At 46.6% G+C, this 70,892-nt stretch overlaps 2 protein-coding genes and 1 long non-coding RNA gene across 3 annotated transcripts; 1 reads left to right on the forward strand and 2 right to left on the reverse strand.

Moving 5' to 3' along the window:
• Positions 1 to 26,657: 26,657 nt before the first annotated feature.
• Positions 26,658 to 30,207, reverse strand: ZIC1 (Zic family member 1). Its single transcript, XM_049785340.1, has 3 exons — positions 29,147 to 30,207; positions 27,407 to 27,570; positions 26,658 to 26,894 (listed from the first exon to the last, which is right to left on the reverse strand). The coding sequence occupies exons 1-3, from the start codon at positions 30,126 to 30,128 to the stop codon at positions 26,697 to 26,699; spliced, it is 1,344 nt and encodes a 447-aa protein (XP_049641297.1). The 5' UTR covers positions 30,129 to 30,207; the 3' UTR covers positions 26,658 to 26,696.
• Positions 30,208 to 32,980: 2,773 nt separating this feature from the next.
• Positions 32,981 to 35,067, reverse strand: LOC126025582 (uncharacterized). The gene is made up of 3 exons (XR_007501482.1): positions 34,927 to 35,067; positions 33,409 to 33,453; positions 32,981 to 33,028 (listed from the first exon to the last, which is right to left on the reverse strand). It is a non-coding gene; the product is annotated as an uncharacterized LOC126025582 (long non-coding RNA).
• A 1,446-nt stretch (positions 35,068 to 36,513) lies between these two features.
• On the forward strand, positions 36,514 to 53,601 carry ZIC4 (Zic family member 4). The gene is given in 7 exon segments (XM_049785346.1): positions 36,514 to 36,570; positions 36,572 to 36,625; positions 36,627 to 36,650; positions 37,707 to 37,791; positions 43,532 to 44,149; positions 48,754 to 49,072; positions 51,857 to 53,601. Coding segments are annotated over 7 exon segments (1,158 nt in total). The 3' UTR covers positions 51,858 to 53,601.
• The last annotated feature ends 17,291 nt before the right edge of the window (positions 53,602 to 70,892 follow it).

Below are 70,892 nucleotides of genomic sequence, written 5' to 3' on the forward strand. Positions count from 1 at the left end.
AGGAGTAATCAATCCCTGAGTTCAGAGCCAGGACCACTGAGTATGACCCTTAAACAAAACAAAACAAAACAAAACAAAAATGAGTACATGGGGAGGTCAGACAAAGTAAGGTGTTTACCTTGTATGTGAATAACTAGGGTTTGATCATGAGCACCCCCACATGGTCCCTGAGCATCACCAGAGGAGATTCCTGATTGCAGAGCCAGGAGCAAGCTCTGTGTATCTTTGGTTATAAATGGTGCGGTTATAAATGGTATATTGCATTCTGCCTGTTTCCTGGTAATAGAAGTGTGTGTTCATCTTGTGTGGGCTTCTCTTAAGCACAAAATACATTCTTCATTTCTGTTTATGATGTTCAGGAAGCAAGTGGTAAAATACCCTCAAATAAACTGTGAGTTTATAAACAGAGTATGTGTTCAGTAGCACATTGCCTTCATCAGGTACTTTTAAACTTTCTAAATAATTCTTGAGCACAGAAGAGACAGTAGAGCAGGTAATGCTCTTGCCTCTCAAACAGCCAATTCTGTGTTTGATCACCAGCAACTCATACAAGACCCCCAAGCCTACCAGGAGTAATTTGTGAGCACAGAGCTAGGAATAAACTCTGAGCACAGCTAAGGTGACCCAAAAAATGAAACAAACAGCAACTGTTGGGGCCAAAGTGACAGTACATTGGGTAGAACACTTGCCTGGTACATGCCCAACCTAGGTGTGATTCCCAATATCCCGTATGTCCTCCAGCCCACCTGGAGTGATTCCTGAGTACAGATCCCAGAATAACCCCTGAGTACCACCCGGTGTGGTCCAAAAACAAAACAAAAATTAGAAGTAGTATTATCATGCTCCTAGCTGAGCTGTAATGTTAGATAAAGATGAAGAATTGTAGCAAAGGGAACAGTAGCAACTTTCCACCCAATGTGTCCAATACCCTCACCGTCTTTTGCTAAGACACTGTGTTATTGTTCCTTGTTTTGTTTTTCTAAATTTCTACAGAAGTTTTGACCTGGAAAGTTGGGGTATCAGGCAGGTTAAAATGACAAGAGGAACCCAGGAAGAGCTTCCAGAAGACATGCCTTGATCTCCTGAATTAGGGAGAACTCAAATTCATCCCTGATGCCACCCTACACAGTTTTTTCCTTAGAGCAGTGTTTGTTGATATGGTTCCCCAGAGTCAGTCACATATTAGATGCCCAGTGCATGTATTGCAATCAAATCTGTATGGCCTTACATAGCGGTAGCAGCAACAACAACAAAAAAAGATGAAGAGACCAAATATATAAATAACAATATTATTTATTTTTTCTCTGTTTCATTTTTGCATCACATCCTGCAATGCTCAGGGATTTTTCTTAATTTTCCATCCAGGGATTACTCCTGATGGGCTTAGGGGAGCATATGATTATTCAGAAAACTATTGCTATGACTCTCAAATAACAATTTTTGAAATGGAATTGCTACCATAGAAGTAGAAGTACAAAGCAAAATAGGGTCTCCAAAAAATTCATATCCAAACAATCAGTCTTGTGAGTCTTGGATAACAAATTTGTGGTTTCTCCACACTGTAGAATAATATGCAGCAGTAAGTAAAGATATCTGTTCATACAGTACTTTTTCTTTTCTTACAGTATCATACAGTATCTTTCTGAGACCAGAAAGATATTACAGAGGGTAGAGTGCTTGCCTTGTATTTGCTGACTCAGATTAAATCTTTGGCACCCCATATGTCCCCTGAGTCCCATCAGGAGTGATCCCTGAGTGCAGAGCCAGGAATAAGTCCTGAACACTTCTGGGTACAGTTCCCCCCCAAAAAAAATAGAAAGAAAAGATGTACCCATGAAATTGAGACAGTACTGGAAATATCAAAGGATGGCAAGGCAACAAGACTGGCACACATCACAAAGAAAAAGAACAATCAGTGCTGGTGGGGATGTGGAGAGAAAGGAACTCTCGGGCCCGGAGAGATAGCACAGCTGCGTTTGCCTTGCAAGCAGCCGATCCAGGACCAAAGGTGGTTGGTTCGAATCCCGGTGTCCCGTATGGTCCCCCGTGCCTGCCAGGAGCTATTTCTGAGCAGACAGCCAGGAGTCACCCCTGAGCTCCGCCGGGTGTGGCCCAAAAACCAAAAACCAAAACAAAAAAAAAAAAAAAAAGAAAGGAACTCTCATTCACTGCTGGTGGGAATGCCATCTAGTCCAGCCCTTATGAAAAACAATATGGAGATTCCTCAAAAAACTGGAAATTGAGCTCCCATATTATCAAGCTATACCACTTCTAGGGATATACCCTAGAAACACACACACACACACACACACACACACACACACACACACAAAAGCAATACAAAAATCCCTTCCTCACACCTATATTCATCAAAGCACTATTTACTATAGCCAGATTCTGGAAAAAAAAACAAGATGCCCTCCAACAGATGAATGGCTAAAGAAACTGTGGTACATATACACAATGGAATATTATGCAGTTGTCAGGAGACATGAAGTCATGACATTTTCCTATACATGGGAGGACATGTAAACTATTATGCTGAGTAAATAAGTCAGAGGGAGAGAGAGATATGGTATAATATCACTTATCTATGGGCTTTAAAAAAATAAAATAAACCAAAATAAATAAATAGGGGCCGGTGAGGTGGCGCTAGTGGTAAAGTGTCTGCCTTGCAAGTACTAGCCAAGGAAGGACCATGGTTCGATCCCCCAGTGTCCCATATGGTCCCCCCAAGCCAGGGGCAATTTCTGAGCACTTAGCCAGGAGTAAGCCCTGAGCTTCAAATGGTGTGGCCTGAAAAACCAAAAAAATAAATAAATAAATAAATAAAATAAAATAAAAAAGAAAAGAAAAGAAAAAGAATAAATATAATATAAATATAAATAAATATATAAAAATAAATAAAATAAATAAATATTATTGTAATAAAACCCAGAGATGAGGGCTGGAAGGACCAGCTCATGATATGAAGCTCACCACAAAGAGTGGTGAGTGCACTTAGAGAAATAACTACACAAACAACCACCATGACAATGTTAATGAGTGAGAGAAGCAAAATGCCTAACTCAAATACAGGCAGGGTATGGAGGAGGAGAGAGATAGAGGGCATTGGTGGTGTGAATGTTGCAATGGTAAGGGTGTGTGTTTTTTTTTTACGATTGAAACCCAATTACAATCATGTTTGTAATCACGGTGTTTAATAAAAATATATATATAAAAAAGGATGCCAAGCCCTTGGGCTAGATTACAGAACTAACAGTGATAAGGAAGGAGTAGAGTGAGGCAGAGGGTGGAGGAAGGAATGAGGCTTCAGACAGAAAGCAATATAAGTGTACTGGTCAAGGGTCTTGAAAAAGTTGATGGTTTAGAGATGATGTAATTATATACACTAAAATAATAAGCCTCAACACTGGTATAAGCATGAGACCAAACTATAAGTTAAAAATATGGTTTAGTATTGTTTTGGTTTGCAGCCACATCCAGCTGTGCTCACTGCTTATTCCTGGCTCTGCACTCAGTTATCATTCCTGGCAATGCTTAAGGGATAAGATGGGAGAACATATATGTATATATATGATATGTGAGATGTATATCATATGTGATATGTGCTATCAGGCTTGGGCTGGCCACATGTAAGCAAATGCCCTATCCAATGTACTATATAACTCTGGCTATATACTTAATGAGTTTTCTCAGTCAAAGAAGTAGTCCAGGGATTCAGCAATTGCCTTGCATTCAATTCACTGGATTCTCTGGCACTGTAATTGGTCCCCAAATTACCCTCAGGAATGATTCCTGAGCATAGAGTTTGGAGCACCACTGAAAATGACTGCCCCTCTCAAAAAAAAAAAGAATATATATATATATATATGTTGTGGGGCCGGTGAGGTGGTGCTAGACTAGAGGTAAGGTGTCTGCCTTGCAAGCGCTAGTCAAGGAAGGACCGTGGTTCGATCCCCCGGCATCCCATATGGTCCTCCCCAAGCCAGGGGCAATTTCTGAGCCCTTAGCCAGGAGTAACCCCTGAGCATCAAATGGGTGTGCCCCCCCCCAAAAAAAATATATATATATGTTTGGAAAGAATATCAGGTAAGGAGTCAGAGAACCTCGAATTAAGGGTGATGCTGGTGGCAGGTTTGGACTTGGAACATTGAATGTAACAACTTGGAAAATCAGTGTCAAAATATTTTTAAAATACCCAGGGGACAGTTACCAACTGTAGAACCAACACAGTTCCCCAAAACAGCACCAGGAATAAAACACCCTCCGGGGAGAGCCAGTACTTCTCTGGCACCAACTTGCTCCACCGTGATATGACATCCTAACGACACCAACAACTTGATCTAGGAGCAGGTTGCCTTTCCTTATCATCTAATAGTAAGATGAAATCAGAAGGGCTGGAGAGATAGCATGGAGGTAGAGTGTTTGCCTTGCATGTAGAAGGATGGTGGTTTGAATTCCAGCATTCCATATGGTTCCCCGTGCCTGCCAGGGGTGATTTCTGAGCATAGAGCCAGGAGTAACCCTGCCAGGTATGACCCAAAAACCAAAAAAAAAAAAGTTGAAATCAGAAGATACTCTGTCCTTGGATCTGTGCAAAACCAAGATCACTAACTGTTGGTGTACCTATCTGAGACCCTGGATTTAGGTGTAGTTACCTAAAACCCACCCATTTCTGGGAGGGGTCTTGGGAACCAGATATTAGGTGTATCCTTACCTGCAAAACCCTGCCCATTCCTGGGAGGGGTCTTGGAATAGGTAGATAAACCTTGAAGCCAGGGAATTAAGGGGCTCTGTCCTGCTGTGCTTGCGGGCTTTAGGTTCTTTGCTTCTTTTGGTCTTTGACCAGGATGGAGGCCAAAGGAAGATGGCTGAATTATAAGATGCAGGCTAAGAATGGCCGAATGCTTGAAAGGTTATGAGATAGGCCACACACCTGTGGTGATTAGGGCATGAATAAAGATGATGCTTCCTAATGCCTGCCTGTGAGTCAGTCTTGATTACGCCGATCACCTGGGCCTGGCACCCGCCAGCTGGATGGGGTTGCGGAGCCATGTGGCCTGGGATGGCAGAGAGAAATCCATCGCCATCCACCGCCATCCAGACCAATCGTTAATTATTTGATTCTACAACTAACTACAGGAGACTGAATTTGACTACCACGACTGAGCAGAACTTTTTCTAGGACCAAAAAGAAAGACCCTAGCCTAGGCTTTAGCTTAGGTCTTGTGCAAAAACCAAGATCTCTAATTCCAGAGGTCTGACTTTGACAACTGCAACTGAGCAGAACTTCTGGAACCATAAGGAGAGACTCTAATTTAGGCTCCATCCTAGGATCTGTGCAAAACCTAAGATCACTGATTAATGAAGAATGATTACAATAACCATGACAGAGCAGAACTTCTTGATTCATAAAGGAAGACTCTATCCTAGATTTCCTCCTATGACCTGTGCAAATACCAGAATCTCTAATTACAGAAGATGGATTTTGACAGCCATACTGATCAGAACGTTTTCTGGCACCATAGAAAGACCTTGGAGTTTAACAATGAGCATGTCCGGAACCTGTAGTTGTTCCCATACTTCAAGGGTGGAGAAACCCTGTATCTTCTAGGCCAAGGAAATTCCCTTTTTAATTTTCCCAACACTTACTCCCTTCCTTTTATTTTCTCTTAGTGTTGTTGTTTTATTGCTTTTATTGCTTTTTGTTGTTGTTGCTATTGTGTTTTATGTCATTGCTTGTTTTGGTTTGTTATTTTTTTCTTTTTCTTTCTTCTTTTAAATCTATTTTATAACTTTTAGACAGGCTCTTTCCAGCTTTCATTTTCCCCAAAGAACTACAGAACTTGAATCATCTTGTTCAGCCTCAAATATTGAGGGGAAAAATGTAGATGGTACCAGGAACAAACAATCATCTGAACATTGATTGAAAATAAGAAATGATTAGACCTAAACACCAAATTCAAAGTCAACAACAGAATCAAGATAACCTAATCTATAACAAGCTATACAAAAAGAGAACCTATTACACTAGCAGTTTAGGGGGCAAAAAGGGTGGTATGTGATGCATGCTGGGAACAGGGGTGGAGAGAGGACAATATGAGTGGTGGAAATGGCCCTAATTCACTTTTACTATGTACCTTAAATATAACTGTGAAAGACTTATAATTCACATTGGTCATAATAAAAATTATTTTAAAAAATACCCTGGGGTATTTACGGTGGTACAGGATACTACCTTTCACACAGCTGAATCAGATTTAATACCTGGCACATCACTTAGCTCCTGGAGATATGCCAGAAGTGATCCCGAAGAACAAATCCAGGAGTAACCCTTCAGAACACAACTGGGTGTGATCCAAGAATAAACTAAGGCAAAGTCTGGGAGACAGGTTAAAAAGCTTTTCTTGCAAGCATCCATCCCCACTTTGATCCCCTTCTCCAACCCAGCAACAAATAATTACTGAATGTGCCCCCAATTAATTATATTAATTAAGATTATTTTTATAGGGGCTGGAGCTACAGTACAGCAGATAGGGCATTTGCCTTGCGTGTGACTGACCAAGATTTGAACCTAAGCATCCCAAATGATCCCTTGAATCTGGCCAGGAGTTATTTCTGAGAACAGAGCTCAGAAAGAAAGAAACAAACAAACAATTACATTAATACAGAAATGGTGGGATTATGTTTTAATTAAAAAATAACAAACTTTAGGGCGAGAGTAATAGAATAGTGGGTAAGGCATTTGCTTTGCATACAGCAGACCTAAGATGGACCCATTTTTAATCTCCAGCATCCCATATGGTCCCCTGTTTCTACCAGGAGTGATTTCTGAGTGCAGAGCCAGGAGTAACCCCTGAGCGTCCTGGGTATGGCTCAAAAATAAAAACAAATAAAACTTTTTTTTTGTTAAAATGTAGATTCTGCACACACCACAATTAACAAGAACAAAAAACAACAAGAAAAAAATAACAAACTTTAGGGCGAGAGTAATAGCATAGTGGGTAAGGCATTTGCTTTGCATACAGCAGACCTAAGGTGGACCCATTTTTAATCTCCAGCATCCCATATGGTCCCCTGTTTCTACCAGGAGTGATTTCTGAGTGCAGAGCCAGGAGTAACCCCTGAGCGTCCTGGGTATGGCTCAAAAATAAAAACAAATAAAACTTTTTATTTTTTGTTAAAATGTAGATTCTGCACACACCACAAATAACAAGAACAGTAAGTACTGGCAAGGATGTGCAAAGAAAGGCACTTCCATTCACTGCTGGTGGGAATGCCATCTTGTCAAACATTTATGGAAAACAATATGGAGATTCCTAAAAACTAGAAAATCAGCTCCCGTGTTATTGAGCTATACCACTCCTAGGAATACAAGAATGCGAAACAAAAATTCCTTCTCCACATCTATATTCATCACAGCACTATTTACAATAGCCAGACTCTGGAAACAAACTAGACACTCTTCAACAGATGAATGGCTAAAGAAATAGTGGTACATATACACAATGGAATATTATGCAGCCATCAGGAGAGATGAAGTCATGAAATTTTCCTATACATGAATGGACATGGAAACTATTATGCTGAGTAAAATAAGTTAGAAGGAGAGAGATAGACAAAGATTAGTCTCACTCATATATGGGTTTTAAGAAAATTTAAGGACGTTATTGTAATATGCCCAGAATGAGGGCTGGACAGACTGGCTCACAATATGAAGCTCACCTCAGGAGGAGTGAGTACAGTTAGAACACCAATAACAACCATGACAGTGTTAATGAGTTAGAGAAATAGAATACAGGCAGAGGGTAAGAGAGGAGGGAGATGGGGTACATTGGTGGTGGGAATGTTGCACTGGTAAAGAACAGTGTTCTTTTTGTGACTGAAATCCAACTACAGTCATGTTTCTCGATGTGGTGTTTAAATAAAGATATTTAAAAAAATAAAATGTAGATTCTTTATTAACATCTTACCCCCAAGCATTGTTTCAAAAGACCTGAAGGCATACACATTTTGATACAAATCTCCCATTTTATTTTACCGAAGCAGCAAACAGAATTTCCCTGATTGACTACAAAGTTAGCCTATGCAAGGTGAGTGGAAGACTGAGTTTAGGAAAGATTGATATCAGCAACAGCAGACAAAATGCGGTGAAAAGAAAAGCAAAGCACTGATCTCTGAGCTTTCAGAATAAACCAAAATCCAACAACAGCAGGAAAGATAACTAGAACACCCTTCAAATCCTATTCCCATGATATGGACTCTGGCTGACTGGTAACTGAAAGACCATTTGAGATCATGGAATAAAACCTGGAGTGATCAGCATGTAAAAGAAAAATAAAAGAGAATTTGAATCTGGTTATGACAAGTTGGAAGAGAACTTGCTACCATGAAGGGTGCATTTATATACCCATCCCAAGATACTTTTCCAGCTCTAATTAGAAAATAGAACAAACGATAGAAACCAGCTCAGAAAATTCACATCTGAAAAGTGTGATTCAGTCTCATATTTCATAATGAGTCACAGGTAAGGAAGTGAATATCTTTTTTACTTTGAGCATAAAATAGCCCAGAACAGCTATCGCAATAAGGTGCTTCCTTTCTATTTCATCAATTCTGTTCTTCTCTTTCGGAAGCATGGCCCCTCTAATCAAGCTCAGGGCATAGAGAGACAGCAGTAATTCCCAAGCACCTCTTAGTGTACCCAAAACAAAACAAAACAAAAGAGAAGAAGCAAAGCAAGAAAAAAAGGGGAGAAAGGCAAAGAAGGAAGCAAAAAAGGCTAGAAGAACGGAAGAGAAGGAGCAAGGGAGGAAGGAGGAAGAAGGGAAGAAAGATAAAAAAAATAACCCTGCAAAAATTTAAAAAACTAGATATTTTCTGGAGAGAGAAACAAAGCTTTTTGATTTTTTTTTGTTTTTGGGTCACACCTGGCAGCGCTCAGGGGTTACTCCTGGCTCTATGCTTAGAAATCACTCCTGGCAGGCTCAGGAGACCTTATGGGATGCCGGGATTCGAACCAATGACCTTCTGCATGAAAGGCAAACACCTTACCTCTATGCTATCTCTCTGGCCCCAGAAACAAAGCTTTAAATCCAAATTTTAGGAGTCCAACAGGACACTTGACAGGACTGTGGTATGGCAATTATCTAACTTTTTAATCTATGTAGATAAGAATTTTTCTCATATGCTGAAAGAGTTCTATCATGACCAGTACACAAAACTAACAAGTAGATTGTAGCAACCAGATCTTTCTTGGAACATCTGAACTACTAGGTGGCAAACATTTAAGTAACTGCAAGTTTATCTCATTAAGCAACAAGTATGTTTGTGGTGTATTATGAATTGATTTTGAACTTTTAGCATTAGCAGGGGAAATATTCACATTTCTTTCAACCAAGGACAATATGCATGCTAAAATTACAATTAAAAGATGTTTGTATGTGCTCTGCCATGTTTTTTAACTCAAGACCATGGCTTTTTTTGTGATGCCTATCATTATCACTGGAGTGCTCACTGGATATTTGACACTTCTTTTTGTACTATTGGGGTGTTTCACCTTCTTTTTCTCCTTCGTCTCTCAAACCGACGATGAGAGCCTCTAGAAGGATTCCGCCCATTTTCAGCGTATTAGACTTTTATCCCAGTTTATTACTTTTCTTTTCTTCAAATAAAACCACACAACTTGAACTATCTAGTCCTGCCTCCCAGTTAGAGGGGAAAATAAGGGAGGCACCAAGACCAAGACTACTAAGTAGTAAGCTAGGTACAGAGGGGACCACATATTCTCACAGCCCCGTGGTGAGGGAGGAGAATATGGGAGGTAGGACGAACACGGAGGTGTAGGAAGGACAAATCGGTGATGGGAACCCCCCCTGATATTATGTGAATATGTACCTATAATATTATTGTCAACAATATGTAAGCCACTACGATCAAAATAAAAATTATATTAATAAAAAGATGTTTGTTGGGGACTAGAGTTATAGTACACAGCAGATAGGGCATTTGCTTTGTACATGGATGACCAGGGTTTGATCCCCAGTATCTCTTAGGGTCCCCCAAATCTGCCAGGATTAATTTCTGAATGCAGAACCAGGGGTAACCCCTCAGCACAGTCAAATGTGGCCCCCAAACAAAAGCAAACAAAATAAAAATCTTCCAAGATTAAAAAAGATGTTTGATAACTGGTGTAAGAAGATAGATAGATAGATAGATAGATAGATAGATAGATAGATAGATAGATAGATAGATAGATAGATAGATAATAGATAGATAGATAGATAGATAGATAGATATGTTGATCGTCCAAGATGAAAAAATTTAACACCTGCCTTCCCACCACCAGCAGCCACAATTTCTGACTTTTAAAATTTAAATATTTTGGGTTTTTTTTGCTCTTATATGTTTAAATAATAACCAAGCACCATTTTCCAGCAATAAAAATCTTTTTTTTGGGGGGGGGGTCACACCCGGCCGCACTCAGGGGCTACTCCTGGCTCTATGCTCAGAAATCACTCCTGGCAGGCTCAAGAGCAATATGGAATGCCGGGATTCAAACCACTGACCTTCTGTATACAAGGCAAACGCCTTTCCTCCATGCTATCTCTCCTGCCCCAATAAAAATCTTAGTTCTTCTTAGATACCCTCTCCAAAAGTATTTGAAGCAAATTTCAGACATCATATGATTTCTTCCATAAGTTTTTTGGTACAGACCTCTAAAAGATAAAAATATTTTTTAAATAATCAGATATATGTCCTTATGTAATTTAACGTGACAATAAACCATTACATTTGAATCGTAGTGTATAGATTCACATTTTATATGATTAACATTTTATTAATACTTGGGGATTGCTTTGTGTGGCAAGAAGCTGAAAATGTGGTTTTGTGAAAATTTTCATGAGCAATGATTTTTCTTTTTTTTTTTTTTTTTTTTTTGTGGTTTTTGGGTCACACCCGGCAGTGCTCAGGGGTTACTCCTGGCTCCATGCTCAGAAATTGCTCCTGGCAGGCACGGGGGACCATATGGGACGCTGGGATTCGAACCGATGACCTCTTGCATGAAAGGCAAACGCCTTACCTCCATGCTATCTCTCCAGCCCCGATTTTTCTATACTAAGTAAAAGTTTCTCTGATACTCTTAATAAAGAAATCACATTGTCACATTTTCCCAAACTCTGAAGCATTTTGAGTGAATTATTCTGATTCCATTATGACTACTGGACCCTGCGTATTGTAAGATTTTTCCACTTGAAGCCTCATCCTTCATTGATTATGATAATAATTAACTGAATTATTCTTTTCCACTTGAGAACCACAAAGATCTTTGATTCCAGTCATTAATAAAGGCTCTGGTATTAGAAGCAAAACTATTAAAAGGATCCAGAACAACAGTTAGAAAGCTCAAGCCAGCTGTGTCTGGGAAAATGCATAAGTTGCCTGGGAAAAGGCCACTCTGTTTTGTAGCAAGCATTAGCTGCACATTAATTAATAACAAGTATTTATATATTAAATTAGTATGATGTCTAAAGTATGTTTCAAAATAATCCTGGATGGAAACAGTAGATGTTAAAGATAAAGCTGAATCAATCGATACTAAAATGGGAGGAAAATGTTTGTTATATTGCTCTATTTTTGTGTATTTTGAAATAGAAGCTAATAAAAAAAACCTTTTCAAAAGGACACGAGTCATCTGCAAATGTCAAAAGCCTCCAAACACACTGTAATCTCTCCTGCCTGAATCCACGGCACTGAAAATGCTAGTAAGTCTTAATCAGACTTGTTTGGATTGTACCACTTTTCAAGGGACAGTAATTCTAAGGAACAGCAACAATGGAAAAAATAAGAATCTGTTTATGAACAATCCAGTCATTTCTTTTTCTTTGATTAGTCACAGGTTAGGCCAATTTAGAGCTTCTCAAGAATTTGAATCCAATCATTTTGGGGAACACAAATTATTTCCTGGTCTCATTGAGTAACTAACAACTCCTATAAGAAGGACATAAAGTTTCCTTAGATAAAAAGAGCCAGAAAATTAAAACAGCATTGAGGGCAGAAGAGAAAAAAAAATAGGACTTAATATTTTAGCACAGGTCAAAAAGTCATTAAAAATAGCCAGTATGCATCAGTTCTAAGGCAAACATTTTTTTAACTAAACAAATGCATCATTTAAAAAATAAATAAATAAAAAGAGGAAGACTTTTAGTGACCAGGAAATCTGTATTTAGATTTTTTTAAGGGAAGAAGAAAGTCTGTATGATTCAGCACCATGTGAGTGTCCTGTTAAATCAGCAAAGCTTTTTTTTTTTATTTTCAAAAATTAAAATTTTTTCAGAATTCTTTGTAATGCTACCTAATGGAGAGACGAAACCAGAAACACTACACACCACCCGGACTTCGACTTAGGACCTTTACAGAAACCAGGATCTATAACTACAGAAACCTGACAGCAACAACTGTGATGATGAAGAGCTGTTTCTGGGACCACAGAGAATGACTAAGGGGTTGTACAACATAGTATGCATGGAGCTGGTCTTATGCCAAAATACTTAGGGGTAAGGTCTCCTTGTTTTTAGGCTTTTCCTTCCAATTTCTTTTCTTCCAATTTCCAATGTAAGCTTTTCCTTCCAATTTCTTCCATATTTTGCTGTGCCTATGCAAACAGCAACAACTGCCAGAAACACACATCATTTTTAATGTATCTCTTATCTTTAAAAAATAGGGTTCTAAAACTTCTGCTATTGTATTAATGACTTTATTGGTGATATAACAATTTTCACAAATATAACTGCTGCTAATGAGCTCCCTTTTTCCAATTCCTTTTTTTTAGACTCTCTAATTTCTTTTAATTTTTAATAACTTTGCTTTCTGTCATCCTGAAACAAATGTCTTATGATCAGTTATGTCAACTATGTGATACATTTTCTTTAAATAAATAAATGAATAAATGTATTAAAATAATTAAAATGTTCTGAACTTGATCAAGGTTTACTCTTCCCACTGCAGTCATAATAATGTGCCTCTTGGTTGCTCAGAGCTTCTGAACAAGACCCAAGGCCCTGTACTCACTGAGCTTAAACCTAGCCAAAGATGCTTAGGAAGGGTGATGATGGATGGGCAACCTGGCAAAACTGCCCCCCAAAGACAAAAGTCTGCTGGGGATTTTGAAAGCCAATTCACCACACCATCACTGCCACCACACCCAGAAATGTCTTTTGAAATTCTCCTAAAGCCTTAGCATCCAAAGTCAGAGATGGGAAAGGAGAGGGAGGAGGTGAGGGCAAGGGAGAGGAGGCAAGGAGAACCTGGAAGAGAGTGAAAAGTTAGTGACCTTCTGTTATTCAAATGTTCTTTGCTGATCTTCTAAATCATTCTGTGACAGTTGAGAGATACTAAATCAAAAGGTTAATCATTTCCCACTTGAATTCAGTGACTGATTCTCTTATGACCAAGTTTATCAGATTTTATCCTTGCATAGGCTTGAATGGTATTTTGTCTCTCCTATTGCACTTTTTTTTTTTTTGAATTGCCATGTATTGTCATATAGGCTCTGTAATGGTGACCCAAAGGGCATGCTTCACTTAATGTTTGGGCTAATTAATTAGTTAATAGGTACAATCAGCATATAGGTAAGAAGCAACAGCTGCAGAACCCAGGAGTGAAATAATACACTCAATATTATTATTATCAGCTTTTTACACTGATCCAAGCAAGAACAGAGGGAGAAGTGGCTTTTTCTCATACTGTGTTGCTCTACACAGAGTAATTTGTACAGCCATCCTCCATTTGTACACAAAGCAAATATTCTACCTCTGTTTCCTTATACACAGAGCAAACATTCTATCTTTGCTCACATCTGATGAGAACTTAGAGTTTTACCTCCTAGATGCATTCCCTACATAACTGAATGAGGCACATTCTAAGCACCCTCAATTCCTGGTTGATGAAAAACAGTCTTTAAAACCCACACAAACAAAACCCTGGAAATACATTCTATTTCTTTCTCAAACTCAGAAATAGAGAATGATAGGTTCCCTCTCCTCGCTTGTTTATTACAATATCTGTTTTCCAAATCAAGATTCTGAGGGGGAAAAAAAATCATGTGATTTGACCATGGAAAATGCCAGCAGACAGGGGCACTTACGTCTGTCGGTTCAGCACACTTCTCAGATGGAGTTTTTATTTTTCTTCCACAAATAAAACTATATTTAAAAGCCTTTTTTAATTCATAGGCAAATTTGCTGTTTTGCTAATTACATTAAAAAATAGTTAGTGAGCATCTCATTCAACAACTGAATTTCCTAAGTGAAATGCTGAGAGCTAGGGAGATCAACTTACTTCACAGGCAGGCCAGCAAGTGAAAACAGGATAGAGGCAGCATCCAAAAATCACATCACCTCCTGGAATATTGTCTACACTGTGCAAACCACTCAATTGAAGACCCACAATCACATAATGATTGACCTTATAATTCTCCACTTCAACTCAATTAAATCTTAAATCTGCATTTTTTTAGGAACTATAGTAATATTAGCTGACTTTTAAAATCTAATGACTGTCCTGGGGTAGTTACATACATAAGTTGATATATTCTCATATCCATAAATTTTAGGCCTCTCTCTCAAAAACAAGCAGAGTCTTCTGCAAAGATATATGGAAGTAAAAAAGAAGTAGTGAGTGAGGTAGAAACAGCATAGAAGCTGTTTGCTCCCTACTGACTACCATCTTCAACTCCAATTTTTTTAAATTAGAGTTAACATGCATTTTTTAAAATTCAAATAAAATATAGTTGTGATTTATCATAATTTAGGTAATAATTATTCAAAGAAAAAAGAAATACTTTGGACCTTGGTGTAGATTTATTTTTATTCACACTATATTATGTTGCTTTCCATTTCTCATGTTGTGTTCAGATACTCTTGTAATACATCTAATCCACTTTCTGGAAATTTTTACTATTGCCTATTTGTGGCATTTGATATACTTATTAAAAATTATACTTTACAAGGATTTTCATTTATATTTTGAAATCAAGCTCGTTATGAAGCACTGCTTGCACACTTCTGGGGAATATAGTTGTCAAATATTGTCTGTGTGATTGTAAGCCAGTAATTTCAAAATAAAACATCAAAATTCAAAATCAGCAGCTGTCTACAGGGCCCAATAAGTTGCCACAAAACCCAAATTTCAATGTGTTATTTTTCTGTTATTGAAACACTAGGCAAATTACTTACCTTTTAAAGTACTTTTCAGAATATTTCTGCCTCCTCTAGATATAGCTAGAGAGGCTTTTTATTCTGGTCCTGTAAAAACTGTAAAGTCTATTTTACATTCAAATGTATGAAAATCATTTTACACCTTTGAAAGCTTCAACAAACTGGCTATAGGGACTAATATATGTGTGTTACTTTTATACGCAGGGTCTTCGAAATGGACAAACCAATGAGTGGATTTCAAGAAAATCAGATAGTATTTGAGCTGCTTGAATATATCTTATTGTTCCTACATACTAAAGTCGCCATAATTGAAGTGGATATTTAGCTTGATGATAATTTTATTTTGTTTTTCTGCCAGAAAATCACTTCTCGTCACCTGTGGAGTTCCATCAAATGCTTAGTTGTTTGTTTGTTCTTCTCTTTGCTGGAAGAGAACTTCTTTCTAATATTCCGTTGCTGATTAGATAGTGACCCTCAGGGAGAATTTTGAAAATGTGGTGGAGCCCAAACCAAGAACTGGTGCGAATTTGTGGACAGCATCTCTGCTGAAATTTGTCTTGGAAGCCAGATGGTATAAACATAATTCCTTTCTAAACAAAAGGAGGGAAAGGAAAGCTGCTTTTTGCTGTCACAAAGGGAAGATTTGGCTCCTGAGCGCGAGTGGCCCTGTTCATTTATCTTGGTACAACCGGTAAGTGGAGCCCCACTTCATCTACCCACTTTACTCTCAGCAACGATAATCATATCGGATCTCGGGCCAAGCATCCCCCCGCCCATGTCAAGGTAAAGAAACAAATGCTAGATCCAGCTTTGCGAAGCGATGCCCACCGCCCCAAGGCACCCTATCAACCCCCAAGCTGGAGGAAATGATGAAGATGAAGTTCAAATCGCAGCGATGCGCTTCCCCCAGGAACAACACACTGGCGCCTCCGCCAAGAACCCCACCAAGCAGCTACAAAGTGAGGCGCAGACGAACGGGGCATAGCCTGGGGAGGAACTGAGAAGTTCAGGGCTGTGCTTTGCAGAAACCCAAACACTGTTCTCCTTGCATTGTATTTTTCTTCTCTTTTCCCTAACTCCAGGCAGAGACGCGCCTGCATCTCGCCTGCATCTCTTTTCTTCGCCACATTTCATGCCTAGTAATTAATGGTGCCCGCGCCAGGGGCCTTGTGGCCGGTGCTAGGGTTTGGTCACCAGGAGCCCGTGACGTCAGCTAGCGCAGGTCAGATTTGGGTGTCCCCACCCCAAGTGGCCTGCAAGTGGGCTGCGGGGAGGGGAAAGATGGGACCCCACCAGAAGCCCGGTCACAAAGTCCTGGAGAGCTTCAGGACGAAGCTTGGCAGCTGCAGGGGACAATCTGGCCACCCCCCACGCTCATATTTGCAAGCGCGTCTTGGGGCCGCACCTGGAGCTAAGAGAGGGTGGAGATACTGTAGAAAGAGGGGGGTGGGCTCGAGGTGGGTCTGCGCGCGACCCCATGCTCCTTGCTTTCCTTCTCCAGGGTCAAGCCCTAGATTGTGGCAAAAAGAAAAAATGTGGGTCCTGAAAAGAGGGACACCGAGGCCACACCGACTTGTTACAAACTTGAGAGTTCGGGGCTTCCAGGTTCCAGGGCCTTCTGTGCCATGCTTGCAACCTAAGTTGAGGGGATGCTGAGGGCTGGGATCCTCGGGGAGGAGGAGCTGGACCAGACTTGGCGGTGGCCTCTGTCCCTTCCCAGCCTCTGTCCCTGCCCCCCCCCCTCAGGCCCCTCAAGCCCTGGGCAGGCGTTGAGGTTCCAAATTCCAGACAGGTGTGTTCTTTCCGAGAGGGGCCACAGTCTTTGCCACTCTACACCCCCAGCCACACACATTTGTCCTTGTCCCAGGATAGGGTGTGAGGTGGGGAGGGGGGCGACAGCTCTGCAGAACTCAGGCTGGGACGAATCTCTGACTCTGGCAGCTCAGCTGGGTTTCTTCCAGGCCCGCTCTGGGGGCTAGGCTCTCCCTGGAAACATAATTTCCAAGCGATCCAACTCCTCTTTATTTTTTATTTTTTTGTTTCTCCCAATGCTAGAGGGTGTTTTTCCTCCTTTGTCTCCACGCTCAGCGGATGCTCTTGCACCGTGGATGTGAGATTGTACACTACTTCATGAAGGTTCTGTCTAGAAGACACAGTGATGCTCAGGAAGAGAGACTGAAACCCAGCAAAAAAAAAAACAAAAAAAACAAAACAAAAAACAGCACACCGGGTGTTCGAACACAGTGTCACTTGCGATCTTGTCCCCAGGAATATGACCATGGTGTGTCTTCAAGCAGCCCTCTCCCTGTCTTCCAACACCTTCATCCGAGAACCCCTCCCCTCCTTGTCCATGGAGGACTCTGGGATGGGGGTGAGAGACGGGAGTGGAGTGGGTGGTTGTTTCACCGAGTTGGAGCATCTACCTAAATCAAATAGCACCCTCTCCCAGATCTAGGCTCTGTGTCCCCCCCCCCACCTCCCACATATACCCCGCAACAGCCACCAAGGTGTACTCCAGTTCTCAGGAGCGAAGCAGCAGAGCTGGGGGTGGAGGGCCTCTGGTGCACACAGGCCAGACCGCCCTGCACCTCTGGGCTCTAAGCTAACAAATCAAATTCAATCAAGACACAACTTTTAAATGGCTTTAAAGACCGGTTGTAAGTCTCCGGACAGCCTGTGCCCCACTGGCTGGCGCATTTACGGCCTCACTCAGCTACCTCCAGGGAACAAAACAGAAATCACCCCCATCTCCTCTTTCCTACTCCACCCCTGTCCTCCAAAATGCTCTAACTGTGGACCTTCCTTCCTTCACAGTTTTGTCTGCTGCCAGGATTTAGCACAACCGAATTCATTTTTTTTTTTTAAGAGTTGCATCAACCGGGAGAGGTTTCAGTAATTCGTCAAAGCCGGTTTGAGGTGTTTTTACGGGGTTGTCTGTTAGTTTGTGCAGAAGCAAAGAAAGTGCCTTTCCCCCCAGGCTCCCCTGGGAGCGGAGGGTCGGCCCTCCGGGCACCTGAATTTAAAAGCCTCGGGACTCTCAAAAGACCATTTCCTCGCACACTCGATTTGTGCGAAATCTGGCTTGGGAGTGTGGGTTTACACGCCCAGCTCGGATGTCTAATGTCTAATGTATCAAATGCTCGTTAACCAACGGCCGGCTGCGTGGCCGTGTCAGCCAAAGGTCAGCCCCAGCGACAGGGCAGCGAGGTTCAAAGCGCCCCATCCTGCGCCCGGCTGCCCCCTCCCCCAAGTCCATCACCCACTTCCAGCAAGGCCTCGCCCTGCTTGTCCTCACTTGAGAGACACCCAAACGAGGGGTCCTCTCTGGCCACCTCCCTAATAGTAAGTTCATCCTTCACCTCCAATGGGGAGGAGGAGCAGAGTTTAGAGGTGCAAAGGCAATCGCTAAAATGTCCTTTAGAAGCATGCATCTTGGAGCCGCAGGGACGCTCCCAGTTTCACTTAAAATAGTCATCATGGTGCTGGTGATTATAATAATAACGACAATAATAACTTCGCGGCATTTAAACGGAAACCCGAGAGAAGTTTGGAGGAAACCATCGGGGTTTGTAACAGCCCAGGAAAAGGACCCATTAACCCTCAGCCCCTCAATATTCACGCACATGCATTTTTGGAGAATCGCAGCAGCGTGTTTGCAAAAGATAGCTTTGGGGCCCATAGGGACAAAGAGCCCAGGAGCTCTAGGTAGGCTGGACTCTCTCTCTCTCTCTCTCCACCTCCTTGGGGGGGAAGCTTCGCAGCACTCCCAGCACGTCGGGGTCCCAAGACACCCAGCCGGATTCTGCCCAAATGGCCGGCACGCGCGCAACCATTGCCGGGGTCCACCGGGAAGGTGGCCAGGAGGGCTGGGAAGGACTTACCGGGTGTGGGGTCTATAGTTCGGGCAAGGTTGGCAGCAGAGTCCTCCAGGAGGCGAGGAGTTTGGATAGGGACTTCGGGGTAGCGGGGAGGGAGAGGAAAACGCCTGTCGGGTGTAAATGGGGGGGGTCCTTGTGCCCGCGCCCCGGCCCGTGCCCTTATCGCCGCCTCCGCAGACGACTCGGCCTAGTCGGCCAAGGCCACCCGGAGCCTGGGCCCACCGCGACTCTTTCTAGCAAGCGCCTCCAAGCTCCGGGGCTCTGGCGCCGACCCCGGAGGCTCCGGGGGGCGGGGAAGGGGCGTCCCCCACTGCCTGACCCGGGACGGGAAGCAGCAACCGCGCCTGGCCCTCGGGCTGGTGGACCCCGGCCGCGCATCCCCCCCGCCCCTCCCTTTCCCCCAGCCCCTCGCCAAATGAAAAGGGTTCTGAAGGGCCTGGCCTGGCCCTTTGGTGGGGGGGCCCTAAGGCGTCCACGCTGGCTGGACATTGCCCGGTCCTCAAGAACCGCTTCATCTCCAGCAGGAGCCACTGAGCGTCGGGGGTCGCTCTCCACCCTGGGAGGCCTGCCCTAGAGGACCCAACTCGTTAATAGCGGGGCGGAGGGGGGGAAGCTTTGGGGTAGCCCTGGTGGAGGAGATTGGGGGAGGGAGCTAGAGATTTTGCACCAAACCCAGACACCCTCGAATCCGGCCTGCTGGGCCCGGCAAGGCCACACTCTTGGGTCTCTGAGCCCCAAGTCTCCGAGGCTGGTATAGGGCGAGGCCCTGAGTTAGCTGCACGACCAAGGTGACTGCGATCCATTCCTGATGTCCCAGCTGGAGGGGAGACACCCGCCCTGAGATGGACTGTAGGTGACAGCTAGAAAGGCGCCTAACCCTGGCTCTACCTGTTCCGCTGAAGGCAAACGCCTGGCAAGGCTTGCAAACTATCCGCAGCCATTATCTAATACTACGGGGAACATCGCATTGTCAAATGCACCCGAAGTCTAACTCCCTGGACCAGGGCCCGAATATTCCCCACCCATTCATTCCCTGTCCTCATTTTATACCAGAGCCGGCCACTCCACCAGCTTCCACGCACTCTGGAAAGACCTATGCTTTGGCCACCAAGTGCAGATCCTTGAGAAGGTCGCCAAAAGCCAGAGCTGAGAGTCTCCCCAAACCTTACACTTCTGCCCTCCGCCATCCCGGGGTGTCTAGAAGCGTTGGCATCTGCACTGGACAGTTCCCATCTGTCTGGGAGACCTGCGAGGTCGGATCCTTGTAGAAGGGACAGAACAGGGAGGCAGGGGCCAAAGCTAAGAGGGGTTGGAGAGAGGAAGTAGACAGGCACGTCCAAACTTGGACAAAGAAAGGACACGGGTTTTCAATGGCCCCCACACCCCCAGAGCCCCTTCACACCCACACCTCCAGATCTGGCTGGGTCCCTTCTAGGGATGAGGTGTCTGAGCGTTGCAAACGCCTCCGAAGAGCGCATTGATGGCTCTGAGTCCAGGGCGCTAAGCTTGGGAAGGAACGATGAATTCTCCTTCCCCTTGGGCACGGCTCTTGGGGTTTCCTGAAACCCGAGTCCTTGCAAAGCGGACTGTAGGAAAAGAGGGGCCAGGGGGTGCTCGGAGCTCGGTGGCCGCAGGTGGCCCGGGTCCTGCTTTGTAAAGTCCCTTAAACCAGCGGCGTTTGGAAACACACACGTGCAGCTTCTTCGCGCCGCCGCCTGCAGCCGGGCCCGGGGCGCGCACAGGCCCGAGGCCTCCGCTCGGTGGCCTCGGCCTCCCGCGGGGGCGGGGGCCGCCTCATGAATATTCATCATCACGTGGAGCCGGCCCCGGGCCGCGCCTGCGCACTCACCGCGCTGCCCGGGTCCCCGCTGCTGGCGGCCACTTGCAAAGCGCGCGACCCGGGCTACAGAGTGATGCGGGCAATGGGGGTGGGCCGGGCCGCCGACCTAGGGACCTTTGGTGGAGGTGTCTTGGGGGCGGGAAATTTGCTCTTCCCTAACCCACTCCCCCCCTAGACTTTCGATTCTCAATTTGCAGAAAATCCTCTGCAAAAGGACCAAAAATATCTCTTCTACGCACCACCCCACCTGCTCCTCCACTCTCTAGCTTGCTGTGAACCTTCCCTTCATAACTTTCAGTTTTCTTTGCCAGTGACTGGGAGTTTCCTAACTAGATTGATTTTTTTTTTTTTTTTTAGTAAAATAAGAATGAGGATGTGACTTGATAAAATCCCATTTCACTTGCTGATGTTTTCAGTGGTTCGTGGGAATAGTTACACTAACGACAGATGCAAAAAAAATATCAAATGGTTTTGAAGTTTGCTAAGATAGCTTGCCTTAAAACGTCGTGGGGAAGATTTTTAGATTTTTTTACTTCCAGAAATGTATATCCATGCTTAACGGTAGCTTGTTGTATATGTTAGAGATGAGAAATCACTGTGTGGATTCTCCCGCCTGTAACTTACGGAGATGCCCCGCAGCCATCAGGGCAGCCAAAAATATTGTGCGCAGTTGACAGACAGTTGTAAGTCCCTGGCATCTTCACTGCCAACACAATATCATTTCCATTACCAGATAGGTAAATCCGCGTTCTTATTCTTGGAAGAAGAAAAAAAAAATCACCTGCAGTAGAGCATTAATTTGGAAAACTTCACGTCGTTCTAAGCTGCTCGCTCTAGGGTGGAAACAAACGTTAGGAACCAACGACAGAATTCAGCTTGAAGTAAAAATAGCCCGTGGTTTGGTCTGATCGTGTTTCCTCTTGCCTGGGGAGAGACTGACGTGAACCAGCTTTGCAAAGCTTAATGGAGAGCATTGCCCCTGTTTTGGGCATAGTGTGCCATTAAATTTGCTATGAACTTTGAGGAAAAGGCTCAGATGTATCATGTGGTAAGAAGTTATTAACATTTATTCTTATTTCTTTGCCCCCATCTAGTGATTTTTTTAAAAAAAAATGATTGCTGTAAAGTTTCTCCATCAAGTAAGTCTTTCTATACTGTGACTGAGTACATATCACTGAAGGTGGTACACTTCTAAAAAGGAGAGAGACCATGGGTAATTTGAATTTTTACTGGCTTAAGTGGCATGCACGGGATGAATTCATTGTTCCCCTATTTTCACGAATTCTGACATCAGAGGGTGATACCAAGGGTGACCATTACTATAAAAATAACCCCTTTTGCCTTAATCTGGATAGCCATCATTCTAAAATTTCTAAGATTCCTAGATGCTAGGAGGAGAATCTTTACCATGTGCCTAGATAGGAGGTAAGTTTGTAATTAATATTTTGATTTGCTTGGTTCACCAATAATCAAAAGTACACACATTCAATGCCTTCATTTTGAATTGGTCAGATCACATGCATCGAGTCCCCAGGACAACTTAAACTGAAGGTGTTCTATAAGGAGCAGTACCTTCACCAAATGCTTCCTGGAAAGCCATATGATCAGGTACCAGTTCCTGAGAACACCAATTCAGAATGTCCAAGGCAACGTCAAACTGCCTGGTGGTCTTAAAAAAGGAAACATCCAGAAGATTTGGGGGCTGGGCAAGGCATTGTTGAGGTAGGGAGTACTTCTGTAGACAGCCTTTCCAAAGTTCTGAGAAAACTTCACAATCAACAAATAAAAACATTTAAATGCCAGGTCCATCAGTAAAGAAGGTTAGTGCTATTTTTATTGTCAGCTAAAAACCCCCAAAATGATAAGCATATGAGGCAACTGAAAGGTTACATCTTTCTTTTGGAGGTGGTTTGCTTTTTTAAAGGTTAACTTGAATGCTTGACTTTAAAAAATCAAAATCATCAGCTGCAAATGCTTAAAGCAGCTGGGGGTAGCTTTTGAAGAAGAAAACAAAAGAGCTGAAATGTTTGAAAATTACTTTGCCCCCACATAAAGAGTGCTTGTATATTTATATGCTTATTCTATGAATGTACACACCCGCATACCACAACTCATTTTTCAAATATGATTGTTTGTACTCTGACATATTTTGTTGACACAATACAACTTTTTTTTAATAACTTGTTAGCTGTGCTAGTTAGTCATTTAGTGTCTCAAGAATACAATGCAATGAAAATATGAACCAGGACAGCTCTCTGCCTAAATCAAAATCCAAAGCTACACACAGAACCAGCCATTTGCAGCATCTTCAGCTCTGCTAAATAGGGTCTAACAATATATTTCGCTGTTCACATTCATGTATTTCAAAACTTAATAACCCATGAAGAAAAGTATGAAGAATACATCTCAAGAAGCAGACATTAAAGGTACCAGCAAAATAATAGACTACATTTAAGTTTGAAGCATTTTTTAGGCGACCTACATCATTAATGACATTTTCTTTGTGGTGGGTGTTGGAGAAGAGAATGCATGAGGAGACTTGATGTTACTGTTGTATAATATAAAAAAAAAATTCCCTTTCCTGTGAGTGTCATAAACACTCCTAATATTCTTTGAATGTGTGTTTTAATAGTTGGCCTCCAACATATAAGGATATATTTAAAATCTGGAGTAAACGTGCTCCTTAAACTACTCCAATTAAGTCATATATCATAATGTGACATTTATTATCAGATTATTATAAGTTTATTTTAAGGCACCAGATACAAATATATAATGAGACATTCCTATTTCCAAATTTGAAGTACTTTCCTTTCTTAAGGAATGGTCGAAAGGAAAAATACACTGAGACATTTACAGAGATAGTGTTCCTATGGACATTATTATCATCCCCAGACATGCTCCCTGACATTCTGATCTCTAAAGGCAAAGAGGAGGGTTATTAATTGAAGAGTTTCTCTTTCCTAGAGAGATGAGTTCTAGGAGAGATTCCTCTTCTGTTTTGCTACGTTGGGATTCTGATGCCCAAGTCACTTCAAATGATTTATCAAACATCCAAAGCCAATTTGGGCCCAATTTTGAGTCTCATCAATCTTTGGATCATTCCCTATTTAGTTGTTCCCCTTCCTCAAATCTCATTAAGCCTTGCAAGGTGGCGCTCTTTTAAGAAAAGGTTGATATTTGCTTCTATTATAACAGTAAGTTGTTTTATTTTTTTTTCAAAGTTAAACACTACCCTCTCTAGTTTGTCCTAAAGAAAATACAGCCCATCCTCTCCTCTGTCAAGAAAACTTTGTGTACTGAAAGTGACAAATACAAATCAGAAGAGACAAAGGACAGGTCAACAAAGAAAATTTTAAAAAAGAAATTTTATGTTTTCATTTTTGCATGGACCAAGTGTATATTCTGAAGCATTGCTGTCACTTTAAGATCTGTACAAGTACCTTAAGGTTTTGTTTTTTATTTTTAAGTTTTTCTATTTTTGAAGGCTTTTCCTCTTGCTTCTCTCTCCTTCGAGTCAGGAAAACCCTGAGTGTAATAAAACAGCAGCTCTTAGGTTCTCGTGGCTCCCAGTAAGGTCAGTTTCTGTTTCCAGCACATCCTCTTCCCCACCCTTGCAGCCACAGCCAAGACCTGATTGTGATCTCTTCCTACACTGTCTGCTTAATGGGGCGATCATGCAGGCTACAACCAGAGACAAAGAAGCTTCTAGTTCCTACCAGCACAGCGAACTTCCGAGGGAGCAGCATAGCTTGCAAATCTATCAAACTAAACTGCAAGAAAGACAATCTGATTTAGAGAAAAGGCGTTCTGCCACAGTCATTAAGCACAAGTAATTTAGATTTTTTTTGTATTGTCTCCTCATTTACAAATTTACTGTATCAACGCCAGCCAATGGAACGAATTTCTTAAGTAAATGAGAAATAAATAAAAGAGATAGAAAGATAATCAAATTACATAAAATAATCCTCTTCCCTAGATGTATTTTTGAGAACGCTAATAAGTGGCAAAATTATGAAAATAATAACATATCATAGGAAGTAATTAATTTAAATTAGCATCACTTTTGATGAGACATAAGTAAAAATACTTTATGGACATTTACTTTTGTACAAAGAAGGAAGGCCTGGAAAAGCATGCTTCAACGTTCTGAAAATTAGTTATGGCCCTAAATGGTTTCATTGCAGGCAGCTATTTAAAATATGATATTGTAAATCTGCAAGTCAATTTCAACAAGGGGGGATTTAATTTGGGGGCAACGGAACCTTCCACTGCAAGTTCATTTGCGACACTACAGAAAGCCAGCCCCTGAGCTTCAGACAATTCGACCACATTAATATTGATGTCGCCTATGAAATCTATTTCTGTTATTTTTATGGTTGTTATTCTACGTCTGCAAAGGTCATTTAAATTATACTGCGGCCGAAAATTTGTTTCATAAATTTTTATATAAATACTAATTACACCCTCTCGGAAAGCCAGCAGGATAGCATTCATTTATCACGTTTATATGACCTGGAATGACAGAAAGAGAAGGCAAGGGAGGCTGGAGAGCTTTGCCTGAGACCTACTAAAGCTGGCAGAAGAGACAACAACACGTTGTTGGGGGGTGGGGTGGGAGGGGTAGTGACGAAGAAATTCCTACTACAATCGCTGAGATTTAAGAATCTTTAATAAGGTACGAAAGGTTACCAAACAGTTCTGGAAACTAATGTGTACAGACGAGTTCTAGCCATAAATATTGAATAGCTGTAACATGGATAAACCGGCTCTTTACATGCGGATAAATATGGAAGCTAGGAACTATATACAGTATGTGGTTGTATCTTTTGCCAAAAGCAATGGACAGATATAGTTTATATCTTTTTTTTAATATCACTTTACATAAACAAATGAAACAGTTTGACACGCAAATCCAGGCTCGTAACTATACGAAATTCTTGACAGGACGTGAAACAACATTTTACTGCACTAAAGTACTTAGACTTTGGGACGAGATGTTTTGCACTTTATACAAAAAAAAGCACATTAATACCAATCAAAGTCTGTTAGGTCGACGTGGAGACTGTGATCGTACAAAGTAATTCACATTTTGGTACACATTTACTAGAACATTCTTGCCATTCAGTACAAACAGTTGGCTTTCGGCAGCCCGTCCCCTCCCCCTCCCCCCCTGACCCGGCCCCTCCCCCCCCCCCAAATGCAAAGACCAGGACGCCACAACCCGCCCGCTCCAACCAAGATATAACTATTTACAGAATCCAACAGTACAGCTGTAAGCTAATAATTCTGTATTTACAAGAATGCAAAGCCCACCGGAAAAAAAATCAGAAGGGTTCAGTGGAGCCAAGGAAAGCCCCCAAGAGCCAGTTTTGCAGCCGCTAGAAAACTGGCTCTTGGGGGGTGGGCGTTCTGGGGTCCTAGGACAGCCAATTCTTCGTCCCCGCCCAACCCTATCTCTTAGCTAACCAAGTCTTTGCAAGAGAAAAAAAATTAAAAAAGAAAGAAAGCAAAGTAAAGGAGCAAAAATATGGAAGGGTTTGATGTTGCATCTCACTCGATCCCAGGTCTCTTAGACAGGTTTTAAATGAAAAAATAAAAATAAAAATAAAAACAACAAAACAACAGAAGAGGCTGGAGGTTGTAGGGGTCAGGGGGGTGCTGCTTGGATTCCCAGGGTGTTTTTCAATACGATTCTGCATACGTGTGTACGTTCAGTCTCTTAAATAGGGTCGGTTCGGAGTTGGGGTTCTGAGTTTACACGTACCATTCGTTAAAATTGGAAGAGAGCGCGCCGTGGCTGGCCGAATGATGCACCGCGGAGGAGGAGGGCGACAGGGAGCTGGTGGTCGGGTTGTCTGTGGAAGGAGACACGATGGTGGGCGGCGTGGACGACTCGTAACCAGAGCTGGCGGCCGGAGAAGGCTGTGAGCCCTGTGAGGACGATTCGTGGACCTGCGGGAAGAAAGCGACGTTTGGACCGCTATCATCGCGCCCGAAGCCGGATTCCCCTTTGCATTCCAGGCCCGCTGGAACTAACTAAGCCTGCGCCCCCCGAGGCTTTCGGAAGAGCAGAGACTGATATCAGCCCGGGTTCCTCGGTCCCAAGCCGGCCTGGATCCCCCTCGCTGGCCGCCGCATCTCGCAGGTTCGGGCGCTGCCCCAAGCCCGTGCGCTGCTGCCCCAGGCGCCTGGTTTGCAGCTCAAGCCGCTTGCAAGCCGGGCCCGGGCTGATAGATGCGGGGCGGCGGCTAATGCACCCGCTCCGCACTTTACCGGCTTTTACACCGTTCCCCGCCGCCCCTTAGGGCTGCCCTAAGGGCTCTGCCCCGCCGTGGGAAGATGCGGCCTGGCCCCAGCCTCTGCCGGCTCCTCCAGCCACCACCCGCCGGCGCAGGCCCTTAAGCGCGGCGGGCTCCGGGCTCCAGGCTCTCGGGCGGCCGGCGAGCGCGCGCCGCGGCGATTACCTTCATGTGCTTGCGCAGCGAGCTGGGATGTGTGTAGGACTTGTCACACATCTTGCAGAGATACGGCTTGTCGCTCGTGTGCACGTGCATATGCTTCTTACGGTCGCTGCTGTTGGCAAAGCGTCGGTCGCAGCCTTCGAACTCGCACTTGAAGGGTTTCTCCCCTGGTGCGAAAGGCGAGAGAGAAAAGTGTGAGGCCTGATGAGAACAAATCCTGAGGCCTATATATATATATTTTTTTTTTCTAGGCTCACACATGAAAACATATTTCTTCTTCTTCTTTTTTTTTTTTTTAACCAAGTCACTTCAGAGTCCTAGCACTTTGCAAGTTCCAAAACCCGGATCTCCAAAAAGCTTATTATATAGCTGCAGTGGAATTTTAACTCTCTGGACTATTTTAACTCCTAATCCAATTAGATCCAGATTTTATTATTGTCGTATTATCATCATTATTAGGGGTGGCCTTTTTTTTTTTTTTTTTGAACCCAGAGGGGCTCAGCGAGCCAGGTTGCTGGTTTTTCTGCCTGAGGCTATCCAGAAAACATGGGGTTACTACTCCCCAGCTCTGGGTTTCTAATTTTCACATTCCAGGCTGATTCTCCCGCTGCTATGGCCCCCCCTCTCCTTCCCCACCCCCTCCCCGACGCTCTGCACCCCCCTAGTGGCCTCCCCCACCTCACCTCACACCCCTACACACGTTTGCATCTTTAGATCAGCCAAGCGGGGACCCAAAGCGTCGGTGCCACTAGTTCTTGCCCGACTCTCTGGGAAGCTCCAAGTTTCAAAATTACGACTCAGAAAGGACCGGGCAAAGCAGAACAGAGAAGCAGCGGAGATTCATTCCCCTGAGAGACCTGGAAAGGCCTCGGGCCAACCGGGACAGAGAACTTTTCTTTAAACTGTTCCCCAACCAGTTTCTGTGGGTTTTGGTGCTTTTTGTTTTTTTATTTGTTTTAATGCCAGCGCTGTGGCATGCGGGCTTTATTTACACTCACTTCTGACGAATCTGATGGGCAAAAAAGAACTCACACTTGGACTGACTGACTTTTCCCCAGTACCCCCAACCTACTCACCAATACATCCTTGCTAAAATGTGGGTCTTGAAAAATATGCAAGCATCGAAAGCGTCTCCAGGCCCCATTTCCTGACTTCCACTGACCCTCCACTCAACGTTTGAATTATTATTTCTTTTTCCTTTTTCTTGGCCCTTACTCTGTTCAGCTCCAACCAGCTCAACTCTTTTCCATTTTAGAGGCCTCTCTGACTGCATCGAGAGAGCCGCTTAGATTTGCCTGCGTGCAGCCGGAGAGACCAGCGCCGGCACAGTCGCCCAGCTCTCTCTCTCCAGACTTCGCGCGCGCGTTTAGGGCTCTGCAAAGCCGGGTTGGTCTCCCAGCTGTCCGGGCCTTCTATTCCCCACCATCTCGTCTAAAAACCAACAACCCTAGCTCCTTCTCATCCTAACCCCTCTCGTTTTAACGCCTAAATTTTAAGCCTTCTACCAAAACAGAACAAACAAACGAGCAAACAAACAAACAAACAAACAAAAAAACCAGGGCACACTTTGGCTGCCTGCCGGGGGCTGCCATCTGACACCTAGACCCAACCGAGGCCCGGGTCTACGCGCCTGGGGGGCGTCTGTCTGCCTTGGCATCTCGGGTCCCAGGCCCAGCCGAGTGGAAGGAAGCTTGAGGGGGCCGGCAGGAGGCCCGAGCAACCCCAGAAGAGCTCTCTCCGTACCTGTGTGCGTCCGTTTGTGGATCTTCAAGTTCTCGGAGCGCGCGAAGACCTTGCCGCAGCCGGGAAACGGGCAGGGGAAGGGCTTCTCGCCCGTGTGCACGCGGATGTGGTTGACCAGTTTGTATTTGGCTTTGAAGGGCTTGCCCTCGCGCGGACACTCCTCCCAGAAGCAGATGTGATTGCTCTGCTCGGGGCCGCCGACGTGCTCCACGGTGACGTGCGTGACCAGCTCGTGCATGGTGCTGAAAGTTTTGTTGCACGACTTCTTGGGGTTGGCCAGCTGCTCGGGCTCGATCCACTTGCAGATGAGCTCCTGCTTGATGGGCTGGCGCATGTAACGGAAGAAGGCGCCGGCGCCGTGGTGCGCGGCCATGTTCACGTTCATGGGCCCGTAGCCGTGCAGCTGGGGCGCGGCGTAGTGCTCGGAGCGCGGGCTCGTCACCTGGCCGTACTGCTCGGGCCGCGGGTACATGTCCCCCGAGAAGCCGAGCCTCATCTGCCCGTTGACCACATTGGGCGACGCGTGGCCCGCCGCCTGCTCGTGCAGGCCGGGGAAGAGGAGGTGGCCCGCCGCGTCCGTGTGGCCGTGCGGGCCCCCGAAGCCCCCGGCCGAGGCGGCGAACAGGCTGTGTTGCGCGCTGGCGGCCGCCGCCGCGTCGCCGAAGCCCCGGTTGCGGAACAGAAAGTCCCGCGTGGAGTTGAAGGCGGCGCTCGAGTAGGAGCCGACGTGGCCCGGGTGGTGGTGGTGGCCCAGGGCCGCGGCCGCCGCGTAGCCGGGCGCCTGCGACGTGAAGGCCGTCTGGCCGGCCGAGGCCAGCTCGTGCGAGCTGGGGTTCAGCTTGAAGGCGCCCATGCCGTCGGCGAACGGGTTGATGCCCAGGCCCACGTCGCGCTCGGCCACGTCGCCCGCCGAGTGGTGGCGGGACGCGCCGAAGGTGGTCACGCCGATCGCTGGGTACTGGGGGCCGGCGTCCAGGAGCATCTTGGCCGCGCGGGGCGAGCCCCGGCCTCCCGCGGCCCCCCCCACCCTCGCCCGCCGCGGAGGGAAAGCCGGGAGGAGGAGGAGGAGGAGGAGGCACAAGAGGAGGAGGAGGAGGAAGACAAGAAGGAGGAGGAGGAGGAGGGCCGGGAGGCGGAGGAAGAGGAGGAAGAAGAAGCAAGGCCGGGGAGGGAGTCGGGGAGGGAGGGAGAGAGGGGGAGCCGACCCACCTCGCGAAGTCCGAGCCCCCGGGGCGCCCGCCTGGCCGAGCCTGGGGAAGCCGGACGGACGGACGGCCCGCGCGGGCTGCGAGCTGCGAGCGAGCTCAAGAAGGAGCGAGCTGGACGACGAGCGGACGGACGAGAGAAGGAGCGAGCGAGCGAGCGAGCGAGCGAGCAAGGCGGGCGCCGGGAAGGAGCCCGCCGCCGTGCAAGACCCCGCCGGCCCCGGCTCGGCTCGGCTCGGCTCGCACTTGCTCGCCCGCCGCTCAGCTCAGACTCTGCCGAGAGCGCCCCGCGTCAAAGCAGCCCAGGAAAAGGCGTGCAGCATCTCAGCCCCCCAAAAAACTTCCTCCCGGATTGTAGCATAGAGGAAATGGGAGCCAGCCAGCCAGAGCCACGACTGCTCTCTCTCTCTCTCCTCTCTCTCTCTCTTGCTCTCTCTCTCTCTCTCTTTCTCTCTGCTCGTCTCTTGCCGTCCGCCCCTCCTCACTTCTTTCTCCACCACCCCCTCGCCTTTTCTTTTCTTTCTCTCTCTATCTCTCTCCCTCTCTCTCCTTTCTCTCTCTCTCTCTCTCTCTCTCTCTCTCTCTCTCTCTCTCTCTCTCTCTCTCTCTCAGCCTTGCCTCCTCGCTCCTTCACTCTCCTTTTTTTCCCCCTCTCTTTTTTTTCCTAAAAAAAAAAAAAAAAGGTGGGGGAGGAAAAAAAAAAAAGAAAGAAAGAAAATGCCAAAGAAAAGGCGCAAATCATGCACAATATTGTCTTTTGCGGTTTATCTTCCTGGGGAGAAACTTTCACCTCCTCAGCCGGGCGGTGAGCGCGAGACTGATAGCAGCAATCATTCCTGCAGATAAATGAATTGAAAGGACGACACCGGACCCCCCCCTTGATGAATGGGAGCCGGGGGAGGCGTCACGTGCCGCCGATGCGGCCGCTCATTGGCACAGTCGCTGCCCCCCCTTTCCGCAGCCGCCGCGCCAGCCGAGGGCGCGCCTAGGCGCCGCGCGCCGTTCATTGGCCCGCCCGCCTCATCAATCCCAGGTATTGTAAAGCGCTTGACATCCCTTTTGACGAGCAGGACTGCCAAGAGTAGCAACTTTTTTTTTCTTTTTCTTTTTCTTTTTTTTGGATAGCTAAATTGTTTCCCCTCTTCTCACGGAAGAGACAATTTTCTTTGGGACTTTCTATCACTCTCTCTTTTTCCCTTCTTTCCATCCTGTGCATCCAGACCTCTTTCCTTCTTGGCCCTGTCTCCTCTCTCTCTCTTTCTGCCTTGGGCTCACCGTCGGCAACGTTCTCGACTCTCCCCAGCTTTTTTTTTTTTTTTTTAAGCAGGAGTTTTGGATGCGTCTCTCGATCTGGTTCTTTATCAGACCTGCTCTGAACGGAGCGATTAGCGACTTCAGGGGCGGGGATAGGGTTGGTCAAGGCTTGGCTAAGGCACTTCCAGAATGTCCCGATTCAGCAACTTTCTTTTCTCTCCCCCCCCCCCCTCTCCTCTCCATCCCAGCCTCTCTTCCAGGGCAGCAAAGAAGGCTTTTGTTATTTGCTCCTTTTGAAGTTTGCTTTCCTCTGGCCTCGTCAACCCCCCCCCACCCCGTTTATAATTTAAGATCTCGGGAGCACACCGGCTCCACAATCTGTTTTGCGAGAATTGTGATTTCTCGAGAAAACAGGCTGCCTCCATGTTTTCACTTTTAATAAGTCCAGCAGGCTTCCCCCTCCCCCCCCAGCAAAATAAATAAATAAATAAACAAATAAATAAATAAGTGCAGGTGCCAGAGAGCCCTTTCCTCATTATTGAGGTTTGGACTTTGAGGGTCAAACTGGAGACACTGTCTTTTTTATTCTCTCTCACTCTCACTCTCTCTCTTCTTCTCCCTCTCCTGTTATTCTCTTCTCTCCCCTTTCCCTCCATTCCCCTGCCTGTCCCCTCAACTCCCCCCCTTCCACCCCTGTTCCCACACCAGACCCCTTTCATTCAGGTAAAAGTGTAAATTTCCCAACGAGCCATTGTTCTTCAGAACTGCTCAAAGCTCCCTGCATACTTTTTTGGTATTTAAATCCCCGAGAGATAGGACCAATGTAAATTTTGTGACATTCAAACCTTTTCAGTCACCCTTGTCACAGTTATTGAAATCCCGCAACTCGCCACACCAGGACGGTGGAAAAAGCGGGCGCGGTCTTTGTTGCCGACCAGGCTTTTGATCGCCAGAGAAAATTTACTTACCTTCAGATGAGTGAGCAGAAAAAGAAATAACACTCCCTTTGATTTAGTTAGGAAAATGCAGACATTTGGATTCAGTGCAAACATACAACACTCGCTTGTTTTCGCGATGCGGCCCTCGATTAACCTGTCTTTGCCCAGCGCAAAGTCTATTCAACAACTGTGCGTAGTTGCTTTTTGTCCCATCCACAAAGAGCCATTGACCATATATTAAAATGATTGTTGAAAGGTAGAGAAGTATGGCACTTAAAAGCAGGGGGGAAAATCCTTGTGACTCAATCAATTAAGGCGAGCAACATTTATGCATTCCAAAAAATGCATGTGGATGGATGTGGCTAGGAGGGTTGCAATGAGAGATGAAGGTTGTATTTCTCCGCAGCTCTGTTTTAAAGCCAGCCAGCACTGAGGGCCCAGGATTTAGCTGGAGCGTCTGCATATTCATTAGGTCTAATTATTTTCTAGTAAGGAAAACACAAAAAGCCAAGAGTCGGAATCCTTCAATTTGCTCTTTGTTTCTAACTTCATTTGGCTTCTTTGCAGCTGAATCAGAGCGCTAAACTCTTTTCTCAGACAAAGAAACCTCAACTCATCCTTCCATAGGCGGCCCTGTTAGGGAACTCACCATGCTGGGGTGAAAGGAAAAGGAAAAGGGATCTTTTTGCCCAGTGATTGGGTACCAACTGCTGGAGGAAGGCCGACCAGCCACGGCACTCCTCGCCCCTCTGGCTTTCTGCTCTTTTCATTGACTCGATTCTCCTTGGGGGCTGCTAAGCTGAGCTGCCCTTTCTCTGGCTTCTCCTGGCTCCTTATTCCACTTAGGTATCTGGGGGTGATGTACCGGTGTATGCAGACACTGCTCAGCTTTTGCGGGCTTGCTGCTGGGCTGGAAAATAGGAATGGGATGGGAGAAAGAGAAGAGAAGAGGGGAGAGAGAGTGAGTGAGAGAGAGAGGAGAGAGAAAGAGAGAGGAGAGACAGAGGTTCCCTTCCCAGCAACAAGTCTCAAGGCAACCTTCGACAACTTAAAGTGGAACCAGGATAGCAGAGGGAGAGAACACAGACAGGGTGGGGTGGGGCTGAGGGTGATGGGTTCTGGGGTTTGTATTTTTTTATAGTATAGTTGAGACACTTTGTTCCCCCAAAGATGTATTAGAGCCGCTCAGAGTGTCTTCTACCTTAAAAAAATGAAAATAAAAAAGGAAGTGAAAGCCACCCTCTCTACAGATTTTAACAATCTTATCTGCAACTTTTCTCTGGAGGCTGCTGGCCTCAATAGAGAGGACAAATATTGAGCCCACATTGCCAGGCTTAAAAAAAAAAAAAAAAAAAACAAGGGAGGGGACCTGAGGGGGAGAAGGTGGCCATTGGGTGAGAGGGAGGGAAAATTATTCTTGAAAAACGGAAGAAAAAAAAAGAAGTCCATCTTCTCCACTTCAGCCAGTGGAACATTGGAACTTACAAGGGGGGGGGGACCTTGATAAGAGGGTATTTTTAGGAGAGGAGTCCAAATATACAGGGTAAGAGTGAATGTGAGAGGGGAAAAAAAAAAGTTGTGGCTTGTAGAAGTTATCAAGAGGGATTTGCGGCGCTCTCTGCAGGGAACGCTAGCGGCTCCAGTTCAAAGCCACATGCACCAACGTGACATATAAGCCATTAAAATATCATCCTGACGGCTCATTTCTGCTTCATCATACATTCCCTAACTGCTCCCCGAAAGCTGGAAAAGGAGAAATGAAGGATGACCGCCTTGCTGGAACCACCCAAGAGAGGCTGGAAGGGGGCTTGGGGTCCCCTTTGTGCCACCCCAAAATGATGAACTGAAATGAGGCGCTCCGGGCAACAGGTGGAGTGGGGTAAGTGTGTCAATGGAGGGTCCCCCCCCCCCAATAACAGACTGGTCCAGTCCCCTAGGACCGGATAGGGGCTGCAAGCGGGTCATTAGCACCCAACCCCGCTTGGGGGGAGGGGGAAGCCTAGCTTTTCTTTATCTCCTCTCCACTCCTCGACCTCCTTCACCCCTACCGTGGGGACGGGCCCTACCTCACTGACACTGGGGGCAGATGGGTCTTTCCGCCCTGGAGCAGAGCTAGAAATGAATCCAGGAGAGGGGACATGGAGGATAAAGGGGTTCCCGGGGCACGGGGAGGGGGACACGAGCAGTGTGTAGCACACCGACCTGCCCTCCCCATTTTGTAGCCGCTCTGCTGCATTCAGGGGAGTCGCGGGGCCCAGAGCTGCCCTTGAGGGCTTGCAGTCCCCCTCTGTGGTGGTCTAGTGCCCATGGGGATTTAGGGTGTCGGTGTTCGGTGCTAAATGAACCCTCTGGCCACGCGAAGAGGAAACTTGGCGGTCCCAACCTGCCCGCGAGTCGCTCCTAGCCAGGTCTCTGGATCCCAAAGCCAACACCAACTGCCAGGCTGCGGGTTCCGGGACTGTGTAGGATCCTGGGAAATAACAGGCTGTTCAGGGGTGCAGGTTGCTGCTGCCTGCACTCTTGGTTGCTCCGCTGCTTATCTAGAGGCCTGGGATGGAGGCGGGAAGAGGGGCCGGTGTTTGGAGCAGAGGCTTGGCTGCGAGCTGAGTAACTACACACGACCATTTGTGACAGCCCAGAGCCATCAAGGCCCGGAGGGAAGGGGATGAGGAGCGGGAGAGCTGCACCTTGGCAAGCCCTCTGGATGTCAAGCTTGTTTGTCCCCTTCTCAACAGCCCTGGCCTCTGTGCGACCCTGGAGGAGGGTGGCAGTGAGCATTCTAGTAAAGGGCCAGGTTACTCTCTCGGAAAACCCAATGTCAGACTTAGCTCTGGACTCACAGTCAGGCCAGCCTTCAGTCTAGGGCTGGGGGCAGTACCCCAGAACTTCTTCTTTCAAGGATGGGGGAAGTGAGAGCCTCCCAAGCCAACTTCCAGCATTTGGGGTGCTGATGATGGGAAGTTTCTGGTTTAACTGGCACCTCCAGGTCCTAGTAGGGCCAAGAACCTCTGAGGGGTGCTCCAGTGCCCAGATCAGCACGGTCTGGCTTCTTTCTCCTGGAGCCCTGCAGAGGTACTTTGTAGGATTCAATCTAGGGAGCAGCTTTGTGGCCTCGGATATTGAAGTCACCAGCTTGGAAGTGGACATGTAACCTTTGACACTGACTTCTGTCAGGGTTATCCCACAGTAGGCAGCCTCAGTGTCTTGCCCATCCTCCACCAAAAAAAAAATGTGCCTTTTGCATGTAGTCAGCAGTCTCCTCCCCTCACCCACCAGTATCATCACATGAGTCTCTGGCACTCTTTCTGTACCTTTAAGTGTACAGAAGAAGGCAAATCCCCAATAAGTCACCTGGCAACACTTTTGGCTGTCCATTCAGTAGCTAGGCAAGTATGAGGTGCTAGGCAGAAGCAATCATTGGGAGGGGAAATAAAGCCCACACAGATGAAGTCTTTGCATGGAGAGAGTGTGTGTGTGTGGTGGGGGGAGGAATCAGATCCTGGGCTGCTGAGGATCTCAGGTCCAGCAACTTCCCAGCAGTTCCCAGATTCTTCCACCTTCCTACAGCAAGATGACTGTTTTCTTAAGGGGGTCAGAGTTTGCACCTAAGAAAAGCAGCATCGGAAGATTTCCCCCATCTCTTCTCTAGCCTGTAGTGTGAGAGCTGCTGCAACGGGCAGTTTGAGGTTCCTATTGCCTTCCCAAGACCAGCATCTGTAACAACTGTTTTTATGCTCAGGAATGGGGATTGTGTATGAACAAAACATGGCCATGACCCACAGTAGAAGTTACTCAGGCTTTCTCAAAGGGAGGACTTGGGCAGCTTTGTGGGTGGACAAAATTCCCTAGGGAAACTCACACCCCTTTCCCTCCAAAGCAAAAAAGAAAATTCTATTAGTTCCAACCAACCAGGACTTTTCCTGTGCCAGACATCCTGCCATGAGGAAATTTTAGAGCGAGGACGCCCAGCATGCAGCCCTTCTGTGGGAATGCAAAGTTGGGCCTCCTTTCTTTCCTGGCTTGTACAGGGAAAGAGCTTATTACCTCTGGGGACCTATGCCTCTTGGTTAGAAAGAATTGAAAAGAAATAAAACCCTCTGGGAAAAGGTGAGTCTACCCCCACTCCCCCCCACTTCTCAGGCTTGGATCTATGAGAGAAAGGAGGAGAAGAGAGAAAAGGGCAAAAACCAAGCTAGTACCAGCTGGAGATGGTGGGGTTTGAGGGGGGCTGGGGAAATCTTTTAGCAAAGAGCCCTGGAGGAGCTTTTTGAGATAGCAGAGTCCCACTTGGATTTGGCCTGAGGTTCAACAAGTTAAACAACTGCTTGTTCTGTGGGCTAGAGTGTCAAGACAGGCAGACAGCCTCAATGACAGAGGGCCGGCAATGTTTGTCCGACCTTTTCAATGACTGTTTGTCTTTCTAGGCCACATTGAGGGTTGGGGTGGTTGGATTGCTTCTGTTTATCTGCTCCACTGCCTTTAGACTAACCTCGCAGATGCAGAGGTCAGCCAGGACAAGAAGATTGAAAGGATATATCCCTTCCCCCTACCTGGGAAATGTTAATATTAATTTTGAAAAATCACTCGTGATGGCCTCCTAAAGGACCTTCAGAGAGAAGTGATGTAAGAATTAGGGATCTCTCACCCTACAACAGAATAAAAGCACAAATCCACAAGAAAGTCCTTCTCCTTTCCTGACAACTCTTAGAACTCCATTTCTAACCATTTGCCTTCCAAAGATTACCTAGTTATTCTCATTACAGTCGCTCTAAAATTGGTTCATAAGCTTAAAGAAAATAACGGGGGAGATGTCCGTGCAATTAATTGTGATTCTGGAAGTTAACAGTGTTTAAATACTAACAGTTTAAGATGGAACTTAATTCTTCTTGAAAGACAAAACAAAAAAAAATGAGTTTCAGAAAGACCTTTCATTGGGGAAAATAGGATTATTTATATTTATATAGCCTGTACCATCACGAGTAGATTGGTATGTGATGAATTTATGAAGCTCCCAGAGGAATCCTAGCTGAGTTACAATTTAAAAGTGGTCAAGCAAAGACCAAAATACTCTTCAGCTCAACCCTCGCCATTCGGTCTCTATTCAGGCCACAAGCTTGTCTGAAGTTGTCTAACTTGCAGCTCTCTCTTTTGTCTTCCCCCCAGTTTCAACATCATAAAATGAGATACAAGACTTCCTTGGTGATGAGAAAACGGTTCCGGCTTTACCGAAATGCCCTGAAAGATGCAAGTAAGTCAAAACCCTCTTTTGTACACTGCCTTTCTGTACACTTCAGCTTTCTGAAGTGAAGTTTTGAAGTAGGGAGTTTAATTGTTTGTTTTTGTTTTTGTGGGTCTTTTTTTTTTTTTTGACATGCTGGGTTGTAAGTTTAGGGAGTTTATATGAAACTTAGAACAACTCTTGAAGATGTGATGTGTCCGCACACAACTCAGCAACATAAAGTCTCACCAGCAGCCGGCAAAGCCCCTTCCAAAGCTACTCAACTTGATGCCCTAGATTAAAATTTGACGACTCTCTCATCGAAACAACCACCTCTGACCTTCTGCAGTTTCACTGTCACATTATTCTATGACATACTCATCTTGAATTCATTTCCGGACGATTTGATTGGAATGAGGTTTGACATGTATTGGTTTCCATGAAAGGAGCAGACTTTGATCTTGGTGATGGGGTTTACATGATAGGCATCATCTTAACCAGGGACACCAGCCTTCTGCAATGTGGCAGTCGTGATGTTCCCACAATGTGGTGTCTGAAACAGAGAGTGACTGACAGCTGTTCGGTCAGGAATACCTTCATTGTGAAGAATTTAATTTGATTTTCCATTTAGAATAAGCATATGATTTAGGGTTGGGTGTTTCCCCTTCCAGGCCTGTAGCTTCCTTAGTTCAAGGACACCACCAGCTGACAGTGCCTCCAAGGTGTTGCCTTAGTGATAGGAAAAGCAACCTTCTTAACAGAAGTTAAATGGACAGCTCAAGAAATGGCTCTCTTCTATTGGGGTGAGGGGTTGCTGATTTGATGGCAGAATTCTCCAGAGATGTGGCTATTATGCAAATTCAGTTGTTTTGATTCCTTAGTGCTCTTCTGGAGGAGCCTTTATCCGTGTTACTTAATCTTATCACAAAGATATTTTATTGAATGGATACTTGGAAATTTAATTTCTGAGTATACTTCTATTTGCTTTCGTGCTCAATTATATTAATGCTGATTAAAGCCTAAACTTCCATAGCAGAAATGAGAAATATCCTTCTTTATCTCCAGAATCCTGATAGGTCTCATCTTTGTGCAATTTGGGCTTGCCCATACAGTAGGCTTTGGGGGCTTAAGTTATTCATTTTTAAAGACTAGAGACAACCTCTCACTGCTGGAATCCTAGAATCTGTCTGTGAATAGCCTGAAAGAAAGAGATCTATCTGTTTGAGTTGGGTGGTGACCTACCAGGAATAGAAGGATGGGATAAACAAGCTATAGCTGGTTTCTATGCAGCTTATTCAACAAGGCTATACTGGACCAATCTCTGAGCTGTAGTTTCTCAGCTTCGGAAACCCTGCCCTGGGCTTGAATTACAGCAGAATTTAGCATGGTTTAAAAGATTTATGGAAAAGTAATCCATGTAACTCATATAAAATCTCTACCTAACTGTTCTTTTCCAAGAGCTAGTGGACAGTCCTATTTCTCTACAACCAAACTAGAAAGTCATATTAGTTTAAGCTTTCATTGACCTGCTGGAGAAAGCAAAGGTAGCTATGGAGTTGTTTCCAACTACTGGAGGAAGGTTTGGAGTCTGGTAGTGAAATCTTTCCCAATCCTTTCCATATTTCCAGTTCTTTATTGGCCTATGTTGAAGTCTTCTGGACTGCAGAAGAGGTCTCTTTTCCATAAACCAAACAGAAAAGAGGACTGAACAATGCTGTGACTGGCAGCAGGGTTAGGTATGGAATACTCCAGCATGGTCTTTGGGAATAAGCGTTGGTAACTTTCTAAAAGGAAAAATTCTGAGCACTACTCTTTTGCCTCCCATTCAATAGACATGGGATCCAGGCTACCTAGACTCTAAAACTCAAAGGAACTGATGTGAAGAGTAAAATATGCCTCTCTGACAGTAGTGCCTCCCAGCCATCTGTGATTAGCTTATAGTGCTTTGGGGGCAGATTTCAAGGCCATGCCTTAAAGTCTCTTATATTATCACCCACCATCTTCTATCCATAAATATTAGCAGATGAAATGTATGTTTCCCTTTCCGTGTCCCTGGGGAAATGTCCTCTGGAAGAATGCCTGATACCATTGGTGTGTTTAGCCAACCAAGGTGAGAAACACTTAGCCCCTATGGTCAAATCAGGATCCCCAGTGCTTGCAGGTCAACTGCCAGTCACCCCAGCCCCCACCTCAAGGCTACTCACAAAGCATCTATCCAGAATGGGTCCAGATGTTTTCAGCACTTTGAGGGAATGCTGCATCTGGGAAGAAGCTCCATGGGGCTAGGAAAATTTGGCTGAATCAGATGTATCTGCCTTTTCATTGTTGGCACAAACAGCCATACACATGTTCAAAGCTTTCCAGGGCAAAATATTTGTGAGAAAAAGTGTGCAGTGAGTTAACAGTCTATGTGTTTAAAAAAAATCTGCTTCTCATTCTTGGAATCCATGAAATCTATGCTTCACATTCAGGAACTCCACAAACTTGGGTGGGAAAACAATGCCTTTCTATTTTCAACACATTCTGAGTGAGAGTTACTGTTTTCTTCTAGGACAAGTGTGGGCAACTGGCCACACCAGGCCTCAGAAGGGGAAAAGATGAAAACAACTTAACCCCCACCCCTTGTGATTCATTGTTTTTGCTACAAATGAGGAGATGACTTCATATATATGTAGAACCTAGAGTGGATGGTGGGTTTGACACACATTCTGACCAGTAGTGGGTTATACATCACTGAGATTCCTATGGGAAATCAGGTATTCTCATTGCAGAGATATGGCAGAAGATGCTTAGGTCTGGTTGCTACAGGTATTTCACAGCTCTGTGTGGAGGGATAACTCAGAGAAATAGCTGGTCAAGGGGTCCCAGGGAGGACCACACTGGTTGTATTGTGGTGTGTGTGTGTGTGTGTGTGTGTGTGTGTGTGTGTGTGTGTGGTATTTTCCTGAGCCCTTCAAGACCTTCAGTTAAGACTAAGGTAGGCAAATGCATCATTGGATATACACCTACCTTAAGGTGGGGGACTTGAAACCACTCTAAGATCTGGCTGGGTAGGCCAGGAAGGAGAACTGCAGGCTGCAAGTCCAGAAGAGGCATCAGCAGACAGAAAGTGGGTGGGAATGATAGGAAAGAAAACAAATTCTCCAGGTCCAGTCTGGACACTGCCGGTGGAAACTTTGTCACGATAGTTTCTATAGCAGAAGGCTGTCAAATGCTTGCCTTTAGCTTCTTCTAAACTCTTGCTAAGTAGCAGCTATTGGTTGTATTTCGTAAGCTCTTCCGCTGGAGAAGCAGAAAGACCAAGACCTGTCAAAGCCCAGGGAAATTGTTGAGAAAGTTAATCCCTCGCTAGAATGCAGCCCTGAGCTGGGAACAATGAGCTAAATGAGGAAAGTCTCAAAGAAACTGTCAACCAGTTAAGTATTTTTAAACGTGTAAAGGAAACTTTTATTTTATTTTCAGGGGAGGCAAGGTAGAAGAGGATGTCTGGGTTCCTGGGATAGGAAGGATCACCTCTGTTAAGGGCCACCGGGTCATTGACCCAATTCCTCCAAACTTGGATTTTTAGGAAATCTCAGTCTTTATTCGGCTTTGGGGGCATTCACTCAAAAATTCCGTGGAGGCCTGAGTATTTAGGCTGGGAGTTTCCACAAGACCTCAAAACAAGGGATGGGAGTTAACAGGCTTTAAAAAAAAAAAAAAAAAAAAAAAAGATCGGGACAGGGCAACCAGCCAGTTGGCCACCACTAACAAAGGACAATACCGTGTCCTGCAGAGTGCAGCAGGGCCAAAACCAAGGTGCTGAATCTCCCACCGGCCCCTCACACTCACCGGTCTGGTACCTGCCCCATTCTGGCGATCCTGTGCCCTCGGCAGCTCCAACCCTAGGCCTCTGTCTCCAGCGCCCCGGCAGCCTGAGCGCTGAGGTGCCAGCCGAGACAACAAGTGGCCAAGGATCCCTGAATTCCCTTCCTTGAGGCTCTAGTGGAGGAAAAGGGATAGGTTTTGTTCATGGTGGGGACCGCAATATGGTAGAGGGAGAGACCTGGGGTGAGGACCTGCCTAGGGACTAGCACCCCTCGCCTTTGTTTCTCAGCTCAGCTTGTCTGCGCGGGTCGGTAAACTGCTTCTGTCGGCGACCACCGGGACGGGGGGCAAGGGGGATACAGGGCTGTGTGAGTTCAGGACCAGAGTACCCCCAAGTCCTCATTACCATCCTGCACCCACAACCCTCCGATCTGGGCCCGGCGAGATTGCGGGGTACGCGTTGGGGTGGGGGCGAAGCGGAAGAGCGAGCAGTGAAATAGGAAGAATGGAGTGCAAAGAAAGGCGGTGGGGTCTGAGGAGGAGAAAGTAGCCCAGTGGGGGAGACCAAGTATGTTCAGGGTGTTAGCAGAAAGGGGGGTGTCAGTGGAAGAAGAAGGCAGACAAGCCATTTCAGAAAAACGAGAAAAAAAGACAATTAAGGGAAGGGCGGCAAGCCTTGGAGCCCCCGGGCCCGGGTTCCTGGCCGAGGTTTGCATTGCAAGCCGCCTGAGGGGCGCTGATCAGCAACCCGGGAGGGGACCGGGAGGTGCGCCTGGGCACCCGGAGAACGCGTCGGTGATGCAATTGCACCCTTTCCAAAGTGCTTGAAGGCTACGGCCGAGTCTCCCCGGCCGAGGGATCTACCGGGACCCGAGAGGGCGGGCGCGCCCGAAAGGAGAAAGGCAACATTGGCTGGGTCAGAGCGCATGAGCAGTCGGTGCTAGGAATAGGGGGGATGGGATGGGACCAGTGTGTGCGAGCCAGTGTGTGTGTGTGTGTGTGTGTGTGTGTGTGTGTGTGTGTGTGTATGTGTGTGTGTGCGCGCGCGCTCTCTCGCGCGCAAGCCTGCTGCGCCAAGACCTGTCATCACTGACGTCGGGCCGGGCCGTGGGCCAATGGGAGACCCAGGCGATTGTTCCTCTCGGCGGGCCGGGACCGCGGCCCCGAATCTCTATTCACTTCTTCACGCGCCCCGCTGCTGCTTCTGCAGCGAACGGGATTTTAAGTAGGCATTAAGGATCGACAGAGGCAGAGACAGAGAGGGGGGAGAGTCCCATCCCAGCCTCCAACTTGAGGGGAAAAGGGAGGAAAAAAAAATATCCCACAACTTTGCGGAGTTTTTTTGTTTTTGTTTGTTTGTTTGTGTGCTTGTTCCTCCTCCTTCCCGCTGTCAGGTGACGGGGGGCGTGAGCAGCCCCCCGCCCCATGTAGGGGGCCTCCGGGAAGCCAGGGCCTGACTGCAGGCTGCCGCAGGCCAATGGGTGCAGAAATGAGTATCTGTGGCCCAGAGCTCCGGCGCCACCCGCACTCACGACCTCTCCTTCTCTGTGCCCTCCGTAGCCACCCAGAACGCTCCGGGGGAGTTGGGGACACGAGTGCGCTTAGGGAGGGCCGGGACTCGCGAGAGCCGAGCGAGCTCAGGGCCCCCCTGGCGCCCACAGGGTCGGCATTGCGCGCACCCCTGACCCTGGTCACCACTCAGCCACCGCCGCCGCCGCCGCTGCCGCCCCGCTCCATCTGCTCATGGCGCGCCAGGGGCTGGTGCGTCGCCGCTGCCAGGGCCCGAGACGCACGGTCCGGCCTGGTCCGCCGGATCGGCCGCTGCAACCCGCGGGCTCCCGACGCCCTCGCTGAGCTCAGAGGCGGCGGCAGCGATGGGTTGGACCTAGCCCCGCAAGCCGGCCGGGTGGCACGCGGAGGCCCCGACACCTGTTCTCACGCGCGCTGTTTGTCTCGACAACAGGTAGCAGCTCCGGACACCATGGCCCCCAGCTCACGGCCGCCTCCAGTCCCTCGGTGTTCCCGGGCCTCCACGAGCAGCCGCCCCCAGCCTCCCCCAGCGGCGCTCTGAACGGACTCCTGCGCTTGGGGCTCCCCGGTGACATGTACGCGCGGCCCGAACCCTTCGCTCCAGGCCCGGTGGCCCGCAGCGACGCCCTGGCCGCCGCCGCGGCTCTGCACGGCTACGGGGGCATGAACCTGACGGTGAACCTCGCGGCGCCGCACGGGCCGGGCGCTTTCTTCCGCTACATGCGCCAGCCCATCAAACAGGAGCTCATCTGCAAGTGGCTGGCGGCCGACAGCCCCGCGCCCCCGGGCCTTTGCTCCAAAACTTTCAGCACCATGCACGAGCTGGTCACGCACGTCACCGTGGAGCACGTCGGCGGCCCCGAGCAGAGCAATCACGTCTGCTTCTGGGAGGAGTGTCCGCGCCAGGGCAAGCCCTTTAAAGCCAAATACAAACTTGTAAACCACATCCGAGTGCACACGGGCGAGAAGCCCTTTCCCTGTCCTTTCCCGGGGTGTGGGAAGGTCTTTGCTAGATCAGAAAATCTCAAAATACACAAAAGAACTCACACAGGTCAGTATTCTTTACTGTCTGTCTCAGTCGGACACTGGAGCCCAGGGGGGGGGCCCAGGAGGCCTCCTCCCGACCTCCGTGGGCTGAGGTTTCTCAAGTCCCGCCGGAGTGGAGCGTGTGGGGGCGACGTGTTGGTGTCCCCCCCATCCCAACCAAGGCCATCAAATGTTAATTACAACCTTCTATTCTTGGAAGCGCAGGTTTCCCGAGGCAGTGTGCGGAGGAAAGCAGAGTTTCTGTGAGGGTGTGTGTGTGGGGGGGGGGGGAAGAGGGCCGGGGAGTGAGTGTACTCGGGTCTCAGCGGAATTGTAGGCTCCCTGCTGATTTTAAGGCATTTATTTTAGCTCTTTCAAATGGAGCTTTGCCCAAAGTGCTAAAGCTAGACAGTTGTCTAACTTTTCTCTGTTCCTATGGGATCTTTGGGCGAACATTCTTCCACTGGACAACCTGGTAACCTGACAGTCACCTAAATCTGAAAGGAGAGGACCTCACAGGTCCTTATTACCCTTTCCTGAGAATTTGGGAACCCCAGAGACCAAATTTTGAGACTTATCAATCTCTATCTTGAGCGTGATTCTACTCTTGGGGTGTGTGACAAACCCTCCCTTTTTGCTGTAGCTGAGACCCAAGGAGACTCACCAAACTTAAATATCATTTACAGAGCTGTTAAGTGAAATAGGGACATGTGTCAACCACATCTGTTAGTTCTAGTTAACAGAGAGAAAAGGAACTCCGCCTTCCACCAACAGCCTGCAAAGTTGAACTCTTCTGGCCAGAAGCATCACTAATTAATGCAATTGTAAGGAGAAAGTTTTCACACTTCCCAGAGCAGCCTGTGAAGTTACATTAATTAGTTTAGCAGCCCAAGTTGTACTGTCTTCACGAGGGTTTTCTCGAGTCTCTCCCCTCCTCCCTTTCAAGTTGAAAAACTCAGCATCTCCTTCTCCCATTTGGGAGTCAGGGAGAAAGTGAAATCAGATTCAGTTGATGCTCCCCTTCTGCCCCCCAGTACTCTGCCTTACCTCTCTTCTTGGTGGAAATCTCAGCAATTAGAACCACAGAATTTTATCTGTAGAAGGAAGCTTGCGAAACCCGCCCTCTCCCGCAAACCTTGCAATCAGGGGAAAGTTCTTGGACCAGGTCACGGGACATTCACAGGCCAGAACAAAGTCCCCTTCTAATGAATGAATCAACAACTTTACTTCCGGAATCTTTCTGGCAATCGAGGGTTTCCTTCAGCTGTTTCCAGGATTCTCCACCCTCTTGCAGTCTTTGTCTGTTCCCCCTCTCAAGTTTTATCCCCTCTGGCAGGCCCACAGCTTTGCGCTGGCCACTGCGAGTACACGAAGGTAGATGAGTACTCCCGAGCCAGGGAAGGAACTCATTTTTAATGACAGAGGGGTTTTAAACAAACAAACTTTTACTGCTCTTTGCCGGCCTACTGTTTGAAGTCTGTGAAGCAGAAAATGGTTAAATTCTTGGTGCAATCGACCTACAGCAGAGAAGGGAGTTGAGTGCGCCCGGGCTGGCTCAGGTTTGCATCTATTCAGAACGAAATCCTAAGTACCTCCTTTTCACTGGTGGTTCTCATTCATTATCGCAGGAGTTAAGGGGGGGATCTCCAGAGCTTTGACTGCTTCCGCCTTTCCCTCCAACTCCCCCCTTCCCCCCGTAAGGGAAAAAAATAAAGAGGGGGAACCCAACAAAATGTTTCTCAAATGGCAATAGACCTCACTACAAATTATTCATGAAGACAGTTCTCGATTCAACAGGAAAATAATTGCCTTTTCAAATATTAATGGCGTTGCCTTTCCTCGATTCACAGAAGCTGCGAATTGGAGCTGAGTTTTCAGGAGTAGTAGTGCTCCTATGTCTGGATTCCTAGCTCGGCTCTGAGGCGAAGGCCCTTGCATCACACTGAAAGGTTTTACATTGTGGTATCTACAGCCAGCCTGGAACAGGGGTACCAAAGTGTGGGAAGGTCCCATAAGTGGACCCCTCAATAAGGCCCCACATTCCCTCCTGGAGAGAGAGAGAGAGAGAGAGAGAGAGAGAGAGAGAGAGAGAGAGAGAGAGAGAGAGAGAGAGAGAGAATTCAGTCTGCTTCCAAGTCACAAGCCACAATGCACTGGTTAGCCTAACTGTTCCTATAGTCCCAACTTAGTGCACCTGGCCTGGCATTGGCCTCCTAATCTCTGAGCCTTAGAGGAGGAAGATTTTCAGTCCCCAATCTGAGCAGGCTACAGGACACTGACCCAACTCTGTCTCTCCATTCCCACCTAGGACGCAGTTCCCAGATCTAGTGGGAAGGAGAGGACCAAGGCTGTGTCTCTTGGAAATGGGGGGGGCACTAGTGGCTAATGTCATGCAGGAATATGAAGGGGCTGTATTAACTGGCCAGCTGGGGGGGAGAGCAACTTTAGCTGATGAAGGAACTTCCAGGCTGCCAGTGCCTCATCTCTTGCCCAGTCTTTGACTCTCTGTCCTTCCTCAGTCCTCTGTTTCATAGGAATGTCCAAGGAGGTGTTCAAGAGATGAATCAAGTGTATGGAGAAAAATATTGGAGGGAAATGAATCTCCTTTGTCTTCTCAGCAAAACTGTTTTGCTTTGCAGGCCCTAAAATGCATGATTCTTCTAAATGATTTTAGGAAGGAAGGAAGGAAGGAAGGAAGGAAGGAAGGAAGGAAGGAAGGAAGGAAGGAAGGAAGGAAGGAAGGAAGGAAGGAAGGAAGGGAGGGAGGGAGGGAGGGAGGGAGGGAGGGAGGAAAGAAGGAAGGAAGGAAGGAAGGAAGGAAGGAAGGAAGGAAGGAAGGAAGGAAGGAAGGAAGGAAGGAAGGAAAGTTTCACTGTTGTATATACTACTAGGGATCAGAGGAGATAAACTGATAGTACCCATTTATTCTTCATCTTTCTTTTATTTAAAAATAAATGGTGACAGTGTCCCAAGAAATGGCAGAGGTTCATACTAGGAAAACTGCTAGGCAAGACCATCACGGCCGGGGCCAGTGGTGCTGGAGCAGAGAGCTCCGAGTCCGCTGAAGCGCCAGGGTGAAAGTTGGGTGCGAACGTGTCACTGGCCAAGTCTCAGAAGGGACGCGCCATGGTGCTTTGTATGCTCAAAAGTGCTCCGAAAATGCCCTTCATTCCCAGTGGCGGCGGGAGCAACGACCACAAAAGCAACAGTCCTGCCACCGAGCATCCTTTTCTCCACAGCCTGGCTCTCGGTAGCTGCTCTCGCACCCCCCCCCCCCCGGGCGCCCCTGGTATCCGTTCGTTTCCAACGTCTCCAACATTTCTTCCCTAGTCCCCGCAGCATTTGCAGCTCCAACAGCCACCCGGGCCTCCGGTGTCTCCGGGACCTCGTCTTCCCCGACAGCCGGCGAATGCTGACGGCTACGGTTGCCCGAGCCGAGGCCAACGTTGGTGCCCTAATAGGCGATCGAGCTTTCCCGAGTTCTCCGGGCCTCAATGGACTGTGACCGGCCGCTCGCGGTCTCCCCGACTGCGCGTTCGCCCTCGGGGACCCGGGCCCAGGCCTGCTTTGGCCCAGGCTGCAGCGCATAACTCGGTGCTTCGGAGTGGGCCAGGGAAAAGGGCCTGGGATGCCTCTGGCCTCTCGGGTCGTCTGGCCGGGCCCCCCTTCGCTAGTTGGAGGGTCTCGCAAGCCGCCGACCTCGAGCTGACAGCGGGTCCAGGAAATGGCTGTCCGGGGCAGCGCCTAGCGGAGGCAGCTGGAGCAGCGCCATTGAGCGATTCATTCCTGGCTGCGCGCAAGCTTCGGGGCGGTTAGACGGGCTTAGGAGGATGCTGCTAAGCATTTCCCCTGGAGGGGAAAGGGAAAGAGAAGGGGAAAGCTCCAAGCCTCTTAAAAAAAAAAAATCGCCTGGGAAATAAATCATGGGCTCAGAATTCCTTGCCCTGCAGCCTCAGATTATGGTTGTGGCACGCGCCGCCGAAATTATCTGATCCCATCGCCCTGGGCATTTGCAAACAAACAAACAAGGGGGAAAAATAACTGAACTCCTAAGAAAGAGACTGGGGCCTGAATGTGTGTGTGTGTGTGTGTGTGTGTGTGTGTGTGTGTGTGTGTGTGCTCTGGGAGGATGGCTGAGCGCAAGGCCAAGACGCAAGGCTGGCTAGGGTTTGCAACTTTGGGTCACTCAGATACCGAGCTCCTCTGTCCAAACTCAGTCTCGGCGCGCCAAGCTCTGGGGAAGGAAACACCCAAGCAAATCGGGGTTTGGGACTGTCAGTGGGCTTTTTCTGGAAGGAAACTCAATTGAGATGGAGTGTCAAAGTTGCTCCTCCCCTGGCCCCTGGGGCAGAGGGGGAGGGGGACTCCAGGGCAGAGGCACTGGGGGGACTCCAGGGCCTTGCTCCGATGGAGAGGGGGAGAAGGTGTCCTCCCTGAGTGCCCAGGCCAGAGGCTGCTGGATAGATAGTATTTCTGGGACTGTATGGTCGGATAGTGGTTTTTTTTTTTTTTCCCCCTGTTCCTCTCCAAGCTGCAAATTGGCAGAGTTGGGGCGGAGGGGAAGTGTTGTGAGGGGGTGGGCTGGGCCCCCGCCCACCCGCGCTAATGTCTTTGCATTGCCTCCTCCAGGGGAGAAGCCCTTCAGGTGCGAGTTCGAGGGCTGCGAGCGGCGCTTCGCCAACAGCAGCGACCGTAAGAAGCACTCGCACGTGCACACGAGCGACAAGCCCTACACGTGCAAGGTGCGCGGCTGCGACAAGTGCTACACGCACCCCAGTTCCCTGCGCAAGCATATGAAAGTTCACGGCCGCTCGCCCCCGCCCAGCGCCGGCTACGACTCGGCCCCGCCGGCCGCCCTCGGGTCGCCCTCGGCCGACTCCGGCCGCGAGCCCTCATCGGCCTCGGCCTCGGCCTCGGGGGTGCGTGGTGGCGCCGACCTGAGCGAATGGTACGTGTGTCAGGGCGGGCCCCCAAACGACGCCTTCGGCAGCTCCCCCAGTCCAGCGGACCCGGCCACCTCCTTTGCCTTCGACTGCTGGTTCACGAAGGAAGGAAGGAAGGAAGGAAGGAAGGAAGGAAGGAAGGAAGGAAGGAAGGAAGGAAGGAAGGAAGGAAGGAAGGAAGGAAGGAAGGAAGGAAGGAAGGAAGGAAGGAAGGAGGGAGGGAGGGAGGGAGGGAGGGAGGGAGGGAGGAAGGAAGGAAGGAAGGAGGAAGGAAGGAGGAAGGAAGGAAGGAAGGAAGGAGGAAGGAAGGAGGAAGGAAGGAAGGAGGAAGGAAGGAAAAGTTGATTTCATTGAATATGCTGCATTCGTGCCTTCTTTATTCACTATTTCTTTCTTTCTTTCTTTTTGTTTTTTGTTTTATTTTGGTCACACCCGGCAGCGCTCAGGGGTTACTCCTGGCTCAATGCTCAGAAATCGCTCCTGGCAGGCTGGGGGGACCATATGGGATGCCGGGATTTGAACCACTGTCCTTCTGCATGCAAGGCAAATGCCTTACCTCCATGCTATCTGTATTCACTTTTTCAATTTATATTTGCTACTTCTTTTTTTTTTTTTTTTTTTTTTTTTTTGGTTTTTGGGCCACACCCGTTTGACGCTCAGGGGTTACTCCTGGCTATGTGCTCAGAAATCGCTCCTGGCTTAGGGGGACCATATGGGACGCCGGGGGATCGAACCGCGGTCCTTCCTTGGCTAGCGCTTGCAAGGCAGACACCTTACCTCCAGCGCCACCTACCCGGCCCCATATTTGCTACTTCTATCTTTTCCCACAATCACATCCACACAGCTTATATCCTACTGCCCCCCCCCCCCATAATTCTGCCCCTGACTGGGTGGCTTGAAACTAGAGTGGGATAAAGGAGACAGATCAAAAGGAAATCAGACTTACTCAGAGGTTCTGTGTGATTTTGGTTACCATATTGCAGTTACCAATAGGACCACAATAAGACCACAACTACCTTCCCAATAGGAAATGTTCTTCTACAGGCCTGCCTGGGTACCCTCACCCCACTTCCCTCTTCAGCCCATCATGGCAGCCTCAGGGAAAATGCCAGTTGCAAAAGCAGCCAAGAGAATCCAGGGCCCTTAGTAGCCTTTCATTTTCTTATTCCTCCTTTGGACTCCCTACACTTACCCCTCCCCCAAGCCTGCTTAGAACCAAAAAATCCACAAAGTCTCAGACACTCAGGAGATAAACTGTGGGGAGGTCCTAGGAGACGCCCTCTTCCTCTGGATCTTATGCTCCTCCTTCCAGAGCTGACCCCTACCTCAGCCTTGGTCATTTGCCATAGAACTGAAGCTGGGGGATTACAAACAGCAGGAAACAGAGACAAAAGACAGTTTCTAAGGCCCTAGACCAACCACCCTCTTTACATTGGGTTTTGGCTAGGATGCTGTTTTGGTATTTTTAGAGTGCCTAGCATTGGGGTGAACCTGTGACATCACTGAGATGATGCCTAGGTGATGGTAACTGGATGAATATTGTCAACACACACACACACACACACAAACACACACACTGCAGCAATAAATGTTGTGAAGAAAACACCCAGTGGGTCTAAACTGAATTGTGGATCTGCTATTCTGGGTATCCCAGTCTTCAGAAAAAGAGCCAGAGTTTGAGGGAAATGACCAGAAGGCCTTGGCAATGCTACCTAAGAATGTGTTTGTATGGTTGGTGATGGTGTTGGAATTTGAATGTTTTTTTCCCATCTGCAGGAAGGTGGGATTGCACCATCCCTCCCAATTCTAACCTACAGCAAAATTTGAAAAACACTACAACCAAATGGAAAAGCAAACAAGCAGAAAGAAAAGCATAATAAAGCTGTGGTAGCTCCATCTTAGGTCCCTCAGAATTTGGAGGTAGCTGGCTGCAATTTTCCCATGAGGGAAAGAAAGTCTCTCTACCCTACTCCTGCCTCTCCAGCTCAACTTTAAAAGTGGAGTTCAACATGTGTCTGTGGCCTGGCCAATTTTTCTCTGTTCTCCTGATCCCTTTATAAAATAAGCCCCTTACTTCCAGGAGTTCCCAAGTTGGACAGCACTCACTGTTTATTGTTCCCCTGGCCCAAAATCTAGTCTCCCCAAAACACACTATCAGTGACCATATTCCTGGGACCAATGTTGGCAGCTCTCTCCTCCCTTCCAGACCCCTCCAGGCAGGCTAGCTGCACGCGCCACACACACACACACACACACACACACACACACACACACACACACACACTTAAAGTTCAGAGGCCACGGGGTCGCAGCAAACAATTCTGTTCCTTGAGGTCAGCTCACAACCCACGGCCAAGGTGCCACATCTGGGAAACTTGTTCCTCTGACGCCGCCGCCCGTCAGACCCCCTCGCCTCCCCTTTCTTTTTTTTTTTTTTTTTTTTTTTTTTTTTGGTTTTTGGGCCACACCCGGCGGTGCTCAGGGGTTACTTCTGGCTGTCTGCTCAGAAATAGCTCCTGGCAGGCACCGGGGACCATATGGGACACCGGGATTCGAACCAACCACCTTTGGTCCTGGATCAGCTGCTTGCAAGGCAAACACCGCTGTGCTATCTCTCCGGGCCCCTCGCCTCCCCTTTCTAACTGTCCGAGGCAAATCTCCCCTTTCTTTCTCGGGTCTAGGCCCTCCTTTGCTTGCCCCCTCTCCCACCGCATCCCCAATAATGAAATAAAATAAAAAATGTTTGGCCGGCCACTAATCGCCTTTAATTTTTCATTTGCTTGTTACAGATGTCCGCCTGGTTGCTCGCAAGGTAATCTCTGGGCGCAGCTGAGCGCCCGCATCCCGCGCCGGCGACATCAAGGGCCAAAGGCACAAAGCAACGTTTCTTCGCCGCGGTGCATCTTCATGGTAAGTTAGGATTTCTATGGCAATAGGCAAGTCGCACAGAAATCCTGAAAGGCCGAGCCTGGAGCCCGTCCAGGCTTTTCATGAAGGACATAATATTTACGTCTAACAGGCCTTTTTCCCTTGTGTATACAAGTATATATTTTTGTTTGACGTGGACTAAATCATTTTCATTTAATTTCCGGTAAACAAAACCCACGCGAAGGGGCACTTGTTCCCCCTCATAATAAAAATGGATAAGAACGCGAGGGGAAGAAAAGCAGCGTCTCAATCGCGCGCAGCTCCCTTTGTTTCTGCTTTTCTGCGCTGATCAGAGGGCGCATTGGGGTTTGATGGCGACTTTCTAAAGGCGAGGAAATGGTTTGTAAGAGGGGGAAAGAAAAGGAGAAAGGTCTAATCAAGCTCGGGTTGTTCAAAGAGTCCGGGTTTGGGGGGTTGAAAGTGTGAGTTTGACGCGGCATCAGCACGCCGCGTTAGGCTCGCCATGGAAATGTGCGCCCGAGCGGCCGCTTCAAAGGCGGCACACTTCGCTGCAGACACTCTATTAAGATACATTTGCGCTGACCTTTGCTTTCACGCCATTTAATACTGTCACCGCGCCCTCCAGTACAGACTTCCTCCTTAGGACCTGCCTCTCCCGCCTTTTGGGGGTTCACCCTACACTGGGGGGGGGGGTGGGGAGGGTCGCGTGCAGGTGTTGCGTGTTGGCTCCGGAGACGCTTTTAGGAAAGGGAGGAGCCGGACTCCAGAGAATTCTTTACTGCACCCCCCTAAGAGGTCCCGGGGTCGCGAGGAAGGGACTTGAGTGCAACCGCAGAAGCTTAACAAATGAGCAGCTCCAGCACTGTTGGGGGGCAGAGTGCCTCTCAGATTCCAGGCGGGTTTGGGGAGGCCTGTTTAGAATGGGGAAGGAAAAAGAGAGAGAGAGAGCTCTCCTGGCTGAATCCAGGCAGACGGTGCCTAGGGGACAGGAACTTTCTGGTCCCCAGTGCAGCTAGCTCATCCCGCTATCCCACAAGTCTCTTGCATGTCTCCCCACCCCCAGAACTTGTTTTTCTCCAGAGTTGGGGAGTGTATGATACCCTTCAGGCCTGGAATGGCCCTTGGGAGGGCTCTGAGAAGCCCAAGGCCAAGGGGATAGGAAAGATGGCAGGAAAGTTAAAAGTGCATGTTCCCTTAATTGTCTTGTTGTTTATTTTATCCAAGTACCACAGTGAATAGGGGAAAAATAAACATGGTGGAAAAAAAAATCAAACAGTGGAGTCTTCTTTAGTGCCAGTCCTTGTGGTTGAATAAAAAGGATGGTCCGCTTTCTATTGAGCTGAGAAATCTTTGAAGTGGGAGTTATTATCTGAGACATTCCAGCCTGTCGTCCTAACAACGCTGATGAAACGTAAAACTTTCTTTGTCAGCGATTTGTTCTCCTTGCTGTCAAACTCCCCCTGCTCCGTTACTTTCAAACCGTTTCTAAAGAGATAAAATCAAACTTCTGTTTAAAAAAAAAAAAAGAAAGAAAGAAAGAAAGAAAAAGAGAGAAAGAAAACTTGCAAATTCCACTAGCTGATAACTTTAGGGATAAGTCCCTCTAAGGGAAAAGTAAAAATAAAACAACGACAACAACAAAAAAACCCAAATAGGCAAGAAGCAAGTGCAGTGTCTGTGGAGGTGTGCAGAAGTGAAGAGTTGAGACATAATTCTGGGTTGTGGGTTATTTGCTAAGAAGGTAGGTGCAGGTAAAGGGCCTGACCGCCAAGCCCACACTTGTATCCACTTCCCTCTACTCTGGCCTGCACTCAACCCCTTCAAGTCTGATTAGCAGCTTTTGGGAAAACCCCTCAAGTTGCCAATGTTCTTCTTGCCCAGGATGCTTGGAACTAAGGTTTCAGCCAAGCTACTGTTAATATTTCCTGCTCCTCAAAGACAATCTTGGCTAAAAATAGGCCCATTGTAGGTTTCTTCCCACTAACTGCAATCAGCCAGCCTGGAGGGAGAGACATTTTCATACTTTTCCTGTTTTCTTCAGAAGCTTTGGTAATTGGGGTTCAGGAGATACAAGGTAAAGACCCCTGAGTGCATGTGAATACCCCTTCCCACCCACAGTTCTGTGCGTGCAGTTCTCCACTGTATATTGTGTTCAGACAAGAAACTCCCACCCTATCCAGCTTCCCTGAAATCTCCTGTTATGGTTTTTAAAGGTGGTTTTAAAAAGCAAACAAACAAACAAAACCAAACAAAAAACCAAAAAACCACAAAAAAAAAAATCAAACAAAAAGTACCCAAGAACGTTCCAGCCTCCCCACCCTCACCCCTAGTGTGCATACTAAATGATTTGTAAAGAAGTTTCCCGAAGCTGTAACCCATGCTGTTATTATAGTTGAACAAAATGTCTCTTATATTGATTTTTATTTGTTTACTGGAGTCCCCATATGTTTGTTTATATTGCTAATTTATGGGAAAATGTAATGATTGTAATGAATTTGAATTATAGAGACAGGCAAATGTTTTGTAATCATAATTCACACACACCAAAAACTATTTCCCTGACTGAAACCTTGCACTCGCCACACTCACTGTTGATGATTTTTCTCATCCGTCCCTTTAGCTTCCTTAAAATGACCTAATTTGAAAGAAAAACAAAGTTGTTATGTATTTGACTAAAGTGATCGTTAATTGAGAACCTAGTTGAAAGCTGTGGCTTAATCTTTGCTGTAAATATGTACAAATGAACTGAAATCTGTGATTCTTTCCTCTCTAAAGAGTTTTGTGTACATGGAGATCCATTTTGCTACTTTCTTTGGAAATAAATGATGTCATGTTTCCCTTCCTCTTTCACATCTGAGTGGCCTATTATTGCTTCCTCTTTTTTTTTTTTTTTCTGAGAGAAACTCTAATCTTCCTTCCTGTCTTTGCTGGGGGTTCTCATGGAAACATCTAGCAGTCATCCAGAAAGGGACTTAATTAGCCCCCCAACTTTGCCCTAGTCATCCCTACACTCTTCAGTATATTTCCATCCTGCTAACAGGCTCTGAAAGTTTTACAGGAAAGTCTGCCTTGTCAGGATTCCAGGCTCTGGAACTCTGATTTGAAAAAGGCAATTTTGGAGGCAGGCAGAATTAAAAAGTCCCCAGGGAGGAGGTGCAGAAAGGGGGTTTGGGGCAAGGTTGCCCACCAGAGTCTTTCATCTATTTCCCCCACCTAGCCAGACCTCAGGTTCCTCCTCCAGCTTACCAAGGCAAGAGCTAAGACATTGCTGTTGCCCACTTGATTTCTCCCTGAACAGGACCCAGCATCCTCCGGAGTTTGAGAGACACAAGGGGTACCTCCTTCTTTAGCCCAGCTACTAAAATAATTTCAGTGACTAGGTAACATCAGTAGTACCAGAACCAACAGATTCATTCCCTGCCCTTATATCTACTTGTTCCCTACCCCCACTGAATAGACTTCTAGTCTTCCTAGACCGCTTTTAGCAGGAGAGTGGGATGAATAAGCTCTTAGAATGCTGGGGTAAAGATGATTGTCTGGGGAAACAGTTTGAGGGCAAGATCTGCAGAGTTAAAGAGAATGTTGTGGAGAGGGACTTTAGTCGTATGCATCAAGGGTAAGAAAAATTGAGGTCACTGGGAAGGTCACTGGAAATGCAAGACTAGTAAGTATCTGAGAGAAGAGACTGGGAAAATTAGCCCTGGAATGAGCGCCCCCTCCTGTCTCTGTCGTGGAAGCTCCTTTTAGGGGGGACCAGGGACAAATTAGGGAGCTTCATCTGGCCTCCCAAGATCCAAAGCATCCTTTGATTACCCCCCCAATGCATCGTGTGCAGGGAACCCAGCCCAGATAGGGAAGTATCCTAGAGAAGTATTCAGGGTACCTGATTCTAGAGATTAACAAACTAAGGGGACACCAGGAGGGATCCCACTGCTTGTCAGAGCCCCTACTCTCAGCACATCTGGAAGGGTGCCAGCTTAATCACCTTCCAGGAGAGATGAAAGGGGTGGGAAGGGCACCCTAGCAGGGAGGGGAGGAGGGGGCTTGGGGGAATGAAAGGATCCAAGGGAGGAAGACCAAGGGAGGAGGGAGATAGAAAGTAAATAGCTCAGGCTGCCTTCATATAGGATTTGAAGGCAGAAAGTAGAATGGGTCATCATTGACCCTAGGTTGAATTCAATTCCCAAGTGCCTAAAGTTTTTTGGTTTTCAGTGACAGTTCCCATTAGCCCTTGCTAGTTATTAGAGAGGCAGAGAGGGCCTGGGGTGGGAGGATTACCCACCAAACAGTTTGCAGTGTCCATACCTAGGGCAGTGTAGGGGTTGCTCACTCCCCCCAATAGGTCACAAGAGAGCCCCAGTTGAGATGGCTCAAAGGCCAAGTGTGTAGGTGTCTGGCAAAAGTCCTGGCTAGATCCCCAGAAACACAAATTCTCCTGAGCACTGCTAAGAGTGAGCCCAGGGGAGCAGGGAACAGAGAGGATTCAGAAACTTCACTGGGTGTATGCCATGCCCAAATACCAAGCAAAAAAGTAAAAAGCACCAGGGGGAAATACTTCAGGTTTGGTGGCTTGTCTTTGGCCAGAAGCCAATTGCTCAGGTTTATCCAGCTCAAGAATAGGGAGGAATGAATCAACCTTCCACACCACCCTCCTGCCATTCTATTTCCTGTTTTGATCAAAGCAGCAAAAGAAACTCCTTCACCAGTTTACTTGGGACTGTTCACCAAGCTGTTCCCTGCGTGGTTTGGAATTTCTTGTTAAGTGTTGCTCAAATTACTTAGAGACTTCCCTTTTCCCTCCTCTCTTAGGGCAAATCTGTGCACCTGTTAGAAACTGTGGCATTCAGAGTCCCCAAGCTCCAGTCAACCAAGAGGGGGTTAGCTGATAGCAGGCTCTGAAACACCTTCTTTTATGTTCTTTGAGCGTGAGAGTGCCAGACCCTGGTGTAGCTGGGCATAGAAGTAGAGATGCCCTTTTTAGAGGCTGGAGAAAAATAAGAGAATTGGGTGTAGAAGAAAGCTGCAGAATCCTGTTAGTTTCAATGCCACCCCCAATGACTTCTTAAAACCCTTGGCACTGCAGTAAACTTCCATAGCCCACAGGTCCAGCTGTTGTTTTATTATTATCTAAGTCTGTTAGAGAGTCTACTTGGGCTTTTCAAGACCTGACTGTGGAGGGTGGGGACATGCAAGTTAAGGTTCTGAGGGGGATGGGGGAGAAGAGGTGGAGGGACAGAACAAAGGTTTGGGAGAAACTCACACAAAACACATTTTTTCCCTATAAAGCGAGGGACTTGCTCCTATCAAGCTCCTAGTTTTCTGTTACTAAATTCTCATTGGGAGGAAATCAATAACCTCTTGAACACCAAGTGAATGACTACCCAGTCTGTAATCATTACCAACTTCAAATCCAGATATCAGAACAGTGCTACCTTTTTACGGAATTAGAGGGGAAAATACTTGAGGGCTTTTTTTTTAGAGTGTTATCAAGTTTTAACCCCAAACACACTCAAAAATAAAAGAAAAAAGAAAATCTTCAAGAAATCAGAAAGTATGGGGGTTTTCCTTGAAATCTTCCAGTGGAAAAATTGGAAATTTTCAGCAACTGTCCCAAACCAATTTTGAAACAGGGAAAGAATGAAGGGGGTTGGGGCTGATGGGGGAGGATGCTTTAGGAAACGAAGTAATCAAATATGAACATGATAGGGCTGGGGCAGGTGGTCTTTAGTTGTTTCTTTTGTTTTTGCTTTTTGGTTTCTTTACAGTCCATGTGGTGAGTCTTCCCCTAAGCAATGATCTTGTGCTCAAAATGTATTGCTTGGGGATTTCCTACAGAACTAATAGGCTAAATTTCCATGATTCTGGATGTTCCATGCAGTTGTAGAAGAACAGAGAAAAAAAATCTATCAAGATATTAGAAAGATGGGGCTGGAGAGATAGCATGGAGGTAAAGCGTTTGCCTTTCATGCAAGAGGTCATCGGTTCGAATCCCAGCGTCCCATATGGTCCCCTGTGCCTGCCAGGAGCAATTTCTGAGCATGGAGCCAGGAGTAACCCCTGAGCACTGCCGGGTGTGACCCAAAAAAAAACCACAAAAAAAAAAAAGATATTAGAAAGATATTTTTTATCTTATCTGTGATAGAGGTGTGATCCGAGCAAGATTCTAATTTTTTGGGGGTGGGGGTGTCATACCTGGCGGTGCTCAGCACTTCTTCCTATTGGGAACTGAATTCTGGTTGACTACATTGCAAGTGCCCTATTCGCTGTGCTATTACACCGAACCCTAACAAGATACTATTAATCAGAGATAAGGAAGTGATTCATTGCCAGAAGTGAGAAGAATTGCAGACAGTTCAAGATTCTTGGCTTTTGCCTAGACAAGAGTTTAATAAAGGCCTCCTGGGCATTGTGGTAAAAATGTATTCCCTGACATGCTCACATTTGTAAGTTATGAAAAAATAATCATCTCCTCCCCTACCCCATCCGCACATGTTCAAAGGCTTGCCTATTTATTTCCTTTGAGAGAAATGAGGGAAGTCTCTGGAAGGACGCACGCATGCAACAGCTTCTTTTCCCACCAAGTTGCAGTTCCTTTCACCTGAGGAAAAAAAATCATGTGTCCACTCTGCCACAGTCCTCCAGGCTTTCTGCTATTGCATTTGAGAATCAAGGAATCCATGGTCAAATTCTTCCTATTGTCTGGAGAAAAAAAAAATCCTGCCAACTTTCTTTAACAAAAAAGCCAAACCTGCCAAACAAAACATTGTGGAAAACAGAGCTTCTTTTTAAGTGTGAAATATCATTTCATTGTGAAAAGTAAAAAAGAAGCAGTAATCCAACTTCCGGATACTGTTCTGAATTATTTCACCAGGCCCTTTTAAAAGGGGATTAGCGGGGCTTTGGGAGCAAAATCCTTCTGTTTTATTCAATCTCCGATTTTATGTTCTAATTACTGGTTGTAAAGGCTCTGGAATTAGTATGCAGGAACCGTCAGGACACGATGCAGGTGCTATTTTAATGGTTCAGCTTTTTAATTAAGAAAAGAGGTAAGAAAACGGAATCATAAAAACACTTTTGTGAGAGCTGTGAACACGGTGGCAACTGCATGAATAAAGCCTTTATACCTTCCACTGACAGGTCAGCTACCCAGGCACTGACTTACGACCTTTTCAAGGCCAGACAATAGTTAACACTTTCTCACCTTATCACCACGAACCTTTTCTTCTGGGATGGAGCTCAGGCAAATGGCCCGATGCAGCTTGACTTCCACAAAAGATGCTGCATTTTGAAAGGATATTATCCTTCTTGACGTTCTGATTTTCAGTCAGAGCCCAGCTCTAGGTTTCTCTGTACTCCTGGTCTTGGAGGTGGGGGGGAGTCTGGGAAAGTACTGAGGTGGGACAAGGAGCAGGTCCAAGGCCAAAGTACCCCCTACCTGCTACCTCCTTCCTTGAGAAAAAAAAGAAAACTAAGAAGCACAGAGGCCTTAAGGAAGGGACTGTAGGCAGTTGCAGGGCTTTTCAGAAAAAGTAGTTCTGTTTGTTTTTGTTTGTATTTGAGGCCACACCCTGCAGTGCTCAGGCTCCCTGGCTCTGTACTCAAAATCATTACTGGCAGTGCTTAGAGAACCAGATGGGATGCTGGGGGATCAAACTCCTGTCAGCCACATACAAGGCAAGCTATCCCTCTGGCCCTAGGAATTAAGTTCTCTTTGGAGGAAAAGATTTGGCCCTTCCATCTATGGAGGCAGCCCAAGTAAATGGGTCTGCCATAACAGCCTGTCAATTCTATCAACTCTGCTTCAAAAGAGCACCCCTTATCATCCCGGTTAAGCTTCCCACTTTATCTAACCCCAGCTCTCCGACCAAAATAATGTTGCTGTTCCAGACTGGACATACTGGTCCATTGGGACGGTCCACACGACATGATTCGCTTCTTGAGTTGAGACTATGGGGAGGTCTGATCTGGACTTCCACGAAGACATCCTTCCCCCCCCCCCCCCCCAGTCTTCCTGAAGCCATCCCGGTTTCTTCCACAACTTCAACAGGTTGTGCTAGGGGCTTGATGGGATGAGCTGTGACCAGCAGGCCTCGGCCCTCCGAGGAGGACCCGGGAGTCTCGCCGGACCCCTGAGAGAACAATGCCCGCATTAGGATATCAGCCACCCTCCCATGATCACGCGTTCAACGATTTTGTTTTCACGGCTGAGGGGGCTTTTTTCCAATGTAAATCAAGCGCTTTAGTTATTAAGGCCGAACACTAATCTCCAACAACCTTGACATAATGTGGCCCGGCGCGCCTGCCCAGTTCGCACCTGCAGTCTGAATAGGGCGCCTTGTCAATGGGGGACACGCTTGTTGCCCCGGCTTGCAAAGGAGGGGAGTGAATAAGTCAAAGCTTTGTGCATGCCCATGCGCGCTCGCCCTCCCGCCTTTGATCACGGAAAGTGTCTCCTAATTTGTCCCCCCCTTTTTTTTATTGTAACAACGTTTTCAAGGCTTTTTTTCGAGGTTTCCAAACCACATTTTGATAAAGAACATAAATCGCCCCCCGAAAACAATAGGGGCACGCCCCGGTCAACGGGCGCCATCACGCTTCAGCGTCTCCGGCCTCTGGAAAGTTGGTGGCTCTGGAAGCCAGGGAGGCAGCCCTCGGCTCTCCCGGTTCCCCCTGCTTCCCCCAGCGATCAGAACTCCAGACCCGCTCCCTCTGCTCGCTCTGTAATGGGTTGGTGGGACCAGCTGAAGGAGGGCGAGTGCTGGCCAGGAAGGAAGAGAGGGAGTGGTCCATGCAACCTAGCGGGGAATCCTGCAGTGCAGATTTGGAGCTGATGTGCTACAGGATAGTCTAGCACCTCTGGTCCCTCCTCAACTCAGCAGGCGGTCCCCGATCTCCTGCTAACTTGCCCTGCCCGCCTGGCCTCGCGGGCACCCTCTCCACGCCTTAAACAGCTCTGCCCTAACGCCTTCCTCAAGGTGTCACCCCTCTCTCATCGTGTTAATCCCCGCTACCTCTGGAATTGGCGACGGAAAAGGTTGAGGATGGCCCCTGACAACCACCCACTCCCTACTCTCCCCCATTTACCGGGGGAGGTTCAAAGTTTATTTTTAATTTTGGTACTTGGGTCACACCTGGAGATGCTCAGGGCTTACTCCTGGCTCTGCACTCAGGGATTACTCCTGATGGTACTCAGGGTTCCATATGGGATGTCAAGGATCAAACTCTCTTACAAGGCGAGCGACCTACCATACTGTCTCCAGTCCTAAGTCGGGTATTTTAAAAATATTTCTTCCCTCTACAACGTTGGCAAGGAAACCAGATATGGTTGGGTCCTGCTACCTTTTCTCCGAACGTAAGGCTTGTCTTAGAACATTGTATTTGCTGGACCACACACGCACGTCAAGTTAAGATCGCATTTGTGGGATATTGATTATGAAGCTGAATGTTGAAGCATCAGTTCTCTTCCTCTTGCTTCATCTCCCCCATTCAAACCTGGCCTCAGGTTTGGATTTCCTACACATTTTGGGGATCCTTTTTTATCAGGAACACTTCTATCCTGGAATTCTAACTTTCACTGAAGACTAAGTCATTCCAGCATAGGGACAAACTACTTCCGTTTGTTTTTTTGTTTTTTCTCTTTTTCTTTATTCCCATTACGTATGACTATTCGCAGGCTTAGGGTAAGAAAACTAACATCACACACTAATACAGTTTAAAACACTTTGATGTCTTGCCAAGAAACACACTTCCTTCAAGAGAGAAGTCAACATTTGTTTTTCACATTAAATGGCGTTTAGTTGCCAGTGGAAAAAAAATAATTCTTAGAACCACTTTTTAATTCGATGGATAACAACCGCAGGGGTCTAAAGGAAAATAACCACGATAGCTATAGACACAAATAACTAAATTACCAAAACGTTAGTATATCTCCCGGCTTCATTAATATGTAACACCCTCCCCAGTTAATCTCCAAAAGCTAGTGTTCCCCTGTAAAATAGCACTCTGGGACGAATTGTACATGAGATCAATCACTGCTAATGCAGGAAGGTTTACTGCAGGAAAGGGGGGAAAAAAAGAAAAGCTATTTACACCTTCAAATAGAAGCTTTTCAGATTTAAGAGTAAAAGCCATACATCACCAAGAATAAATGATTATGAATTGGTAAACGCGCCCTCCAGCGATTAGCTATGCGATGCTATTTATCATTTCTTGGGTGGTGATGGTGGTGATTTTTCCCCTCTTCTTCTTTGCCTTCTTTTTAAAATCGTTGGACTGTTTGGAAAGAAAAGCTTTTGAGAAACAGAGGAAAATGAAAAAAAGAAGAACAGAACAAGAACAAGAAGAAGCCTTGGCTGGAAAGTTGATTTTTTTTTTTTTTTGGCATTGTCTAGAAGTCATCTAAAACAAGGTTTGCAGATATACATCAGGTTACTTTTGGGGGAGAACTTCAAGAGAAACAATTCTGTCCTTTCATTGTTTTCCTTGTTTGCCCATTGAAGTTGACATATCAGCAGGTATTATTTTTTTCCTCTCTTCTCTTTATTGATTCCCTCTTTCTTTAAATCTATTCCTCCATCAAACCATGAATCCCTTTCATCTAGCCCACAAATTTAGGTAGTTTACAATTCATTCATTCTGATTTGTTTCCAAGGGAGGAAAGGATTTTTCTTTGTATGTGAGTGCCAGGGATGGTGGCAGGGCCCCAGTGCCTGGTCAGTCCACTTCAGATTGGACACAGTCGTCCACGGAAACAGTGCTACCTCCTTTTTGCCCCCCCCCCCCAGACACGGGGTCAGAGACTCCTGGGGACGCTGAGTGCTGTTTGCAACACAAAAGCATATGCAGCCCTTAAACATTCCAAGAAAGACAAAGGCAAGGCTGAGGACTAACATAAAGGACCCCCAGCCCACCTCATTGGCCCAGTCAGGGCTCAGAGAGGCGGGTGTAGAGCAGCGCGGGGCCAGCACACCCCAGGGCCCAGCCTAGGTTTTGGAAAGGCCGGTGGGGGCAGAGCCTGGCGTTAAAGTGTGAATCGGTGCTAAAAGCCCGATCTAAGGCAACCCAGGCTGTTAGGGGATGGGGGCAGGGCTTCTCCACTGAGTCCCTAAGCTAAAGACAGGCTGAGCAGCTTATGTTTCGGTCGTTTTCTGTTGTTGTTGTTGTTGTTGTTGTTGTTGTTTTTCTTGCAGGAGAGATGTTAGAAGAGGACCGTCGTGAGGTCAGCCTCGTGACCGAAGTGTCTCAGCAGAAGCTTCGAATCCAAGATCAAGGGCAGGGTTTTTTGACATCTGGGTCACCAATCCCCAAACTCATCTGAGCACAGGTCTTCAGAAAGCACACCTAGTTTGAACATACCCGCCTTTTTCTGCTTGCAAGGAGTTCACGGCTGTTTGCTGGGCAAAGTCTTGGCATTCACTTTGGGATGGGGGTTTCAGGGGTGGGGGGAGAAAAGAGCTTTGGGTGGGAGCAAGTAGCCAGGAAGACACCCAACAGTGCAATGGATGGCGAGTTCCCCACACCCCCTGGGATCAGGGGGTTTGATATATGTGAAGTCTTTATTTTTATTCGAGAGTGGTAGAATAGAACAAGGAGGAAATTATGTCTCACAGGTAACTCTAGCCAGAGGTTGGCAGCAAACTGAGCACAGGCCTTAAAGAGTTTCAAAGGTGTAAAAGAAAAGGGGGGGGGGCATTCCCCTTGCCCCAACTCAGGTTTCGACTTTTCAAGTTTAAAGCAACGCCAAGTGGGAACTCCAGAAGTGAAGGTGCCTCCCTAACCTCCCCCCCCCAAAGTTGATAAAAATATTTTAAAGACTGCATTAAAAGTCTTTTGACAGTACGCTTCGAGTTGTAAACATTTTAGAATTGGGACAAAATGAATTTCTGGAATGGGAGAGTAGAAAGGACTCCCCCACTCTCCTTTCGAAGTTCATGGAGATTCCGCAAACTTTCCCCCCCACTAGCTAGCCAGGGTTTTTTTCACCCATTTTATTATATTATAGCAGATCAGCTGGACGGAATATGGAAGGAGCGATTCAGACAACGGAGAACAATCAGGCTTATTTTTTTCCTTCCCAAAGAGGGCCCAGCCCTGGGCTTTTTTTTTTTTTTTTTTTTAATATATAAACGAATGGAGAGGAAAACAGGTGCTGAAAACTTTGAAAGATGAAACAAATTCCGTTTATGTCTACTGTCGAAGACTCCGTTAGTACTAGGTCCCTAAAACTGACGGAGGAAGGAAATAAATGAATACTAAACATTGTGAAAGATGCAGATGGCCACTGCCAAAATTTCATTTTGTCTCTCTGGTCAGGGTCATTCCTTATTGGCTTTCTATTCTTCTTTAAGGATTTATTTTTCATTTTAAATGTTCATGCTATTATTTTCCTCCTGTCCAACTCATTTCTAAAATAAAGGCTTCCCTTCATGATATGTTTTCAATAGTGAAAGTCTCCAAAGATCTATAATATTATTATTTATCTGAATTTTGTAGCTCTGAGAGCTGTATACACGATGTAATTGCTTTAACATGTTTTCATAAATTACATTCAGAAATGTGTCATAGTAAATTACCTTTGTAATAAAATGTAAAAAATGCAAATGGCTGTTGTCTTTATTACGTTTTAAACCATTGGTTTATCTGCACTATTTCACTTGTCACTTGCACAATATGTTGGCTAAAGGGGCGGCACAGTTTGATAACACAGCACTGAGTCCTGTGTGTAATCTTGCAGGCACGTACAGTTTGGGTCATTTCCTCATCTCCCGCAGAAAAGACATTATCCTGCTCATATTTACATACTTTTCAATATTTGTCAAACAATCATAAATTATAAATTAATGAAATGTTCGACAGTCTTCAGAGATCAGACTAATGAAGACATTTACCTTTTTGGTGATTTTGAGTCTCATCTTTGTAAGTTTAATGACACTGCCACGCTCACGCTTTATTAGGCTTTATTAGATTTGTCCTCCACTCCCGCTGTCATTCAGATGCTTCTGCAGAAATATCACCTGCTTCAGGTAGAAGAACAAATCTACTTTGACCAGGAAACCTTCAAAACGGGGAGTCCTCGACCTTCATTTTTCAGAATTAATGTTGACTTGGTTTAAAAAACTCCTGGAAATTTTTACCCTTCTTAAATTTTTAAATGAGACTGTTGTGATGTTGATTTCACTGGGAAGCAATAACTTGGATCCTCAGACAGCTGTGGATCCCCAATATCCTGTAACATCAATGTGGTTTGCAGCAGCACTCTCAAAAACAGGGAGTGTGGGGGCAGTACTGATTTGATGTCACCTTTTTGAATGTTATGAAATTGCCTTTTGTCTGGGACATAATGAGTGAAGTTCTCTTGAGTCCATAACCAAAGGGCTAGAAGGTGGAGGGAGGAGGGTGAGACTTTATTCCTTCAGGGACTGTGCACCATCTCACCCATCCCCTAAGCAAGCCAAGTAAGTAAAGTTCCTAAGCATGTGATGACCTCTCCATTCTTATAACACTACCCAATAAGTACTGCATGGCCCAGGAGCTTGGAGGGTACCCCAAGTTTGTGCCTGCTCCATCCAGCACAGAAAAAGAGGGTAGCTAAGTGCCTTGTGTCAATGAGGTTGACACATTTCCTTGGAAAATGTTGGCTCCCCATGCTCTCATTATGATTGATGGCCATGGGGCTTTTTAATAAAATTATAGGTGATGAATTTAGTTCAATCCAAAGGGGTCAACCATCAGCCCTGACTTAAGATTCAAATAGTAAATCACATGGAACAAATGCACATCAACACCATCCATCCCCAGCCCTAGTGGAGGGGAGCTGGGGCCCTGGGGCTCCATCATGCCCTCAACAAAGGGGCAAGGAGCACAGGAAGTGAGGATGTCAATAATTCTACCATCAGCTTGGGTAATTTTATTAGCCTCCTTGCAAATGTTATGAACCCATGTTAGCACACACTGCCCCGCAGGGCCACCAGATTCTCCCTGCCATTTCTTAGCCTTATTTTCTTACCAGGAGGGATAGAGGACATATATGTACTCTTGGGGACCTCATCAGTGATAGGAGTAGGAAGGGAGGTTCAAGGAGTGGAGGTGCACAAGTCCACCTCAATCATCTAAAAATAACAATTGTGTGTATGAGGGAGAGAGAGAGACAGAGAGAAATATAGAGGAGGTGGCGAACCCCATGCAAACCTTTTTTTCCAGGACCATTATGTCCTCTTCAGGCAACTCAGCTCTAGCGTGAATCTGTGGCATTTGTTCTAAGGGTGGAAGGAGGGAGAGAGATTCCAATTTCCTCTCTGATTGTGGACTGAGTTTAGCCTCTGCCCTTTTATGAAATATACATCAGGAATAAAACGGTGACCCATTAAAGGCCACAAGGAGAACCTATTAAAATGTTGGGACTGACTTCAAAATATTCCAAACACTACTTTTTTAATACACAACGGAGAGTTATTAAGCAGCTTCTTGGTGAAGCAAGCATGGCTTCGGCAATCATCAAAAATTGATATGTACCTCTAGTAAAGTAATTATGCACCATCCTGAGGATAAGGGAGAAGGCAATTGTTAATCCACTTGCACACCCGTTGACTTACAGCATCAAGCAGCAAATAGCTTAATTAAGTCATACACATGGACTCTAACCATATTGCTCCATTGCATTATGAACATTATATCTCAATTTATTGGGACAATTAATGTCGGAGCCCTACCTCAGGCGAGGTGCCCAAGTTCCTTTTTACTTACACAGCCCAGAAAGCCAAAACAAGAAAAGAGTGGGAAGACAGACAGACAGACAGACAGACAGACAGAGTGGCGGGCAGGAGAGAAGAGAGGAGAGGATAGAGTGAAGATTGGGGGAGGGGGTTTGTGTTGAAGCTGATGGAAAAGTGAAAGAAACCTGTTAGAAGCAGATGGGAAGTGAGTAGTGCTTTAACTTAACCAGAGATACTGGTCCTTATTCACAGAGTATTTGAAATAGAGTATTAGTAGTGCAATTATCATGGTTAAGTCAAAGCAAAGCCCTTTATTAATCATAAAAAATGATTAGGACTCGAGAGCCGGAGAGCTAGCACAGTGTTTAGGCATTTGGGATGCCGGGTTCAATCCCTCTCTCTCCCTGCATCCCATGTGGTCCCCTGGACCTGCCAGGAACGATTTCTGAGCGTAGAGCCAGGAGCAACCTCTAAACACTGTCCAGTGTGGCCCATACCTTCCTAATTAAATAAAAAAATCAATCCTAATCAAACAGATTGGGGGTCTGTTAATATGGTCATTTATTAGTATTTTTGAGGACACATCCTTTGGTGCTCAGGATTTACTCCTGGCTCTACTTAGAAATTTTTCCTGGAAGGTGGAAATGGGGAAAGAGGGACCAGAATGGGGTGCCAGAGATGGAATTCAAGTTGGCCCTATGTAAGATATGCACCTTCCCCACTGTTCTAACCCTCTGGTCTTTTTTTTTTTTTTTTTTTTTTTTTTTTTGGTTTTTGGGCCACACCCGTTTGACGCTCAGGGGTTACTCCTGGCTATGCGCTCAGAAATCGCCCCTGGCTTGGGGGGGACCGTATGGGACGCCGGGGGATCGAACCGCGGTCCTTCCTTGGCTAGCGCTTGCAAGGCAGACACCTTACCTCCAGCGCCACCTACCCGGCCCCTAACCCTCTGGTCTTAAGGCAGTTATTAAACTCTCTCTCTCTGTTTCTCTGTCTCTCTGTCTCTGCCTCTCTCTGTCTCTGTCTCTGTCTGTCTGTCTGTCTGTCTCTCTCTCTCTCTCTCTCACACACACACACACACACACACACACACACACACACACACACACAAAACCATTGGTCATAGTAGGCTTTTTTCCCCCTGAGGTAAAAGTTTGGAAACCTCCTTCGTTAATTATTTATACACACCCGAAAACTACTCTGGAAGGTTTAGGAATTTTCTCTTCTTTCTGCATTCCCCATGGGGCAACTATTGATTGCATTAAAGTTGTCACTTGGCATGCTGGAAGTTGTTCCTTCTTCCTTCGGCAGTTCATGTAGTTCCTCTCTCTCTCTCTCTCTCTCTCTCTCTCTCTCTCTCTCTCTCTCTCTCTCTCTCTCTCTCTCTCTCTCAAAGCTCAGGGGTTTGCTCCTGCCTGCAGCTTCCGGAGACCATATGGGATGCTGGAAATCAAACCCAGGACTGTCCTGCTTGCAAGGCAAATGCCCTACCCCTGAGCTAGCGCTCCAGCCCCTAATCTTCAATGTTGGGCTTTCTCTTAAGGGCTACAGCTTCCTCAGTGCTTGGGAGCTGGATGCCCTTGAACTCATTGCTGAGATCAAGATGCAAAGTCTTTCAAACAACACCAGGAAGAGAGCAGCGGGTCTGGGACTCACCTGTAGGAACAGGACAGCAAACCATCACATCTGCCTTTTAAGTCATTCAAGCCACAAGCTGACTTTGGTTTTGGCACTGTATCTTGGAGATCTGTACTGACTCTGGTTTTGTCTGTGCTTCTCTGCCTTGAAAGTTTTGGAGCCCTGGCAGGGCCAAGCCTGCGCTCCCCACCTTCATGAAAATAGACCAAAAAGCTCAGTGGTGTGACTTCTGGAGAACTCTGGAGATAGGGAAGGTGCATCTTTCTGCTTGTTCCCAACCCCAGAGATTCTTCTTTGCTCCCCAAATGTAGGGGCTGTTTTCCAATACAACTTTGCTAACCTGGTTTGGAATCCTTTTCTAGGACTCTGGGCACCCTTGAGGAACCAGGATGGAAGCCCAGAAAGGTGTGACCATGAACTCACGAAAACCATTTAGACATAGGTAGGGAGAGGTGTTTTGCTTTGATCCTAGGATCTCCCAGGTTTCTTTCAGGTCCACAGTTCAAATCCCAGATCTTCTCATGACTTAAAATTGTGAAGTTGTGTAAAGGGAAGTGCTTGCAGGAAGTATGCATGCCCCAGCCAAACCCATTTGCTTCAGTCTACTTGCTTCAGTTGTAAGTAAAATAGCAGCACAAGGCCACCCCAATACTATGTAGATCTATACACTGTGGGTACTGACTGAGGTGCTTTGGAGCCTATTTCTGGACCAAAGAACAATGCTTGAAGTCGATTCTCTTCAAAGATGGAGAAAGAAAGGTTTGGATGCTAAAGAAAGTTGGTGGAAGACTCTAGTCTGGGAAATAACCAGATGTTGCCAAAGGCTCCCCAATGTTCACCGTCCAGATTGTTCCTCCTTTTTCAGGACCTTGGCGGTCTCCTCTGAACATCTAGTTCAGTGATGGCCTCACCCCCTATTTTTTTTATGGAGCAGCATCACAAATGAATGTCTCCAGTGCTAATTCTTGGCCACACTCACAATTTCCTTCAGTTCCCCAACTATTATATAAGGTGTTGCTTTTGGGATTAGGTTTAGGCTGCTGAGACAAGGCTGCCGAGTTCTTCTTTTGCCACAAATAAATGGAGTCTCAGCCTGAAATGTTGCTATCAAGAGATCATCTGGGGGCCTTCTTGGAAGTGGTGATCAGATGTACAACCCGAATAAATTGTGTTAGAAATGATGCTGAGGAATGAGATCTTGAGAAGTTTTGGATATTTCCTTCCACCCCTAAGCTTGGAAGGAAAGAACTCTGGGCCATGATTGATCCCTAACTTCTTTACTTCCTTTTCCCCAAGTTTCTCAGATTTAGCTATTTAGTTATTTGAGATCAAAGCTCAAAGAGAGGTTGTACACAAACTTCACAACTCCCACTCCAAAGTGGAATTCAAATGATAGGACCACTCCAGTCTCTGCCTCTTTGACTCCTAAAAATGTTAGTGAGGTGTTCAGCTAACTAATGACTGAGTTGAGACAGTGTTCTGTGGGGTGGGGTCCTGGGAGGGTATTTGAATGAAGGATGAATCCATTAAAAAAATTTTTTTGGTGCAGTGAGGGTGGAATTAATATGTTTGTCCTTATTTTCAAACTTCTCAGTTGCCCCCATATGTCAAAGGTCATGACATTTGAACCCGAGACACAGTGATGGCCTCACTGAGCCTGAGCGGCCAAGTGTGGGCCCCAAGTTTAACTTCAATTTGAGAAAGGAAATTGCAAAGTGACTTGAGAAAACTCTCCAAAGGGGAGATCACCAACAATTTTTGGGGTGGGGTAGGGTGGGGACCGGGACTCAAAGTGAGTTTTTTTTTTTCCTTCAAAAAAGAGCTGGTGAATCAATAGGGGGAAAAAATACACACTGGATTAAATAAACTAAGAAGCTCAGCCGGCAGGATCCGAGATGTGGGTTTTGAAACGGAGAGGGTCCGGCTACCTTGGCCATCTGGCTGGTTTAAGCTCTGCCCCATGCTGTATGATTTTAGCTGAAAATCTCTTCCGTTGCAGTTTCGCTTTTATTGAATTCATCAAAAGCAAACTTTCCCTGAGTTTTTTTTTTTTTTTAAGAAGCCTAAAATAATACGCCGACCACTGTGACATTCTCCTTGCCCAGGCCATTTTTCATAACGCTGCTGCGAATCCCCTTTTGTGCTTCTGAGGAGGCTAAACAGATGAATAACGAGGAAAGTCTCCCAAAAGTAAGCTACCAGCTTTTCACAGCTGGGGAGGGGGGGGTGTTGAATGTTCACCAAAAGGAAAGGAGTGGAGCATGGAAAAACCCAGACCCAAAGATGGGGGCCACAGTTTACTTTAACACGGACTTTTTAAAAGCAAGTAACTCCCCCCCCCCACAGACAAGCAGACACACACACAGTCTCTTTTTCTCTGTCTCTGTCTCTTTCCCTCACACACACACACACGCACACACACGCACACTTATGCACAAAAACTACACAAACTTTAAGCCCTGTGAAACTAGCCAGGTGCTGCTAAGAAATGGGGGCAAAGAAAGGAGGAAGAAATAGTTGAGGCAGATGGCTACTAGGCAAGCTGGGGGAACTGGCAATAAGTCAGTTTAGTTCACTTCTAGTTCTT

Source organism: Suncus etruscus, chromosome 13 (genome assembly GCF_024139225.1).
Source record: "Suncus etruscus isolate mSunEtr1 chromosome 13, mSunEtr1.pri.cur, whole genome shotgun sequence".
NCBI classification, from domain to species: domain Eukaryota; kingdom Metazoa; phylum Chordata; class Mammalia; order Eulipotyphla; family Soricidae; genus Suncus; species Suncus etruscus.

Excerpts from the sequence above, each read along its gene's own strand:
- ZIC1 (XM_049785340.1), bottom strand. The coding sequence starts at position 30,128 with ATGCTCCTGGACGCCGGCCCCCAGTACCCAGCGATCGGCGTGACCACC. Across the intron at positions 27,571-29,146 it reads CCACAAACGGACGCACACAG|GGGAGAAACCCTTCAAGTGC; the intron begins GTACGGAGAGAG and ends CTTTCGCACCAG. Across the intron at positions 26,895-27,406 it reads CGCTGCGCAAGCACATGAAG|GTCCACGAATCGTCCTCACA; the intron begins GTAATCGCCGCG and ends TTCTTCCCGCAG.